The sequence below is a fragment of the Vigna angularis genome, chromosome 2 (assembly GCF_016808095.1).
Source record: "Vigna angularis cultivar LongXiaoDou No.4 chromosome 2, ASM1680809v1, whole genome shotgun sequence".
In the NCBI taxonomy this organism is placed as follows: domain Eukaryota; kingdom Viridiplantae; phylum Streptophyta; class Magnoliopsida; order Fabales; family Fabaceae; genus Vigna; species Vigna angularis.
Genome location: NC_068971.1, coordinates 26469651 through 26541739, shown reverse-complemented (window position 1 = coordinate 26541739; position 72089 = coordinate 26469651). Strand labels below are relative to the sequence as shown.

The 72089-nt window shown below is 33.2% G+C and overlaps 5 protein-coding genes across 17 annotated transcripts; 1 reads left to right on the top strand and 4 right to left on the bottom strand.

The window, feature by feature from the left end:
• The first annotated feature begins 16686 nt into the window (after positions 1 to 16686).
• LOC108327781 (delta-1-pyrroline-5-carboxylate synthase) lies at positions 16687 to 27710 on the top strand. 3 transcript variants are annotated; one of them, XM_017561482.2, is made up of 20 exons: positions 16687 to 16838; positions 17260 to 17331; positions 18429 to 18532; positions 18883 to 18985; positions 19129 to 19290; positions 19418 to 19695; positions 20232 to 20382; positions 20464 to 20628; positions 20794 to 20871; positions 21055 to 21144; positions 21317 to 21403; positions 22024 to 22110; positions 22178 to 22274; positions 22356 to 22459; positions 22610 to 22685; positions 23042 to 23192; positions 23285 to 23353; positions 26874 to 26940; positions 27028 to 27098; positions 27292 to 27710. In XM_017561482.2, exons 1-20 carry the CDS (start codon positions 16788 to 16790, stop codon positions 27371 to 27373), a joined length of 2145 nt encoding a protein of 714 aa, XP_017416971.1. In that variant the 5' UTR covers positions 16687 to 16787; the 3' UTR covers positions 27374 to 27710. The 3 variants fall into 3 exon arrangements, with proteins under 3 accessions (XP_017416971.1, XP_017416970.1, XP_017416969.1); XM_017561480.2 differs by having other exon boundaries at positions 16708 to 16838; positions 19400 to 19695; XM_017561481.2 differs by having other exon boundaries at positions 20232 to 20628.
• A 2138-nt stretch (positions 27711 to 29848) lies between these two features.
• Positions 29849 to 32608, bottom strand: LOC108326969 (NADPH-dependent aldo-keto reductase, chloroplastic). 6 transcript variants are annotated; one of them, XM_017560608.2, is made up of 8 exons: positions 32556 to 32608; positions 31999 to 32137; positions 31824 to 31874; positions 31591 to 31667; positions 30919 to 31006; positions 30549 to 30824; positions 30200 to 30445; positions 29849 to 30091 (listed from the first exon to the last, which is right to left on the bottom strand). In XM_017560608.2, exons 2-8 carry the CDS (start codon positions 32128 to 32130, stop codon positions 30005 to 30007), a joined length of 957 nt encoding a protein of 318 aa, XP_017416097.1. In that variant the 5' UTR covers positions 32131 to 32137; positions 32556 to 32608; the 3' UTR covers positions 29849 to 30004. The 6 variants fall into 6 exon arrangements, with proteins under 6 accessions (XP_017416097.1, XP_017416094.1, XP_017416095.1 ...); XM_017560605.2 differs by having other exon boundaries at positions 32470 to 32601; XM_017560606.2 differs by lacking the exon at positions 32556 to 32608 and adding an exon at positions 32242 to 32440.
• A 1612-nt stretch (positions 32609 to 34220) lies between these two features.
• On the bottom strand, positions 34221 to 37207 carry LOC108327965 (uncharacterized protein At2g39795, mitochondrial). The gene is made up of 3 exons (XM_017561717.2): positions 36882 to 37207; positions 34697 to 35025; positions 34221 to 34609 (listed from the first exon to the last, which is right to left on the bottom strand). The coding sequence occupies exons 1-3, from the start codon at positions 37137 to 37139 to the stop codon at positions 34453 to 34455; spliced, it is 744 nt and encodes a 247-aa protein (XP_017417206.1). The 5' UTR covers positions 37140 to 37207; the 3' UTR covers positions 34221 to 34452.
• A 13368-nt stretch (positions 37208 to 50575) lies between these two features.
• LOC108328577 (nuclear transcription factor Y subunit A-3) lies at positions 50576 to 55105 on the bottom strand. Of its 6 annotated transcripts, none has more exons than XR_008247311.1 (8): positions 54586 to 55105; positions 54363 to 54494; positions 54092 to 54258; positions 53622 to 53690; positions 52531 to 52590; positions 52356 to 52430; positions 51213 to 51380; positions 50576 to 51046 (listed from the first exon to the last, which is right to left on the bottom strand). XR_008247311.1 is itself a non-coding variant. In XM_052873798.1 (5 exons), the coding sequence occupies exons 4-5, from the start codon at positions 51354 to 51356 to the stop codon at positions 50654 to 50656; spliced, it is 537 nt and encodes a 178-aa protein (XP_052729758.1). In that variant the 5' UTR covers positions 51357 to 51380; positions 52356 to 52430; positions 52531 to 52590; positions 52744 to 52879; the 3' UTR covers positions 50576 to 50653. The 6 variants fall into 6 exon arrangements, 2 of the variants coding, with proteins under 2 accessions (XP_052729758.1, XP_017417946.2); XR_008247310.1 differs by having other exon boundaries at positions 54092 to 54225; positions 54586 to 55104; XR_008247312.1 differs by having other exon boundaries at positions 54092 to 54225; positions 54592 to 55104.
• A 6243-nt stretch (positions 55106 to 61348) lies between these two features.
• LOC108327446 (wall-associated receptor kinase-like 20) lies at positions 61349 to 65065 on the bottom strand. The gene is made up of 3 exons (XM_017561146.2): positions 64116 to 65065; positions 62845 to 62916; positions 61349 to 62612 (listed from the first exon to the last, which is right to left on the bottom strand). The coding sequence occupies exons 1-3, from the start codon at positions 64933 to 64935 to the stop codon at positions 61537 to 61539; spliced, it is 1968 nt and encodes a 655-aa protein (XP_017416635.2). The 5' UTR covers positions 64936 to 65065; the 3' UTR covers positions 61349 to 61536.
• Between the last annotated feature and the right edge of the window lie 7024 nt (positions 65066 to 72089).

Sequence of the window (72089 nt, the reverse complement as noted above, 5' to 3'; positions counted from 1 at the left end):
TTTGTGGTAAGTTCTTAATTAACTAGTTTTTACCATTCTAAACTTCTTAGGATAGTTTATTTGTAGTTTATTTTCCTAGTTTAGTTCAGTTTGCAATTGTAGTACACTTCTAACAAAGGTTTGAGTAGTGATTTTTAGCTACTTAATCTACTTTTTTAGGTTTCAAGTAGGCAAACTTTGAGATTTAGCTACTTCATATATTTTGACATGTTTCTTAACTTCCTTTAACAACTTCAAACTTGTTAGGATGTGTAGAATTGAAATTTAAAGATTGCAAATTTTCAAACAGCAAGCCAAAGGTGAAAAATTGCACCAAAAAAGGTTAAAAAAAATGGGACTACATTGGTAAAACTGAATTGCAGTGAATGTAAGGCTCAATTGAGACTTCAAGCAAGTTTATATCATCAAATTGGATGTGTGCAAACACTTAAACACCTAAGAAACAGATTACACCAGAAAATTAGTGGTCCACTTCCAATTATAGGCTAAATTTGGTGGTTTAAGGGGTGATTCTTCATAAACACGTTTGGAAATATAAATTGATGTTTTTAGCAACTTTCTATCATCATTTTGAAGGTGTTTAGACACTGAGCTAGCAAAGAAACACATTGCACTCAAAAATGACTAGTTCACTTCCAAATTAAGGCAAAATTGATGGTTTAGAAAGTGATTTTGCATATGACCTCAAATTTGACCAAATGAACAGTGCATACATGTTTCTTAACCTCCTTTAACAACTTTAAACTTGTTAGGATGTGTATAATTGAAATTTAAAGATTGCAAATTTTCAAACAGCAAGCCAAAGGTGAAAAATTGCACCAAAAAAGGCTATAAAAAAGTGTACTACAATGGTCAAAATGAATGGCAGTGTCTCTAAGGCTCAATTGAGACTTCAAACAAGTTTATATCATCAAATTGGATGTGTGCAAACACTTAAATAGCCAAGAAACAGATTACACCAGAAAATCAGTGGTCCACTTCCAATTTTAGGCCAAATTTGGTGCTTTAATGGGTGAATCTTCATAAACAAGTTTGGAAATATAAATTGATGTTTTTAGCAACTTTGTATCATCAATTTGAAGGTGTTTAGACACTGACCTACCAAAGAAACACATTGCACTCAAAATTGACTAGTTCACTTCCAAATTAAGGCAAAATTGATGGTTTAGAAAGTGATTTTGCATATGACCTCAAATTTGACCAAATGAACAGTGCATACATGTTTCTTAACTTCCTTTAACAACTTTAAACTTGTTAGGATGTGTATAATTGAAATTTAAAGATTGCAAATTTTCAAACAGCAAGCCAAAGGTGAAAAATTGCACCAAAAAAGGCTATAAAAAAGTGGACTACAGTGGTCAAAATGAATGGCAGTGTCTCTAAGGCTCAATTGAGACTTCAAGCAAGTTTATATCATCAAATTGGATGTGTGCAAACACTTAAATAGCCAAGAAACAGATTACACCAGAAAATCAGTGGTCCACTTCCAATTTTAGGCCAAATTTGGTGCTTTAATGGGTGAATCTTCATAAACAAGTTTGGAAATATAAATTGATGTTTTTAGCAACTTTGTATCATCAATTTGAAGGTGTTTAGACACTGACCTACCAAAGAAACACATTGCACTCAAAATTGACTAGTTTACTTCCAAATTAAGGCAAATATGATGGTTTAGGAAGTGATTTTGCATATGAACTCAAATTTGGCCAAATGAACAGTGCATACATGTTTGAAAAGGTTAAATACACTTGGAAAAATGTTTAAACTGCACTGAAATGGACAGATTAAAAAAAACACCCCTGTTGTAGCCAAATATGCAACACTTTTTACACAAGTTGGACCACAATGTAGAAATCAATGGAATCAAAACTAGACAGTAGAATCAATGAGTCAAGGAGGTCATAATACACTAGATCTAAAGAATAATGTTTGGTAATTTTAAAAAACCACATGAAATTACTCTTTGAACTCTCATTGATGCCTTTACCCTTTCACACTCAGTGCATACATTCATTGATCCCTTTACTCTTTCAACCTTGTCTTTTACAAGTTATTTGAATGTGTATGATCCTAGCACCTACGTATTACTCAACCATATTCTTTAGATCTAGTGTATTAGGACCTCCTTGAGTCATTGATTCTACTGTCCAGTTTTGATTCCATTGATTTCTACATTGTGGTCCAAATTTTGTGTAAAAAGTGTTGCATATTTGGCTACAATAGGGGTGTTTTTTTTAATCTGTCCATTTCAGTTCAGTTTAAACATTTTTCCAAGTGTATTTCACCTTTTCAAACATGTATGCACTGTTCGTTTGGCCAAATTTGAGTTCATATGCAAAATCACTTCCTAAACCATCAAATTTGCCTTAATTTGGAAGTGAACTAGTCAATTTTGAGTGCAATGTGTTTCTTTGCTAGGTCAGTGTCTAAACACCTTCAAAATGATGATACAAAGTTGCTAAAAACATAAATTTATATTTCCAAACGTGTTTATGAAGAATCACCCCTTAAACCACCAAATTTAGCCTATAATTGGAAGTGGACCACTGATTTTCTGGTGTAATCTGTTTCTTGGGTGTTTAAGTGTTTGCACACATCCAATTTGATGATATAAACTTGCTTGAAGTCTCAATTGAGCCTTAGATTCACTGCAATTCATTTTTACCAATGTAGTCCCATTTTTTTTAGCCTTTTTTGGTGCAATTTTTCACCTTTGGCTTGCTGTTTGAAAATTTGCAATCTTTAAATTTCAATTCTACACATCTTAACAAGTTTGAAGTTGTTAAAGGAAGTTAAGAAACATGTCAAAATATATGAAGTAGCTAAATCTCAAAGTTTGCCTACTTGAAACCTAAAAAAGTAGATTAAGTAGCTAAAAATCACTACTCAAACCTTTGTTACAAGTGTACTACAATTGCAAACTGCACTAAACTAGGAAAATAAACTACAAAATAACTATCCTAAGAAGTTTAGAATGGTAAAAACTAGTTAATTAAGAACTTACCACAAAAAGTACCTAAAATGCAAAATATGACAACTTAGAACCTAAAAGTAGTACCTAGAAAACACTAAAAGTGCAAAGAATGCAAAGTCTATTAAAGTACTGACCAAAACAGTAAAGTAACTATCTACACAACTTATCATAGATAAAAGAAAGATGAAAATGAAGTCTCAATTGAAAAATAAAAAGAAAAACAAAATTTGACTATTGCACACCTATAAATAGACTAAAGTACGTGAGAATTTTATTTCCTTGCAGAAATTTGTTATCAAACCTCCATTTAGGCCATGAGTGAATGTTCGTGTATATGTTGTATGTTGATGTATATATTGTATGTTCCTCTATATTGTATGTTCATTTATTAGGCTACAACTTCATTAAGTTAAGTAATCTTTTAAAGTCCTATCGTACTACAGACATTCTCAATGGAATGAGAAGGGTGAAAGTACCTTAAACACTCACAATGTACAAAATATGTGGAAGTACTCTATAAAAGAGAACTTCAGTAATGTAAGAAAATTGACTCTCCCAAATTTTGTACACAACCACTTAGGATGTCAAAGACCGTTCAATACACAGGACTTGTCTTTGCATGCCCTTATTGAATGCCTATGACAATAGTGTTGAAATTGCCTTCCATGTTCGACTTGAGTAGTAATAGGTTTATTACTTATGTGACATGGAGTGTTCCAGTTTTGGCTAAGTTTTGATTTCTTTGGCTTGTCACAAAACATGGCCCATTTTCCTAATCATCGTGGATGGATGTACGACCGTTGTTATAGTGGAAGGAGAGGTTTGAAGGAATCTTTTGTCCTTGGAGTTGAAGAGTTTGTGGAGACATCCCGAAGATGTCAATATTATGCCCTTGATGGAGGGATTCGATGTCCATGCATGAAGTGCGAATGTACAAGGATTTTGAAAGATGAAGTGGTCAAACTTCACCTTTACCAAAAAGGGTTCATGCCTAATTACACGGTTTGGACATATCATGGTGAAGACATGCCATCGACCTCCACCGCAGCTGAAAAGCGGATTGCATCAGGTTCGAATTCTATTGTACATACATCTGAGATAGATCAATTTGCCTATATGCAAGAGATGGTCGATATGCACTTCGTCACCATGCTGAACAAGAAGCAGACTATAGTCATGATGAAGAGCCTCCAAATGAAACGACACAGAGGTTTTACAATTTACTGATAGAGGCAAATCTACCTGTATTTGAAGGTTCATCTGAGTCAAAATTGTCAGTGTGCATTAGACTCATGGCTGGGAAATCTAATTGGAACGTTCCCATTCAAGCAGTGGACTTCTATACAAAATTGATGTTAGATTTGACACCACCAAACAATTTCATGCCGAAGAACTATTACCAAGCCAAAAAATGTGTTTCAAAGTTGGGATTGGATGTGAAGAAGATTGATTGTTGTGTTAATGGATGTATGTTATTCTATGACAATGACAGTGGCAAAAATGATGCATTGTTGGTTGAATGCAATTTTTGTGGCTCACCTCGATATCAGACAATGCATGCTGGACGGAGGCAAAAAAAACCAATTCCATTAAAGTCCATGTTCTACTTGCCTATAATTCCAAGATTACAAAGATTATTTACTTCAATGCAAACATCAGAACACATGACATGGCACGATGGTAACAAAACTCCGGGATTTTTGCGTCATCCTTCTGATGGTGAAGCTTGGAAGCACTTCAATCGTAAACATCCATCCTTTGCTAGTGAAGCACGTAACGTCAGACTTGGTCTATGCTCTGATGGGTTTACCCCGTACATTCAGGCGTCTGCATCACCGTATTCATGCTGGCCCGTGATAGTTACCCCATACAATCTACCACCTGAGATGTGTATGACAAAGCCTTACATGTTTTTATCGTGTATAATACCAGGTCCATCAAATCCCAAATCATTGATTGATGTTTATTTGGAGCCTTTGATTGATGATTTGAAGAAGGTATGGACTGGTGTTTGGACGTATGACGTTTCAAGGAAGCAAAATTTCCTTATGAGGGCAGCCTTGATGTGGACTATTAATGACTTTCCAGCGTACGGTATGTTATCTGGTTGGAGCACGCATGGTCGATTAGCTTGTCCACATTGCATGGAACATACAAAGTCATTCCAATTGACTTATGGCCGGAAAAGTAGTTGGTTTCACTGCCATCGACGGTTCTTGCCCATTGATCACCCCTTTAGAAGAAACAAAAAGGCATTTCGCAAAGGGCAAGTTGAAACGGATATGCCCCCGCCGAAGTTGACTGGATCACACGTTTGGAGAAGAGTGAAAGACTATCCAAAAGTCACTGAATCTGGTCAGAATAGAATAGAAGGGTTTGGAGAATGGCATAATTGGACTAAAAGAAGCATATTCTGGGAACTTCCCTATTGGAAATACAACTTGCTAAGACACAACCTCGATGTCATGCACACAGAAAAAAATTTCTTTGACAATGTCTTCAACACAGTTATGAATGTTATAGGTAAGACAAAAGATAATGAGAAAGCAAGAAAAGATTTACCTTTCTATTGTGGACGAAAAGACTTAGAGTTGAAGGCGCAAGGTAACGACCGATTATTTAAACCAAAAGCAAATTACACCATGTCAAAAGACGAGGCAAGAATAGTGTGTGGATGGATCAAGGAGCTTAGAATGCCAGATGGATATGCTTCTAACTTATCCAGATGTGCCAATGTTCAGAACGGTACTATTCAAGGGTTGAAGAGTCATGATTGTCATGTATTCATGGAGACCTTCATCCCTCTTGCGTTCAGTTGTTTGCCAATGCACGTGTTAAATCCATTGATAGAAATCAGTAACTTCTTTAAAGATTTGTGTTGGACGACACTAAAGGAGAATTCCCTAAAAAAGATGGATGAAAATATCCCAATTATTCTCTGCAAATTAGAAAGAATATTCCCTCCTGCATTCTTTGATTCAATGGAGCATATTCCAATTCATCTTGCATATGAAGCTTGGCTTGGGGGACCTGTGCAATACAGGTGGATGTATCCATTTGAAAGGTTTATGGGAGAATCCAAACGTTCAGTTAAAAATAAAGCTAGAGTAGAAGGCTCAATTTGTGCAGCTTACTTGCACAGAGAGACAACGTATTTTTGTTCAGATTATTTCAAAAACTTCATGTTGTCCCCCACTCATGTCAGAAATGAAATGCAATGGCAAGTTGAACCACGTGAAGGTGCATTATCAGTTTTTCGACAAACAGGCCGTCACGCAGGGAAAGAATTCACTCATTGGTTAACTGATGCTGAATTCAACTCTGCTCATGTCCATGTCCTGATCAATTGCAGTGAAGTAAAGTCGTATCTTGAGTATGTCATCATCCATCTCTTATCTTAGTAACTTCTTTAATTGTTATACAATAATGAATTTCATTTTGTACCAGCTCATTTATTGTGGCTAAGCAAGTCGCAGAAGGAAATACTTCTGCTAGAATACACTCAGAGTTTCCCCATTGGTTTAGAAATCAGGTCCGTACTTTTTCCTACATTTAGAGCAAGGTTAATTTGACTCTTGCTTTTATAATTTTGTTAGTACCTTTGTAGGTTTTTAATCAGGCATTAACTCCCACGGTTCAAGAGTTAAGACATCTCTCGAATTGGCCAATGAGATGTGTCAAAGAATGGCACACTTACTTCACCAATGGTTACAAATTCCATACACATGAATGGTCTAAAGGAAAGAAAACATCAAATTGTGGTGGGTATGTGAAGGGCCTAACAGAGGGTTGTTATGATGATTTCTACGGCATCATTCATAAAATATATGAGTTAGAGTACAACAGCACTACTTCTCCAAACAGAGTAGTACTTTTTTATTGTGAATGGTTTGATCCTTCTAGAGCTGGTACTAGAGTCGATCCACGCTTTAATATTGTCGAACTCAACCAGAGATTAAGATATGGACCGTTTGATCCTTTCATTCTACCAACTAATGTCAGACAAGTTTATTATGTGCCATATCCACCATTCCACAATATTGACAAGCGTGGTTGGGCCGTAGCAATACAAACCAAGCCTAGAGGTCGCATTGACTCAAATGAGGTTGAGGAAGATGTTGCCTACCAACTTGACCAAATGTCACAACCACAAGAAGTTATTGAAGTTGAACGTATAACCGCATTGGTCGACCCTGATGGTGATGGAGATGAATTACAAGCAACAATACAAGGTGATGAAGAACAACAAGAAGAGGAAGAAGAAGAAGAAGAAGAAGAAGATGATGATGATGATGACGACGAAGAAGAACAAGACGAAGATGATGATGATACAGACGATGATGAAGAAGAAGATGAAGATGAAGATCATGATGACGACGATTGAATGTTGGACATCCATTGTAGCAAATTGAACTGTCATTTCAATAGAGTTATCTAAAATACCATCTTAAAAGTTGTATGCAATTATTTATACATTTACTTTAAAAACCATTGATCCTTCGTTAATCATTTCTATTTTTTCGCTTTATTTGTAACCATTTCAATGCAGTAATGACAGGACAAGGTTCAGAACGTCCTGATAAAGGAAAGGGGGTAGCAAGGCCTAGAAAGAGGCAACGACAGGCACCAAAGTATGTACTTAGGGTGCCTGCTAGACTACCCACCACTGCTGTCGGCAGTACATCATCTGTGGGGCCTCCTCCTACCCCTATAGTACAGCCTCCTACACCTGTAGTAGACCCTACTCCTACACCTGCAGTAGACCCTACCCCTACCCCTACAGTAAACCCTTCTACTACCCCTGCAACAGACCCTCTTCCTCCTCCTGTAATTATAACCCCCACTCCTCCCCCTGTGGTTATAACCCCCACTCCTATCCCTGACCCTACTTCTATACCTTCCTCATCTGTTATACCGCCTTCTGACACTGTCACACCATCTGCTGATCAAGATTCAAGTGGTGATGGTGAAGGTCTTGACCCGCCCCTCCATGATCGACCATGGATTGAGCCGTATGGTAAAGGGTAAGTTTTTAATGTCTTGATATAATTTGATGTTTAAACCCTACTGTAATTCAAATAACTTTTATCCTGCAGGTTTATTCCATCTAGGGTTGCTTCCTAGGCCATCACACGTTCAATTAAGCAACAGTTTCTAAGTCCATGGCCTACTTGGGGAGCAATTCCTAATGATGACAAAAAGTCATTCTGGCAGCGCTTTCAGGTGAACAATCTATTTAACTAATTGTCCCTCTTATTTTAGTATGTTCTGTAATCAATGTTTGTTCTCTTTAATGTTACAGATGAAGGTGTAGTGGAAACCTGAACATGAAAGACAGATACAAAGAAATTTCCACATGAAAGCATCTCATCGACTGTCAGAGATGTTTAGGGATGCCCGCAATGCAGGACAGCGCCCTTACTGGTTGGGTGAAATAATTTGGAACTCTTTACTGGCTCATTGGAATACAGTAGAGTTTCGCAATAAATGTGCCAAAGCCCAGAGGAACAGAGCGTCTGAAAGGGGTGGCACCCTGCATACTAGTGGGTCGATCACCATTCATGAGCATGCCATTCGTATGGTATAATTTCATTACATAACTTTTTCTTTTCATATATAAGTTATGTATTTATTTCATACATACACTTGTAATTCTAAATTATGTTACAGGCACAAGCTTTGGGACGGGCGGTCCATGTTGATGAGGTCTTTGCACAGACTCATGTAAGGAAGGGCACTAATCAATTCGTTGATGAAAGATCTCGGAAGACTCATGTAAGCAAATAACACTATTACTATTACTATTACTATTACTAATTTTTCATTTAAGCTATTCTATCATTCCCTAACATTGCTTTTAATGTTTCAACAGGAAGAATTTTCTACGAGACTTTCACAGGTTAGATCTGAACATGAGTCAGCTCCTACACCGGATGATGCCAATAATGCAGAAGATGACATCCGTAGGACACAGTGCTGGATCGACATCGTTGGTGGGAAGAAAAAGGGACGAGTGTACGGTGCAGGACAACTTGCTGCAAACTATACAGCATCGAGAGGAGGTACTCTAAAGCACCAACCTTCTTCTTCCACCACTACTCCTGACGAGGTCGTTCTCCGCCTCACGCAGGCACTGGAGCAACGTGACCAGGAAATCACTGATTTGAGAGCAGAGTTTACAAACTTCAAGGCCCTGGTCATGAGAGTGTTGCCTGCTACTTCACAGGATGAATTAGTTATCCCTCCGACCCAGCCACAACCCTCCTTGTCACCCGCTGTCCCTCAGCACCCCTCATCAGTCCAACCCACAGCAGTCCAACCCACACCAGTCCAGCCATCAATAGAGGAGCAGAATGATGAAGATCATTCTGATGATAACTATGTACATTATTAGTTTCATTTTCTTATTACTTGTTATAGAAACATTTGGATATTAGAACATTTGGAGTTTAGATAATTTCGATGTTAGATGAACTTGGTGACTTTGAATGTTAGAACATCATTAAGAAAATTGTTTTATGTTTTAACTATAAATACATGTTCTATGGATTAATGGATATTCTATAGATTACTGTATTTTCTATGGATATTGATCAATGATTGCATCTTTCAGATGTACATTATGTAGGTCTGTATGTGCTTGAAAACTGTTTAGCAGGTCTGTTTGTGATTGAAAACTGTTATGCAGGTATGTTATATGTTGTTGGTTTCGCCACAACAGAATTCTCCCTTTCATTTCCTTCGGATTTACCGAAGGCTTTCGCCCTTCGGTAAATTCCCACGATCGTCACTTACCGAAGGCCTCCGCCCTTCGGAAATTACCGAGGGCCTTTGCCCTTCGGAAATTACCGAGGGCCTTTGCCCTTCGGAAATTACCGAGGGCCTTTGCCCTTCGGAAATTACCGAGGGCCTTTGCCCTTCGGTAATTACCGAAGGCTTTTGGCCCTCGGTAATTACCGAAGGGCAAAGGCCCTCGGTAAATTTTAGCGACAAGGGATTTACCGAGGACTCTTTGGCCGTCGATAAGCCTTCGGTAATTACTTTCTACCGACGGTTTTTGGCTGTTTCCGAAGGCTTCTGGCCTTCGGTAATACCCTTCTTTTTTGTAGTGTTCACCAAGCGTGCACAAGCAGCAACTTCGGAAATAGGATATGCTAAAATTGTCTATAATAAGTCAAAGAGGCATTTAAGTTTTAGTCATTGTTGTATAAATTTTCCCACGAGGATTATATTTGAATTTCAAATGCATACTTTTTGGCATTCAATGCCTTTCACCAGAAAAATTTGCAACGAAACCAATGCCCCTTTCCACATCAATATTGGCAACCTGAGGAGGGCAGAAGCAACAGACATGAACAGAAGGCACTTCTTTATCACCTTGATTTCTACTGGGGGTATTAGGCATAAACCTACAGTTGAATACTTGATTGCATCTTTTCGGTTGATGGTTGATAATCGAGATCTACCCATAGTTCAAGGAATAAATACAGACAAATCACTAAATAACTATTCTAATCAGAAACTCACTTCAAAACTCAGTTCTCTCTACGCAACAATGATAATGGCAGTCCTGGGTACGAAAATAAAAAAGATAGTAGTAATTTATCAGCATGTGAGCTTCAAATTACGTTCAATTAATGATCATTTTAAACTGAAATCTGGATAGCTGCTGAGGAATGGTGGATATAACTGGACCGTATCTCTGCAAACAAATGATACACAAAATTGATAAAAAATGGAAAAAAGTTTAATATATTTTGACTGATAAGCATACCTATGTGGATAAGTTTAAAAATTAATACCATAATCAAGATAAAGAAAAAATAAATAAACAAGAGAATGTAAACTGGAATATGAGAGAAGTTTTAACACTAACCTCTATTAAGGGATCCACTTGAGGAATATCTTTAACCTTAAACTGGAATATGAGAGAAGTTATATGTATATAACCTACCAAAATTTTCACTTTTAATTTAAAATAAAAAATTAAAAAATTAAAAATTATTTAAATATTTTTAATCTTAAAACTTAAAATTCATAATATATAAAATTATTATATATATATATATATATATATATATATATATATATTCAATGCTCTAAAAGAAAAGTTTACGGTAATTTTATAATATATATTATATTATAATATTTTATACCCATAATATATAACGTACTAAATATAATATATATTATGTTACCATAAATATATATATATATATATATATATATATATATATATATATGTGGCCTGCACCCAGATTATATATTAAAGAAGATTTAACCAATTAATACAATAAAGTATTTATGCAGCATTTTAATCCTATATAAAGAAGATTTAACCAATTAATACAATAAAGTATTTATGCAGTCTTTTAATCAAAACAGCAGACAGCAGCAATTTTAACCCAAACAAAAATAAATTTTCTGCAGCATTGGAATCAAAACAGCAAACAAAAATTTTTCTGCAGCATTCTAATCAAAAAAGCAAAATTTGAAATTCCTTCGAATCGAAAATAAATTGAAAACTTTATTGTTAGAACACTTAAATCAAGCTTGTCCAGTACTAAAGAAATTCTCAAGATAAAGTTTGAAAATTTCAAATAAACATAATTTACTATAACTTCAGACATAATTGTTTATATCTTAATTTAAAACATCATTCCCAGAAATTTCTAAAATATATCATTATAAAATTTTCAGAGTATAGATCCCTCTCGTCAATTAGCGGCTCTAGAATAATATGTAGTTCTATCTAAGCTCCCGTGTAACATACATTATGTGATTAGCACAGGTACACACAGACAAGCAAACAGAAATGTACGGGCGACCTGATGTTTACAACATATACTCAAACAGTATATCATATACAACTTCCAACAAAGTTAATAATCATCCCTCATAAAGTTCAACATAACTAAAACATAACTTATGCATTGCACACTGGACAGTCTTAGGAATAAAACTTCAATTTAGCATAATCAACTAGTATTATTAACCAAATCTTGGACAATCACCTCTATAGAAACTATCATATGATCATACTCATTTATATACATTCTTGATCCTGTACCTGAGTTTAATCTAAAAGCGCATACACACGTGTCTATATATATATATATATATATATATATATATATATATATATATATATATATATATATATATATATATATATATATATATATATATATATATATATATATAACACCAAGATCCAAACCAACAATCTAACTATCCATGCCAAAGTTAAGATATTAATATATATACTCAATTACTTCCGGTGCTATTAATTATTTTGGACAAGTTATTTTATAGCAAAAACAATCACCATTATGAAACTATAAAGGATACCATGAGAAATATCATAGAAATATTTAAAGTACTATCCCTATACTTATTCTAACCAATTTTAATTCACTTTGAATTCATAATCAATTAGCTATTCCTACAATACATCCATCCTTATTTCTAGTATAATCTTGATTAGTCATATAGATTAAAACAGATTGACACACCTTCAGAATACATAATTCTCACTTTCACATATATAAAGCTTAATTATAGTTCAAGCCCAGATAGAAGAACTTTATAATATTTAAGCATTACATTCTATAAACTAAACATGATATATTCAAACTATTACAAAGTTCACGAATAAGAATCCATATATAAACTCATTACGGTTTCACAACATCATTATCAATTTAATATCTAATCAGAATTAAACCAAGGTTTTCAGAATGTTAATACATCCAAATAGTCATGTTCAACAAGCACTATTTGAAATGCATTTTAATTCAACTTTAAAGGCATACCAAAATAACTATAACTACAAAACAACCATTCATACACCAGTGAAAGCTTGATTAACTCAGATCTAAACCCAAAACAATATTAAATGTAAATTTCCAGCACTTCAAGATTCAAACAGCCAACCAAAACATACCAATATTATTTTTCAGAACCTAATTTCACACACACGATGCTATAAAAAAAAACTAAAGTCACCAAATACGAATTTAAACATGATATGCCACAATTAAATCCCAGCCACCACATTCTGCCCATTACACATATATTGTATTCGAACCAAAACCACACAGTATTCACAAATCAATAGCCTAGAAGAAACCCCAGAATTTTCCAGATTATCAAACACTTAAACAATCAAATCAAATGATTAATTATTTCACATCACCGAAAGCATGTACACAAGACGTTTACTATCATACATTCTACTCTAATTATCCACCTGGTATTAAAATAAATCTTAACTCAAAATATTTCAATTACTAACTTATACCCATGCTTGTATTAAAATCCCCAGGTCTTAGAGGGATGTGTTGAAAGTCCTACATTGCCTAGAGATAAGACTAATTTATAATATATAAGTGAGTGCAAACATTACCTTACAAGCTGATTTTGTGTGGTTGAGTTAGACTTAAGTTCACTTCTTAACATGATGTAAGTGGAGTTAGCCTTCAATATTTATGTTTAAGTAATTATGCATGAGTGCATGTATATTTTGGTTATGTGTGTGCCGTGAAGGTGAGGGCAAATATCATGTGTACGACATCATTTGTTTTATCCAAATGTCATTGTGTTGTCGTTGTGTTTTTTATGAAGTCTTGATGTTTTTATATGATGTTGTAGTGTTGTATATGAAGTCGTAGTATTTTTATATGTTGTCATGGTGTTTTACAAGAAGTTGTAATATTTTATGTTTCGTGCTATTGTATATGAGTTGTGGTATTTTATATGATGTCATGGTGTTTTATAGGAAGCCATAATATTTTTATATGATATGTCGTGCGATTGTATATGAGCCCTAATATTTTTATATGTTTTCGTGGTGTTTGATAGGAAGTTGTAGTATTTTTATATGTTGTCATAATATTGTATACGAATGCATGGTACTTTATATGTTGCCGTGGTGTTTTATAGAAAACCATACTATTTTTTTATTATGTCACGGGGTTGTATATGAAGCCATAATATTTTTATATGTTGTCGTGGTGTTTTATAGGAAGTCGTAATATTTTTATAGGATGTTGTGGTATTTTATATGAAGTTGTGATATTTTTATATGTTGTCGTGGTGCTTTATAAGAAGCCATAGTATTTTTATATGATGTTGTGGTGGTGTATATGAAGTTGCAGTATTTTATATGGTGTTGTTGTGTTTTATAGGAAATTGTAATATTTTTATATGATATTTTGGTGGTTTATGTGAATCTGCAGTACTTTATATGATGTTGTGGTGGTGTATATGATGTCATGTGGTGTTGTTTTATATGAGGCCTTGGTGTTTTTCTATGAAGCTGTGGAGTTCTATTTTTTGTTGTACTATCATATAACACCGTGACATCATATAAAAATACTTTGGCTGAGTGGTGGTGATGAATTGACATGTTTGTTGTTGGATGCCGAGTTATGTATGAACTTGCTTGGTTGTTGATCGAATGGTCTAAATGTTCTCTGTAGTGTTTGATGTGATTGTCATGTTGTTGTGATTAAGTGTCAATTTATTCGAGTATTTCAACTTATTTTAAAGTTTATCATGAGATTAAACATTGCCTTGGGGGTTGTGCATGAGAATGAGTTTTGGACATGAGACATTGCGCATGTGTTATGTGTATTAAATGTAGTTTTGGGTTTAGTCATATTTATTTTATATGGATTGGGTAGTTTTATGTCATGCAGTCCTTGGAGTGGAACCACGAATTGATGATAATGACTTATGATGTTTATATGATGAACCATAGTGTAGTGTTGATTGCATATGATTGTTAAAATGTTATTTCTTATGTACTTATGGTGGCGTGCTCGAGGAAGTCCTATTTTGGTAAATGGGTCTCAATTTGGTAAACAAGAGAGTCATACTTTGGTAAGTAGGCCCTCTTTTGGTAAATAAGATTTAGATAGTTCTAATTTGGTAAATGGGCCTCGATTTGGTAAACAAGAGAGTCTTACTTTGGTAAGTAGGCCCTGTTTTGGTAAATAAGATTAAAAAAGTTCTATTTTGGTAGGTGGCCCTCTTTTGGTAAATAAGAGAGTCTACTTTGGTAAACATGCCTTGTTTTGGTAACTAGGATTGTGGAAGTCCTTCTTTGGTAAATAGGTCCTGTTTTGGTAAATAGGAGAGTCCTACTTTGATAAGTAGGCCTTGTTTCGATAAACAGGATCGAGGAAGTTCTACTTTGGTAAGTGGGTCTTGTTTTGGTAAACAAGAGAGAGCTACTTTGGTAAGTAGGGCCTATTTTGGTAAACATGAATGAAGAAATCATCTTTTGGTGTGTGGGTCCTGTTTTGATAAACAAAAGAATCCTACTTTGGAAAGTAGGCTCTGTTTTGATAAATAGGATCATGGAAGTCCTACTTTAGTAAGTGGATCCTGTTTTGATAAATAGGTCGAGTGGATGGAGTATGAAAGAAAACATAGTGGGTTGTAGTGATAACATTGTTTGTATGGATTGAAGTACGGATTGATAATGTTTTATTGTGTGGTGAATTTTATTTGAGTAAGGGTGTTATAAGCTTAGACAGTAGTTGATAATCATATTAGTATATGTTGTTTATTTTTTTAGCTCACTCTTACATTGGTGTTTTCCACCTACAATAATCGTATTTATATGGGAGCAGACTATATTAGAGAAAAGGTTGCTAATGATGTTGATGTTGTAGAATAAGAGACAAGTGTAATTAGAATAATTATAATTCCTACATGTTTTTGTTTATTTCATAATAATGAAATAAAGCTTTAAATGTTCACTGTATTATCATGATATTATAATGAACTCTCTTTTATTTACATGTGTCATCTTAAATTGGGACGTTAGAATCACCAAATCACATTATCAAACAATCCAATTCATAAACATATGTACTATATGGTTGTTCCCTTTTCTTATAACCAAAGTTTTATTAAATTGTAAAATAATTTTAATTATTAAAATAAAAAATATAAGTAAATTATAAAATAATTTTTATAAAAATGTAATTATAAAAATATTCTTTTTATAATTTTAATATAGAATTTTTTATCGCATTAATAATTTTTATTATGAGTAATTATTTAAATTCAAAAAATAATAAAATTGAAAAATAATTTTTTATTATAAATAATTATTTGAATTTAAAAAATAGTTACTAAAATATTAAACAATGAATTCTTTTATTAATAATATTAATAAGTTTATAAAATTGAAATTAAAAAATATATAAATTTTGATTTTGAATTTAATTTTGGAAGTTGAGGGTGTGACACAGTAACCTACAATAAATCTATCCAACCAAGTGTTGGCTATAGAGTGGGAACAGGAGTTTCACGGATTTTTTGTCGCTCCAACGAAAGAGGATCCGTGATCTATACAGAAAAAGACTCTTTTGGTGCGTCTTGTTAGAATTTGAGATGATATTTTGTAAATTTATATTAAATAATTAAAGTTATGTATATAAATATAAAATTTAATAAATAAATGTATAATCTTCTAAAAGTGGAAAAACTAACTCTTTTGGAATAATACTTAACAGTATCTATAAACATAAATTTAAATTTTAATATAATAAAACTAATATATTTAATTTTTAAAACAATAAAACTAAAGATTTCTTTTTCTTTTTTTTGAGTTCTGTATTAATTCACCTAATTATTCTCTTTAAAATTCACCTGGTATATTTCTCTGATCTCTTACTCTAACAACTTCATTCATGACAAAAATAACACCACACCGCTCTCCTCACTTTGTTTCTTCATCTTCCTTTCTCTCCTCTTCCTTCACAATTTGACGCTTTCTCAACCTTCTTCCTCGTCGATGGATCCCACCAGAGCTTTTGTGAAAAGTGTCAAACGAGTTATCGTCAAGGTTTTTCTCTCTCTCTCTATTTAATCACATATTTCACAACAACAACGTTCACTCTTCATCTAATCTGTTTCGCGTGCATGGAATGAAGAAAACCTAGAAAACTGTTCTTCCTCTTTTCTAGTTTGTGTCACGATGCATGCATGGAGGATGGATGGTAATGCCAGTGCTGTTTTCATATTTTACAGATGAAAAGGAACGAGATCTATATTCTTTATCGCTGCTATTTTGGAAGCATACATGCTGTGTTATTAATTAATGGTTCTGCCGATCACTGATTAAGAGATCAATAAATGGAATTTTTTTCAGTTAGAAATTAGGTTAGCATTGCATTAGAAATTAGGTTAGTATTTTTGTTAATTAGTTAGTATGTTAGTATGTTATTGTCATTAGCGAAACTAATTTTTGTTGGTTATTTTCTAAGGTTGGAACAGCCGTGGTTACTCGTAGTGATGGAAGATTAGCATTGGGAAGACTTGGAGCTCTCTGCGAACAGGTATAACACTTGCCAAACTGTGAAAATAGCATATATGAATGTGAAATGAGTGATTTTTTATTTTTAAACATATATGACAATCTGTACTATTGTAAGCATATATAAATTAAATTGCTTAAATATATGGATGTGAAATGAGAGATTTTTTATTTTTATTTTTATGAAATATTTTCTTAGGGTTTTACTTTCTGTATAATTTCAAATTATTGTTTTTAGCTTTTATAAAATCTATCAATTTTAATTTTAGTCTCCACAAATAAAAATAATTCTCTTTTTAAAGGAGTTTTGTTTAATCTCATATCACAAAACTATAGTAGACATGGTTTAGAATGAATACTTTCGGTTCAACACTTAAACTAGTGACACATAATATCTGAGAAAAAAAAGTGACACATAATATTGAAAAACAATTATTTTCAATTTTAGAGAGGTTCTAAATGCAAACATTTTTTTTTTTTGCAATAATCGAAATCAAAACACATATTTAGCTAAAAACATATTTAAATATAATTCAATTTGTATCACTTATTGGATAGCTCACAAATTGAAATTTTAAGTCTCTTTATTATCTCCACCAATTTTAGTCACCATATATTTACATGTGTGTAGGTTAAAATATGTGTCACATAATTCAGGAACTGAAAGTAGGTTAAACCTTAACAAAATTGGAGTTTAGATTTAATACTAATTTTTTTGTACAGTTTCTCTGTATTTTTAAAATATACTTTGATATATTAAAATATATTAAAAAATTCATATGTGAAAATTATAATGTATTTTGTAGTCAAACAAAAAAAAATTAAGAGAATACAAATTCCCAAAATACCATATCCAAATCCAGCAAAATATTCCATTATTTTATTCCTAAGTGTTTTCCCCTGTTTACGCACAATACCATCCTCTACTTCAAGCATTGGGTATGTAAGTTTATTTGAATATGAAAAATTACATGAATGGTGAATGGATGGAGTGAAGCTGGTTAAATCCTTGTTCGGTTTTTTCTACGTAAAATTATCAGCACTAACAAAGTTTACATATATTTGATGTTTTTCTCTGATTATACAGTTTTTGTAGTAACTGAAATATGTTTCCTGCAGCTAAAAGAGCTAAATGATAAGGATTATGAGGTTATATTAGTGACTTCAGGTGCAGTTGGTCTTGGCCGACAAAGACTAAGATATCGAAGATTGGTCAATAGCAGGTTTTTGTAATTTGTCTTTTGTTGTTGGTAACATAATTTTCAAATTCGTGCATCGAGCTTTGCATTAAAAGCTAGTGCATACTTTAGTTACATAAATCTGTAAAATTTGGTAAAAGTTAAGTATTTGGCGATGTATGTTCTTGTATCAAGCAGAAACAAATGTTGGTTTATGTTTCTAAAAACATTCCATTTGTAGTTTGTTCTTTTGTAAATGCTACATGAGCATTGTATGGCATTGAGAAGAAACTTGTGTAAACCTTTTCATGTTTCGATCGATATGAACTAGGTAGAATTTGAGAGAGTGGGAAGGAAAAAATGAGCCTGAAATAAAGGGTTTATTTTGTATGCAGCTTTTCGGATCTTCAAAATCCACAAGGAGACCTTGATGGGAAAGCATGTGCAGCTGTTGGGCAGAGTAGTCTCATGGCTCTCTACGATATCATGTTTAGTCAGGTTGGCGCACAATTAAATTGTGCATTCAATATTCCGGAATCATAAATTTGTATTGTATGTTTTGCCATAATACAATAACAGGTATTTTATTAATCTAACTGTTTCCTCTAATTGGATGGTGATATGTCATTTGCCTGGTGCAGCTTGATGTAACTTCGTCCCAACTTCTTGTAAACGATGGGTTCTTCAGGGATACAGCTTTCAGAAAACAATTGTCAGACACTGTGAGCGCATTATTAGATTTAAGGATTATCCCCATTTTCAATGAAAATGATGCCGTTAGTACTAGGAAGGCGTCCTACGAGGTATGCTGCTTTTCCTTACACAAATTTTCCTTCTGAAACCTTACTATTTTTTTCCTTAAAAAAACACTAGTTTGATTTTCTTGGTCTTGTGCGTTTGACTACTTTTAAGGGCAAGAACTGTCTGCAGGATTCTTCTGGTATCTTCTGGGACAATGACAGTTTGGCAGGTCTATTGGCTCTAGAACTTAAAGCTGACCTCCTTGTTCTATTGAGTGACGTTGAGGGTCTTTATAGTGGCCCTCCGTCTGACCCTAAGTCAAAGTTAATTCACACATATGTAAAAGAAAAGCATCAAAGTGAAATTACTTTCGGAGAAAAATCAACATACGGAAGAGGGGGTATGACTGCGAAAGTTAACGCGGCTGTTTGTGCTGCTTTTGCTGGCACACCTGTCATTATTACTAGGTACCTTCTATTTCACTCATATAAGAAAATGTTGGACTGCATATGGAAATATTGGCTCAAAAACTAATTACTTTTTGTTTCACTAATCAAATCTGACATACACGGTTTGATTAATTTATATTTGTTTCTAGTCTTTCACTAGTGGAGAGAGTTGTAAACTACTTAATTAATTCCCTGTGAATCATAAAATTGTGAACAAAGCATTGTGATTAAAATGGAACAAACTGTCATGTAAATAATTGTCACCCTTTCTTGGTTGTGAAACTTCATTAAGGATATCCATCCAGTTGATTTGACAAGTCCATTCCGTACTCACTTCCCTTGTTTGTAAGTACAAGGAAAAACCATACAAAACCACGGCATTGTTAGTTTCAAGATCAAGTGACGAAAAGATATCATAATTATGTTATGAATAATTTTCATTCTTTTACCGATATACGTATGAAATATGCATTCATGGATCACCTAGGCACAAGCATGCTTGTGTAATTTTGCATTCTTGCTGACTTCAAATTGCATTTCAACCGCCATGGAAGTGGCTTTGCTACAGACAACATCATAAGAGTGCTTCGAGGGGAAAGAATTGGTACTATCTTCCATAAAGATGCTCATTTGTGGACCAGTATAAAGGAAGTGAGTGCTCATGAAATGGCAGTTGCAGCACGACATAGTTCTAGACGACTTCAGGTGAGTGAAGTTACATGTATAAAATGTGAAGGGCAGTTTGGTAGTCTTGTTTTATTACATAATTGGTGCTTCTGGTTTCAGCTCCTAAATTCTGAAGAAAGAAGAAAAATATTGCTGGCAATAGCTGATGCATTAGAGAATAATGAAGGTTCGATAAGGCTTGAGAATGGAGCTGATGTTGCTGATGCAGAGGAGATCGGATATGACAGAGCACTCATATCACGTTTAACCCTGAGACCCGAGAAGGTAGAGACTTTATACTGAAGTGAAAAGTTGAAAGAAAACCTGCGCAGCTTTTTGCTAGTGTCAAGTCAAATAGGACCTGCTGCAAACTTTTTTAAATCAGATTTCATGAAGTTTTCTCTTTGATAGAACATGATTTTGTTTGACCTTGGATTTTGTATTTTTCAGATCTCTAGTCTTGTAAAGTCTGTTCGCCTTCTGGCTAACATGGAAGAACCCATTGGTCAGATTTTAAAGAGAACTGAGGTCAAAGCCCCTTATAATTATTTTAATACAATACATAAATAACAACTTGAAATTGGTTCTGTGTTGTTTAGACGTATTAACTTTTGTATTTATCCAATAGCAAATTCTAAAAAATGTTATTAGAACATGCATCCTACAACTCAACATTCGTATTTGAAATTCTGATTACTTCTCTGTGTCCAGCTTGCAGACAAACTCGTCCTGGAAAAAATATCATGTCCTTTAGGTGTTCTCCTGGTTATATTTGAATCTCGACCGGATGCCCTTGTTCAGGTTAGGAGACCCTATTCCTTCTCAATTATAATTCATCGCACATCTTCAATAAAAATGCCAGAGATATGAGCAAGTAGAGATTTAAAACTTATGTCTAGTGATACTGATAAAGTGAGTCTTAAAAATTCGTTTCGTGTATTAAATGTTGATCTTTGTTGAAATGGATTAATAGATAGCTGCATTGGCAATTCGAAGTGGAAATGGTTTACTTCTTAAAGGAGGAAAGGAAGCCAAACGATCAAATGCAATCTTACACAAGGTTTGTGCAACTCATTATCATAGACCTTTCTTATTTCATTGATGTCAATAATAATTGTCCACTTTATTAGGAGAATTTTAACTTAGAACTTAAATGAACTCAACAAAAGGGCCTAAGGTGAGGATTGACCAAGTTTAATAGCATTATATTAGATCAATTATATAGTGGATGAGAGACTTACTCCAATTATCGTCTATAGTATTCTTAGTATTTAAAAAGCCCAGGGCTTAGTTTAAGTTAGAAAATTGCTAAGAAGGTGAGAATAATCCAAATTTTCTATGTTTTATTTTAGCCATATTTCTAGTAGAATCATGACAAACTAAGGTAATCTCAATTAAGACTTTCCAACTAAGGCTACCTACTTGATGTGCTACAATTTGCAAATGCAGATGACCTAACAATAGATGTCTAACTGACTTACAAGAGTATAGTTTTTCAAGATTTATAGTTATATTTAAGCAACATATCTAGCAAATTTAAGGTTGTAATTAAGACAAACCCAAAGGGGCAACAATTAAAGCAAACTAGAGATGACTCCAATTAAGACGACTTTTCAACCAGTATTTCTCCATAATTTTAGCTTATTAATGTTTATATATTCACTTTCATCATTATTGTAGGTTATTACTTCGGCTATTCCAGATACAGTGGGTGCCACACTCATTGGGCTTGTGACTTCAAGAGAAGAGATTCCAGATCTGCTCAAGGCAATTAAAATTCTTAAATTCATTTGTCTGAAATGAATTTCAACTAACTAATTATACTTTGCCACAGCTTGATGACACGATAGATCTAGTGGTCCCTAGAGGCAGTAATAAGCTTGTTTCTCAAATCAAGGATGCAACAAAGATTCCTGTTCTTGGTCATGCTGGTAATATATGTATTTGCGTTTTCTATCTCTGATTAATGTTACAGTGTAAGATTTTATCAAGTTGGTATGTTTGAAATGCAGATGGAATATGTCATGTATACGTTGACAAATCAGCAAATATCGATATGGCAAAGCAGATCATTAGGGATGCAAAGACTGATTACCCTGCGGCTTGCAATGCAATGGTAATTACAGTTTACATCCCTTGGAATGTCTGCTCTAATGCATGTTTATCTGCCTCATATTTCCGTTTGAGTTTTCTTCATTTGCCATTTCATTATGCAATTTGATCTATTGACTCCGCTCATTACAATATTCTGTGCTGATGTTCTTAGGAAACCCTTCTTGTACACGAAGATCTGTCAAGCAATGGTGGACTTGTTGAACTTGTTGCTGAACTCCAACGCGAAGGTTTGACCTTGGTTGTTGCGAATAAACTTATGATGAACAAAACATGCACATTCAAGTTGGATTTTATATACATTCTTAGGTTAGAGAGAGTGCATTTAAAATTGAAAGAGAAAATATGTATAATGATTAATTAAAAGAAAACTTAAATTAAAAGGTAAACTGTTGTCATATTTATCAAAGCTGATAATTTTGTTCTGACTTATGAGGTATGAGTTTCAAGTTTGTGAAAAATTAATTTCATTCTGTTTATTTAAATATAGTTTCTTTTTCTAAAAATTTACATGGCTTTGTGCTGTTAAATTGGACCACATGCACAAAAGGGATAACAGGACTAGTGCGATTTAATGAATCTGCAGGCGTTAAAGTATATGGTGGACCAAGAGCCAGTGCCTTGTTAAATATTTCTGGAACAAACTCTTACCATCTGGAGTATAGCTCACTAGCTTGTACAGTTGAAATTGTAGATGATGTATATGCTGCCATCGACCACATACATCAACATGGAAGGTAAATTCGGGTTCCCCTGCAGAATCTGCATTTTGAATCGCTATATTGCAAACCTTGTTAAAAATCTATTTCTTTCCTTCCTGTCTCTGCAGTGCACATACTGAATGCATTGTTGCAGAAGACTGTGAAGTTGCTGAAGCTTTCTTAAATCAGGTTGACAGGTAAATATATTTTTTTCCAGCAACCTTGTTGGTCCTTTGCTTCCAGTGCCAAATTCCAAGAAATACTATGCGGCACTATCGTGTGGTAGTTTAATTACAATGCATGCAGTAATTTGTCTGAACCACTAACATCTTCACTTTCTAAAATTTCATTGTCTAGTATATTGGATATTACATTTGTCCATACATACAATTCTTTGTATTTGATGATTGTTTTTTTAGTTCCATCTATATATTCTAAAATTTTTGGGATAAAGTCACCTTTTTTTAAAACAATGGAAGGTCTTCTCATTACAAAATCAGTTTTTGTAGCTTGTTTCATCTGTATCAGTAGAAATGTTAGTAGTATATAATGTAACCAGCATGTTATGGATATTTATACTACACTTTTGCTCTACTTCTATTTTTCTGTTATAAAAAAGAAAAAGAAGAGTTGTTAAACCATTAAAGGAACATAATTTGTTTCATTACAGAGGCTGTTTAGTTGTGGCTGGTTGTTTCATTTGTATTCATAGAAATGCTAATATTAATGTAATAAGCATGTTATGGATATTTCTACCTCACTTATGCTCCAGGGCTTTGATCCTATCATTTGTTCTGTAGATTGATAATTAATAGAAGTTAGAGTTTGGGAATGTTTCTTAGGGCTGTTCACAGGTTGGCTTCAGTAAGTTTTGTGTAAACCCATTACCCAACCCACTAAGAAAATATCTGATAGGACTGGGTTAGGTTTCTGCATTTTTTATGCTAAACTCAATCCAACTCACTTTTAAGTGAATTAGATTAGATTGGATTAATTGATCAAAATTTTGAAAATGTTTTTTTTATTACAAATTTTAATTTTCAAGTATCAATTTAATTAAAAAATATCATAATTTTTATAAAAGAATTAATGGACGATTTAATCAAGTTATAACAAGTTTGTCAAAATTAATTCAAAACATGAAAAAAAAACACAAATATATATATATATATATATATATATATATATATATATATATATATAATTTTTTCCACAAACTAGACTCATTTATATTAAATCCATCATTCAACTTGTATAAGACTGGACTGATTCGGGTTGGATTTCATATGACCCAATCATTAATGAAATTCAATCAAAGGATTGTATTGGTCGAGTTGACCATTTTCTAGGTTTTTATGTCATTTATTGTTTTTTAATTAAAATAGGTTGTTTTGATAATGTATTATTCTTTTTTTCTTTATCAACACATCACTTGTTGAGTATATGTGAACACTTCTAATTGTTACCTTTTTACCCAATGAGATAGGCCTACAAAAACAATTATTGGAATTCATTTGTGTGAATTAGATTTGTTGTGATTGGTAAACATTAATAATATATAAAACATTTCTGGGGAGAACTGAGAGAAAGATCATAATGGGGAAATGACAAAGGAAGTAAAATCATGTCAGCATACAAATATCCTTACTTGATATTTTCATTAAGATCATTATATGATGACAAAGGAAGCTTAGGACCAGTTCAAGGTGGAGTGATAGAACGAAGAGGATATAGCTTCTAAATATGTGTAGAGTTTAAAGTTGTCAAAATGAATGGTAACGAATTTGTCAGAGTTTCTTGATCGACTGGTCACACATATGTGGTTGTTTAGAGAAGAACTGAGTGATCAATGTGTGGCGGAGAAAATCTTAGCTTGTCTTCTTGAGAGGTTTGAATCAATAATCTCCTCTCTAGAAGGGAACAAGAATTTGACGAAAATGATGAATTCTCTACAAGCCATTGAGCACAGACGATCTTTCACAATGGAGGAGAGTATGGAAGGTACCCTAGAAGCACAAACCAGAGGTAAAGTTCAAAAATGGAAAAGTTGTTGGTGATAAAAAGGAGAAGTTTGAGGAACAAAACAACAAGGGTAAAAGTTGGAAAAAGTTTCCTCCTTACTCCTACTCCAAAAAGAAAAACCATACTAAAAAGTTTTGTTGGTTCGAACTAGATGTCAGGGGAGTCTGTAACCAACTTGGGTTTATAAAAACCGACAAAACCAACAAGGACAAACTGCTTAGATTGTCCTACACACCACTAGACAGAGGAGCAACTTTTTGTTGCAAGTCGCTACTCAGGAAGTAAGAGCAGAGGAAATTAGTTGATAGAGAGTGAATGCACAATCCACGTGTCCCATAATACTAGCATTTTTAAAGAGCTAGGGAAGACATACATATCCAAAGTCATTATAGGAAAATGAAAGAAACATAGTGCTGAAAGGTAAAGGAGTTGTGTATGTTAAGACTCTCTCAAGTACTAATTTATTTAAGATGCTTTTGCACCCAAACTAAGTCAGAGTATGTTGAGTGTGGGAAAGATGATAGAGAAGAACTATTCTCTAATTTTTTTTAAGAATGAAGTGTAAAATATTTTACCCATCTAAATGAAAGATAAATGTTTTCTGGTTGAAGGGAAGAATAAATAGGAGCAAGCCTTTGCAACCAAGGCGGAAAACTCACATCTGTGGCACAAAAGACTTGCCACTCAAATTATTCCATTGTGAAATATTTGAGCTTAGAATTACAACAGATTGAAGGTCAAGAACTCTAATACAAGTCGTGACATGGAATCTATAAAAGTAAAGCATGCGCAGCTCAAAAAGGAATAGAAAGAAGAATAAGACCCTTAATGATTTGCGGCAAAAGAACATTGCTGAGGCGAGGCAAAAGAACATTGCTGAGGCGATGCAAAAGAATGACATGAAAATTAGCTCTTTTCAGTTTGTTATTGTGAAGCAACAAATCTTGTTGAAGATCTAAAGAAGCAAAATGAACAATTCAATGCTAAAATCATTCACCTTGAACAAAAAATCAAAGAATAAGGAAAGGAAAGCTAGATGGTTTGGAGGGGAATCAGTTCAAGGAAACAAGGGATTGAACTTCACTAGCTCGCATGTTTTTAACAAAAATGTCAAGAAGATGATGATGACGACTACAACAATGAAAATGGTGAGGATGACAATGAAGGTGACAAGGATAACAATGAAGATGAAGACGATGATCGTGATGATCACAATGAAGATTATGATTGGGAGGAGCATTGCAGCTCTAAAAATCAATCAGCATATATAATAATGAAGGCACTTCTGAAAGCCAAGTTTGAATTGCTAAGATATTGGAGTATTGAAAAAACATCTCAAGAAATATTAGAACTTGAGAATGTTTCTTTGATGGGTCACTCTAGCGGAAGCATTTTATTTGTACCGCCATTTATCATAAGAAGAGAAGACCTTGAGAAGACTCCTATGTCATAAGCAAATTAATATAAAAAACGATGATACCACCTTTAACAAAAAACATTAAGGTTATAAGTTAATTTCTACCAATTATTGGACTTTTCTAACAGTTTTTATCACGTCAGGATGCATGTGATTAAATAGAATTAATGCATCGTTGTGATTTTATGCATAACTATTCTATGAATTATGAATTAGTCTAGTTATGGACTTGATGTTGCTGACTGAGGAATATACATTTTTTCCTGGTGCATAAACAGTGCTGCTGTATTCCACAATGCAAGTACAAGGTTTTGTGATGGAGCTCGATTTGGCCTTGGTGCAGAGGTAATGTACTTTCCATCAGCATACTCTAACAACAGCGGCATAGTCATTCATATTCTCTCTTGTATTCCTGGTTTTATTGTTGATCAGGTTGGAATAAGCACAAGCCGAATTCATGCCAGAGGTCCTGTCGGAGTTGAAGGGTTGTTAACAAATAGATGGTACGGAATTCTTCAGTGCCTTATGTTTTTTCTTCTATTCAAAGAAAGTTCACGTCAACTGTACAAACATCTTCAATTATTCATGAATTTGCCAGAAATTATTCTTGAATGTACACATTTCTAAGTTTTTATTTTTACGTTAATTTTCTACTGAATTAAATTAAGGTAGACTAAATCATGCACTATGATGCAGGATATTGAGAGGAAGCGGGCATGTTGTAAATGGTGATCGAGGGATCACCTATACGCACAAGAATCTACCAGTAAAAGCATAAATGCGCAGCTAGAGATTGTTAAGGATTATCGCCATTCACCTCATTAAACCAGCAGCAATTTTTCTGTTATATTTTTCTCGTACAGAAGTTTCTGCTGCCGTCCGTGCAATGTGTATTTTGACTTCCATATTTACCCCTTCCCAGATTTTTTTTCCTTATCTGGAACATGCTTAGGGGAAATAAAATAACTGCACGAATGATTAGGCTATGTACTCGGGATTTTTTTTTATTAAATTACTGCTTGAGATTGTGAAACAGCAATGCAGTGACAAATAGGATTATACATTTATGGTTTTGAACAGCAATATAACCTTCTGAAGTTGCCTAATTATGTTCTTCTAGATACTCTAACTTACATTATTAATAAACATTGCTGTGACTTAAGGGTTCTGCACTACAAAGTTTAGATTGCAATGTGGATGATTAAAAGACGCAACTCTTAATTTCTGAACGTGCATCAAGAAAATATCGATCCAAACTAATAAACCACCTTAACATGAAGAAGGGCCAGAGAAGCTCAAAATGTTCTTATATGATGATTTATATAGGTAAGAAGCCTCATGTTACTTAGAACGCTTTAACAGAGATGGATTTTTTTAAGTAAAATAGTTAAGAGTTGAAATGGCGTAGTGATTAGTTGATAATTGGACAAAAATGTGCGTGTGGCACTCAAATCAAGGAAATATAATTCCTAATACTGTAAAGTGCAATAATTTTTTCGATGGCTTCTGCAAACAAAGGGAATCGTATGTTCGATCTCATTGATGAGATGCTTGATGGGGCTCAAGACTCTAGCCTCCTTAGCTGCAATATATTGTTTGACGTTTTTTTCAAGAGATAAGCAACTTGATGACGCAGTTGCATTATTATTTTTGAAGATTGATTTCCATGGAATTTGTTCTCTTGTGCCCATATAAAACGTATAAGTAGTTGGCTAGTTGCACAAGAGCGTTTTCAGGTTCTTTTGACCAAAGGTATTGTCCAAAATGTTCATAGTCTGACTAAACAATATGCTCCGTGGAATCTATAAGAGAGCTTGTTTGATACAGCTACAACTTTTCTTCTAGAAATGAACGTAGATTTTCTAATCATTGAAATGATAAAAATATAAAAAGTAACCCTGAATAATGTGTTAGATTGAAGATGGACGTAGTGTTTTTGAGCCAGATATTATTTGATGGAACCGTGTTAGATCGTTTGGCAAGATTTGGAAATTAGATTGCTGCGAAGAAAAGAGTTATTGCAATTAACCTTGTGTGAGTTGACAATGCCACGGTGGATATTGGATTTATACAGGGATAGTTTAAAAACTAGCCAATGTAAAACTTCTCCTTGCTTTGAATATTGGAAGTTTTTATTTTTTTTTGTATGTGAATCTGTTTTTTTTAAAGGCGTTAAGTGTAGTTTTTCAATCAAAATTGATTTTTTTCCTCAATAATTCTTTTTAATAAAATTGGTATGCAGTGCAGCACGTAAATATGTAATAAAAAAACAAAAATATTCACGAGGTAAAACAATAATTAATACAATAAAGAATAACATCGAAGGTTGAAGCTTATTATTGTAGCATAGAACTGCATAACAGAATGAAAAATACTCTGGCTGTGTTTAATTCCTTTCTTTTTGTTTTCTGAGACAACTATAGACTTCTCAACAATCAAATTCTCATCCTAAATTCTAGGGGCGGCCTAGTGGAGCTGAGTAGTTTTCGTACAACCATAGGTATAATCTTAATGTTTCCATAGTAATCCAACATGAAATTCTCTCCTAACTCTATCAAAATTTTGCAATGTTTCCAAAATAACTGTTTTGGAAACCTAAAAAAGTAGAAATAGTGTTGAGATTTTTTTCTCATATATTTTCATTTACTCAAGAGTCAATTTCTCATCCCAAATCTATTCATTTTTTAAAAATTGCTTTCCAAAAAAGTGTTTTTTTTTAAAAAAAAAACAGACAGTTGAAAAATATTTTCTCATCATCTTATGTTTTCAGTCAATTTTCCAATCTCTGCTTTTTACTGTGTTTTGCACACTACCATCCCGCCGCTACTTAAGCAACCTTCTTTAGTTATAATCTGAAAACTACATAGTTCTTGAAAAGAAAAATCAAACACACCCTTAAAAAGTACTCTATCACAGTTTAACTAAAAAGGTGTTTTCAACGGTAAACATTATTTTACAAGTGGTATACGTACTTGTTGCTAATCCAAATTGTAAATGTTTGTTTTCTGTTCATAGAAAAAGTCCTTTCTGTTATCATTTTATCTTTAAAATCCAGATATTTAAGTGAAATTTATTCGGAAGGGTCTAACCGATTTCATTCAAACAGTTTATTATTATTGCTAGGGATACAGACTCATCAGAATGCTTGAACAAAAAATGAAATGCATTAATCTGCTTTTGAAACTGCCAGTTCGAGCAGTTGTTTTCTTTCCAATAAAAGTCAAAAGTATAAGGAAGGTTTCAATGACTCAAATTTTCTTCTATTAATGTGAAGAATCATATACAACCCCAAGGAAAAGGGGTGCTCGTCTTTGGACAATACAAAAGTTAAAACATTCCCACAATTTCTATCAGCAACTAGAATTCAGTGTAAAATAACGTCTCAGATTCATCAGAAATAATTTGCATTTCATATTTCTCCATCCCATAAGTCTTCGAGACTTTTGTAAGGACTACAAGTTTCATGAACTGCAGTGTCACCACGAAGTAACCTTTGCTGCATCAGATAATAATAAATAAATGAATAGATTGAAAAAAATGTTGGATACAAATATTGTATTCTGCACAAAATTGAATTGTTAGTATATTTCAAAGGCATTCTAACCTGGTGAATCTGTGATAATTTTAAGAAGAGCTCATGAGGAATACACCAATCAAATAAACTAAGGTTTTCCTTGATCCTATATTCATTTACACTTTTTGGAAGAACACTGTGGCCACTTTGGATTCCCCAACGCAACGACACTTGTGCTGGAGACTTGTTAAGCTTTTCAGCAATTTCAATCAACAGTGGTTCCTTCAAGACTTCCCCTTTTATCCATGACCCAGGAGAGCCCAAAGGAGAATATGCCTGAAGGAAGAAGTTGTTGGTTCTTAATTGTTAACAAAACACATGCAACAGAACCTCAATTACAGGATCAGAAAGACATCACTAAGATCAGTCAGAGTAATACTGTGAGATGAACACCAGTGGACATGCAAAAATTGTGAAGAGCATGTTGCTGCCACATTGGGTGACATTCAACTTGGTTAACTGCTGGTGGAATTTTAGCATATCCAAGCATGTCTTGCAGCTTCTTAGTTGAAAAGTTGCTCACCCCAATTGCACGCGCTTGACCTGATGCAAACAAACCTTCCATAGCATTCCATGTATCCGGAAGACACAATGGAGCCATAATCTCAGGGTCCCAACCTCTTGAACCTGGCTTTGTCCTAAACGGCCAATGCATCTTTCACAAAATAATTTATCATCAAATTTCATTCAACCAACCACCTCCAGTTTAAGTATCATTGCCTAGACTGCTTTAGAATCAAGAACCATACAAGGTATAAATCAATGTAGTCAAGTTGCAGGTCCTCAAGAGTCCTTGCCAGTGCCTTTGAGACATCTTCAGGAGCACAGTCACTGGTCCTGCATGGTTAAAAAATTCAAGACAACCACTGAAAATTCTTTACTCCTAACAGAAATATACGACACCAAATGAAGTTTTAGGTTTATATTCCTTTCTAGCCTTCTAAAGTTGTCTATAATCAAACAATAAATGAAATATGTATTAACTATTAAGTTGTTCCAATCCTAAGTTCATTAAGATAATATCATTATAGTCAATTACATCTGAGATATTGTTTGTTTGAAGCTTGAAATCACTTCACGATTTTGTCCTTAAAAACCACCTTAAAAATATAAAAAGGTGAAGGTTTATTTATTTCTAAACAACGTGAGACTGTTGGATACCCAACATAAGTCCTCTCAAGTATGCCAAAAGCTCAATGTAATTAGACTTTGCTAACAACATAATGATATTTTTTAACATATTCCAATCATAGATTGTCATAAGATTAGTGAGGTATTACTCTGAAATTAAAATGATGTCTAGTTATTTGACTAAAAATATTTATACTGATAATGCATGAAAACTAAAGTTGCCAAAGGCATGATCAGAAAAATAAGTGAGGTCAATTTATCTGAGGTTAAGAATTTGTCGAGATTTTTACCATAACTTTGATGTGATGAACATCTCACTACGCTTTACAACCCCAGTAGAAAATAGTGTTTTCAGAGCCTCTCCTACCTGCATCAAATGCAAACTTCCTGGCATCAAGAAAAAACCATAACAAACAAAAACCAATTATCCTCACCCCCAACCTCCTCAAAAAATAATATTAACAGACAAAAAACTGACAGGGATTCTCAGCTTGTTGAATTCTGTATTAATAAACAAATTTACCTCTTTCTCGTTATCATACACCTTAGCACAATCTATATGTCTGTAACCGGCCTGCTACCAGCAATTTACAATATTTTAACGAAAGCTGAAATTAGCAGATGTAGCTGCTTCTCTTGTTACCAAGTCTATCTCAATTAAACTCAAGAAAATACGACATTGAATAGAAAGAAACCACCTTGACGGCAGCAATAACAGCTTCACCCACAACACCTGGAGCAGCTTTCCATGTTCCAAGACCAACTGCAGGAATCTTTGCTCCAGTGCTCAGATCAAAATATTGAGGCCCTTCTACAGTTTCTTTGGCCATGAATCTCCTGTGGAAGAATCAAAAGGATTAAGGATTAAACTTTGATTTAAAATAATTAATAAAGTAACAAACATAAACAGGTTTGAAACCCAAAGGCAGAGAAATATATACCCTTTGGAGTCAAATTGCGTAAAAAATTTATCTTTAGTTTTTGGTGTCTTAATTATATACCCCTATTGTTATAAGATGAGTAACTTCATATTGAAAAGGCAAATGTTTGCGTACGGTATTTGTCATGAGCCAAAAGTTTAGGCAGAAAAATTGATCAGTGGAGGATGATGTTAACAAGAAATTCGGAGCAACCAATGAAAACAATGGAAAAAGGGAATTTGGCCTTACCCAAGTCACTGATTAGCAACGGGGATTTAGGTGATTATGCATGATAAAGCAAGATAACTCCAATCCAACAGAAATAAGAGCAATACCTTCCTTATGCAACTCCTTCCCAGTTTCTCCTAGGTTATCGGTTGCATTTTATATTTAGTTTCAAAGTTACATTACTCTTTTAATCCTTTTTATTTATGATTTGTAATTCGTGTCCCTTTTGTTTTATTTTCTCGATTTTATTCTTTGCATTTTATAAAATTTATAATTTTGGATTAGTTTTCAACTTTACGTGTATTTTGTTCTTTATTTAATTGAACATTAGATGTAGCATATTTATTCAAAATATCATAACAAATAATTGAGTTAATTGAAAATTTGATATTAAGTCAAAAATTGTTTTCTTAATTTAAAACAAAAAAATTAGAAAACCAAAATTACGGATAAAAGTTGGAAAGGAAGTCAAGTTACCATTTAGCTTATACAAAATAACGAAATGTTCTAACAAGGACAATTTGTTAAAGAATTAAAAATAAAAATATTCGAAATTATTTGCTCGGGTAATTTTTTTTTAAGATAAAAATAATAATATATAAGAGTGAATGGAAATCTTTTAAAAAGTTCATTTTAACTAATATTTTAATCGAGCACTTTAAAGACTAAATACTTACTTTTTATATAATAAAAATACATAAAAAATCATTTTAAACGTGAAATCAAATTTTAGATTTATAATAATTAATTTAAATTGTGATAAAATTATTTTAATTATGAACGCTTTTTAATAAATATATATTAAAAGTCAGTTGACAAGTTAAGTTAAAATATGGTGAATTATAAAAGATACACAGGAAAGAGATCAATCAAGTATAAGTATATGTAGAAAGAGTTATAATGTGTGAAATTTGAGAAAAACGGAAAATATATATTTGAGATAGTGGACTAATAGTGTAATAATGTGTGACTTCTAACTAACTAGTGTATCAATAATTCTCTTTTTATCATCCGGTATATTAATAATTAATATGTTATGTATTTAACATTTGCGTAAATAAACTTAAATAAATTATTTAAGTGGTGACTTCTTTTTTAATATTTTAAGCAAATAAATGTCCATAATTAGTGGATTAAAATATAAATAAATTGAACAAGTTAAATTCTATTTAATTTCATTGTTTAATTCTTTTTGTTGAATTTAAAACAGATTATCATCTTCCTTAAAAATAATTTAGAAAATGCAGTTTTCTTTTTCTATATATAAAATCAAGCATATTAAATACTCTTAAACCTTTTAGTCAACATTTTTACTTCCATTTAAATTCAACAAAAATCAGAGAAAATTATTTATATAAACTCGTATTCTAAATAAATTGTAACTTACAGGACTGATTCGACATATGTAATACCAATGTGTTAACAAACTACTTTGACCAATTTAAAAAGCAAAGTTAAAAATAATTTTAACTGAAAATTAAAATACATATTTTAACTAAATTATATTGACATTTATTTTAATTTTATTAAAATAATTTGACATAAATTATAATATATTCATATATTTTAATAAGAACTTAAATATTTTATCATTATAAATTTTAATTCTAAACATTTATTATTTCATAAATACAGCATTCCATAACCATTCAAACCGAACCGGTCGCAAGAAAAGGTAAAACAGAGCAATTACGAGCATGAATAAAGATGATTATGCAGCAAAACCCTGATGGACTGCATATTCATCAGCCTAATCTATAAATAGCAGTGAATATTTTGAACTTACATCACAACAATGAAAGGTAAAAGAATGCATGGGAGTATCACACAATGAATATTGAATGATGGGCATGGTCAAATTTGTAAAGGACACCTAAACAATCTTTTAAGCATTCAAGTCTTTTAAATTTATTAGTCTACACCAGTAACTCTCAGCATGATACAGGACAGAACATATGATTGTATACCAAAAAACAACGGCCTCTGTCAACATTTTACGATCTTTCAATAAACGAAGTCCTTCAGGTTCTTCAACCACGTTAAATATTCCTTCTTGTCTTTAGCAAACATGTATTCCTGCAAGAAATTGGTTGTGCTGGGCTTGATCCCCCTGATCTCGAGATACTTGTGAAAAGCCTTTTGCAGATTTTCATCCAAATCACTAAAAAGGAATGGAGAAGAATGGTCAGAAAGTATGTATGGGAGAGATTATATGAAAATAAAATAGATAATAATACTATATTCTTACAGGAACTCAGGCCCCTCGTATGCCAACTGGTCATCGGATTCCTCCGACTGCTTTATTGACACGCTATCAATGGAAATCTCATCGGGAAAAGCAGTGACGCCAAATTCCAGAGACACTCCATTTCCTTTGAAAACACTCACAACTAAAGGAATGCTAGATTCACTCTCATTCTTCTCATCATTTTCGTCATCCTCATTTTCTTCAGGTGCAACATTAGGGATGTCAACTTGAACTCTGATAGTTTCATCCCCAAATTGTCCTTTAAGTTGTATGGTTCTTTCCCCGGGATTGTCCTCAATCTCAAAAGGAAAATCATCTGGGATATCAATCTGGAAAAGTTTTACAAAAAAGACAATAAAATCAACCCATGAACCGATCAATATTACTAAAATACCAGAGGAAATTCTATAGGACAAAACACATTAATGGCATTCCCGCAACAAACTATCCCTGACCATAGTTCAGGCAAGGCTCGAGAAGGAAAATGTTTTTCTATGTATATTTTAGTTGTTAAACTACACAGTACGTTTCAGGCAAATCAGGAAATGATTTCTGGTAATTTTAACCTTGAATATTAGATTGACTTTAAAGCCACCATTTCTGTACATTTTCTTACATGAAATATACTTCAACAATTTAACAATAGTATGATATTTCACAAACCTATGCAAACACATTTCCAATGAGAAAAATAGTTACAAACTTCATTTCAGTTTCACCATTACCAACAAAAACTGCATTCAATATTTCAATGTACTAACAAAATACACTTTACAGAACACCTCAAAGTACATTTACCAAACTAATAAGCTAATATTGACTCACACGACTGATACCTCACTAATCATAGCATATATATTTATATGCCCTCAGAATAAAATTTAGTGATAAAACTAAACAACATCGACGGATAAATAATCAAAAGTAATCACATATATGAAATAAAAAGAAAAGGAAAAATAGTTAAATGAATACGTTTAGACTTTTGGGCAGTATGAAAAGAAATGGCGGAAAGGAGACAAACCAAGAAAGTATAAAACCCCATATGAAAACCAACTGATCTATAATCTGGTTCTCACAAGATTCCTTCTAAAAATTTGCCTGAGCACTATAAATTTATTAGACAAAAGGTTTTTCAATCCAGGCATGTCATACAGCCGACTTTGCTAAAACACTAAGACACTCAAATCCAACCATGGTTAGCAACTTAACTAAAATTAGCAGAAGTTCATTGACTTAAGCATTAATAAAGAATCAGACAGGGAATCCCAGTTAAACTACAACACTACAATAAAAGGCCTGTATGAGTTGTAGATATGCAGAAAAATAAGATTAGAACTATACAATAGATAACAATAAAATAATTTCAAACCACACGTATAGCAAAAAAAATGCTTCAAATCAAACATTAAAAACAGCAGCAATTATTATGTCCCAAACAATTTTCCTAAAAATGACACCCTGAAAAACTGATTGAGTTAAGCAAAATGAAATCAAGTGGCATATTATAAAACTCAGAAAAGAAACACAGGGTTCACAAACCACCACCACAACGTTCTGTTACCAATTCATAAAAAAACAGCTCAAAATTACATACGCCTCATTTGAGCCCTGGTCTATTCCAATCCATTCGCATAAACCATCAATAATTTTCTACCTTCACTCAATATGGGAATCCCTCAAGCCAATAACCAACTCACGATAAAGTTTTCAATAAAATGCTACATTTCTAAAAAAAGAAAATAAGAAAAAAATTAAAATGTACTTCTCTGATTTCTCAAGTTAGCTTCTTAAAAATTCAAATTTTAACTTACGCAAATATTTGTTATTTTTTTTTCTTACATTCTCCTCCTAAAATTGCTTAGGAGAAACAGGTTTATCCAATCATACCCTTAAATCATACCCTTGAAAACAACCTTTACTCCTTTCAATGAACATAGGGATATCTCACCATCACTACCATAAAAAAATAAAATTGATACCACATTCAACGTTGTTTTCCTATACTATAACTGAAGTCACAAGAAAAACCGAAAGAAAATTCACCAGCACAACTATATTCTATTCAATATTCTTACAGACCCAGGAAAAGAAATTCATGAGGAAAGCGCAAAAAGGATAAACTTAGAAAAAGGAACAGAGTATTCTTCAAAGAGAGTAATAACAGTGAAAAAGAACAAACTACCTGGTGCTGAGTATGAATGTCTTCGAGGGCGCATTCGATCTCAGATTGAAGCACTTGAGCGAGATTTTTATCTGCGCTAGTCTGCGTTGCGAAGGCGTTTGCGAAGCGTAGAGAGGGTACAACAGTAATCGCTGCCTCTCTATGGAGAGCAGAGAGAACATTCTGGAATGTTCTAGAAGATGACTGTGCCGTGGCGCGGCGGGCAAGCTGAGGCAACAAGGAGGAGGAGGCGCGGCGGAGCATTGCGTACATGGCCATTTCCGTGTGGACAGATAGACTCGAGAGACAAAGGGTTTTAGTGTTAGGGTTTTGTGTATAACAGTGAATTTTGGGTTTACCTTATTTATACAAGTTTGAATAACATATAAATGTATTTTTCACTCTAGATTTTGTATGGTAAAATATATATTTTTTTAAATTCTCAAATTAGTGAATACGTCTTCTAGAATTTTATTTAATTTTTTTTTAAATTCTCAAATTATAATTTTATAAATTTCAAACACGGATGTTAAGTTTCCCTAAAATTTAAATATGTTTATAGATTTTCTTTTAAATATCAATATATTTTAGGTTTCCTTTAACAAGAACAATGACAAAAGATCTGCTGTGAACTGCTTCTGAAAAATAGTGGTCTCCACTTTTAAATGTTTATGGGATTAGGTTAGTTGAACAATTCATCGTTAAACGTCTTTAAAAATATGTTTATTTGTTTTATTTGTGTATATATTTCTGAATAATAATAATTTAATTATATTATTGAATTATATGGATCTGATTAAATCTTTTAAATAATAAGATTTGATTATATCATTGGGTTAAATATGTTTTTCGTCCTTTAAGTATCACATTGGGTTTAGTCCCTACTCGAAACTTTTGTTCCTTTTAGTCCTTTTAGTTTTAAAACTCGTATTTTTAGTCCTTAAAAAGTAACAGTGTTAGATTTCCTTGTGAAGTAGCTAACGGCAAGTCAGTCTGATACTATTTGTGTGCCACGTTGCTTTTACTTTTTGAAATCAGATTTAAGTGATGTGCCACGTATGTTTTCATTTATGAAATCAGATTACGACTTTTTTATGTTTGAAAATAATTAGGGTTCTTAGCAAAAATCAAAAGTCCGACAACAGCAGCAACACCCATCTCTCCCTCTCCCACCAAATAACAACAAACTCATCAGGTTCAGATACTAAAAAAGGCACAAGTTCAAATTCTGAATACATCAGTTCAACCCACGATTCAATTTCGGCCCCTTCTTAATTCCCTCGTAATTCAATTACTTCCATGGCCATCACCATGAGTCCACCATGGACAACTCCTACAAAAGGGTAATCACAACGATCTCCCTACACTAATCTTCTTCACTAAATAGAAATCACCATGGAAATCTACAGAAGAAAAATCTAATTGAATGCAAAGAAACCATAAAATCCCAAATTACACTCGCGAAATTGCACGTCATCATCTTCTTCGCACCTTCGCACCTGAATAACAAATTCCAAAAATCAACAATCCAAATCATGAAACCCTAACCTGCGAGACATCTTCCTTCTTTGCGCCACCATTTAGAGAATCTCCTTCGTTTTAATCGCACCATGGAAGCATTAAACGCCTCCCTCATCTCCTTCAACCTCCGTCCAAGCCATTACGCCTGCAGCAACATGTGCGAAGCAACCTCCATCTCTCGACGCTTTTTTGTCTTCTCTGTTCAACTTCGCGCAAATCGCGTCTGTCTTCAATCAAACACTTTTACACGAACATGTCTTCAATCAATTATGAAATCAGATTAGGGGTTTTTTATGCTTGAAAATAATTAGGGTTCTTAGCAAAAAGAGTAGTAAAAGAGAGAAAAAGAAAAAAAAAACGTGGCACAAAGTTATAAGGGAAAGTGGCATCTGATGTGGCTCGCCGTTAGCCACCTCACAGGAAATCTAACGCCGTTGTTTTTTAGGGACTAAAAATACGAGTTTTAAAACTAAAAGGACTAAAAAGAACAAAAATTTCGAGTAGGAACTAAACCCAAAATCGTGTGATACTTAAAGGACGAAAAACATATTTAACCCTATATCATTTAATAAATAAGAATTTGATTATATCTTAAAATCATAACAATCCAATTATTTCAAGTGTTCTTAATATAGGCTCTAAATTAGATTTTTAGTATCTATTTTACCTACCACTGCAATAAAACCATTTCATTCTCTTAATAAAACCATTTCATTCTGTTATGATATTATGGAAAAGAAAAAAATCCTAAACTCTTAATAATGAGATAGAAAAAAAATAGCGAAATAACAATAAATATAAGTATAATAATAATAACTATAATAATTATAATAACGGTGAGATAGTCTAAATAAAGTATAAAAGAAAATATAATATTTTAAATCATAAGATTCTCTTATTTTAATATTAAAAATTCAAAAATATAAATAGAATTTCGATTAAAAACATAACATCTCTCTAAAACATGTTCTCCCCTTCTTATCCTACCTCTAAGTTTTCTCATTCATTGTTCATATGTTTGAAGTTCAGGAAGCGTTTAAGTGATTTTCAACTTTATCTAATCAATTTTTTGTAAAGAGTAAGTTACTTTATGCTCTTTCTCCAATTTTCATGTTTTCCAATGCATATGAATTTGTCGCATGTGTCTTCTGAGTCTTCCATTAGGTTCTCTACTGATAAGTGGTTTTCATGACATACTCATATCATGATTATGTGATTTGTATGAGCATATATAGTTCTTTGAAATTTGGGAGCTATTTTGGATTTTATAGAGTTATTTGAGCTTCTATCGGGAAGTTAACTACCTAGTTTTAATTGGTTTAGTTGCTTTGTTGATCCCCACTTTCAAGATAGTGTGTCTACTTGGTCTCCACTTTTAAAAAAGTGTCAACTTCGTCCACACTTTGTATAATGTGCATCAATCAAGTCCATTCTGTTAATTTTGCAGAAACGATGTTAACTGTGTGGTGATGTGGCAAAACAGTATGGTAACGTGACAAAACACATTTAGAAGGAGTAAAGATGTTTAAGTCTACTGTGCAACGATGTTCTTGACATGCGCTTACAAAGTATGAGCTTATATATGGTTTCCCTAAGTGAAGTATGAACCCTAGTGAAGTTTAGAGGTTTAAGTTTTAGAGGTTACTATTCTATGTTGGGAGTTGCATGGTGGGTCTTGGTTCAAGAAGTGTTCTTCCCTCCTTGCGAGTTGGTTGCCGAAGTCTTCTTCATCTTTCGTTGGGAGTTCATTGAAGAAATGTTGGCTGCTCTCTGATTTGGGGTTTCTTCACGAAGTCTTGTTTTGTCCTTACACGTTGACTTAGGAAGTGGTAATGTCATGGAATTAATGTTGTTTGTCTTGCTCGTGGGGGATATCTCGTGGTGGTTCATCCAGAGGATTGGTTGGAACACAAATATGCCATTGTGGAGGTTGTTGTCTTGAGAGTGGCCAAAACTATTAAGAACGAGGGGAAATAATTTTAGGGTTGGTTTGATGTGTGGTTTTACTTTTTCATTTGTGGTAAATTTATTTGGTGGTTAATGAAATGTTTATTATAGTTGGACCTTTTGAACAACAAAGTCGAAATGAAGAATTTAAAGGATGCATTTTTTTTAAATGACGCAATGAAGATAATGTGGATGAAAGGGATACTAATATTGCTAGGTAAAGGAGAAAGATTACTAGTAAGGAAAAATCAGTTATGATTTCTAAAAAATAGGGGAAATTGTTAATGTGGATGTTATGTTTTATAGGATTAATTAACATCATCCTTGTTTGTATTTTGTTTAAAATACCATGAAGTGTTGTACTAGTGACATGTCATCTCCAAGTTAGGTATATATGATGTTATTGTTATGTGATGTTATTAAATAAATTAAAAATTTGAAATTATGCTTTGAATATACAATATACAATATAAGTGATATTGACTATATAAGTGATATTCTGCTTTAAATCAAATTCAATATACAATAAAATTAGAAATTATGCTTTCAATAAAAGTGATATTCATTTCAATATACATTAAAATAAAAATTTTTGCTTTAAATGCACATGGTATTCATGTCAATATATATTCAACAGAGAACATTGTTCTTCAACAGAGAACACAAAACAATATAATAAGTTCCTAACCAAAATAAAGACAAAACAATATAATAAGGTTCTAACCAAAATAAAGTGCATAATACATATTGAAGTTCCAATTTATATGACTTCCAAAATAGGCACCAATATGTATATTAATAATGTTTCATGACTTCTAAATTGTTGTTGGAGTTGGTTGACTTTGTTGGGTTCTTGAAGCTGACATTGAGTAGTCTTACTTGATTGAGATGGAGTTGGGTTTGTTGTAGTGGGCTGGTGTTCTGTTTGAGTTGCTTATGGGCAACTAGTTCTTTTATGTCCAAGTTATCTACTTATCCCACATCTCTTGCGGCTTCCACCTTTTCTTAGTTGTGTTTCATCCTTGTTTAGCTCCTAAGATTCTAGTCTTCTTTTCTTTTTTGGTCTTTGAGGCAAAACCCTTTTAGGTGGAGGCAAAACATCAGGATTTGAAGTCATTTGGCATAGATGAGGATCATTCACAACGTATATCATTGGAATGTATGTTTCTTCATAGATTGACCTCGTAAACTAATGTGGATGTAGACTTCTCCATTGACGTTAAAAAGTTTCATGGCATTCAATGCGTGACAACATGGGATTCTCGTTATAATCCATTTTCTGCAACTACATTCCAATTTATCTATGTCTGCTACAAACTTGTCACCAATGGTGGATGGTGTATACCTTAAATATTTTGAGTCTTAGTCACTGCAAAATGAAAAAAAAAAATCAAGTGAGAATGGGCCAATCCATATTAAATCATCAATAATTGAAGTTGTTGTGAAAGCGTACCTAGGTATCCAATATTTTATGTTGTGTAATTCCTTTTCTAGTCTTTTCTTTTTTTAATTTTCGGGCACATGGAACCTTCACATGTAATTATCTTGTCTCTATTTCTTGCCCATCTCTTCATAAGGTAGATACGAATATCTTCCATCATTATGATGGGCTTACCCCTTGCATTTACTATGACACTATTAAAAATTTCGAACATATTATTGACAAGGGTGTCACAAGCAGCTATTTTTGGAAACCTTGACCTTGACCAAAATCTAGTTCAAAAAAAGTAAAACATTTAAAAGAAGAATATATAATTGTAAATAATTTGCATGGTTTTCAGTTTTGAATACAAGCCTTGGGGGAATAACTATCAAGTGTTTAAAGGCGTTTTCATTCAAATCTTTAATTTCTCTCATCACTTCCTCCCATGCTCGAGGGTGTGTGAATGATGTTGCCTTCCATAACAGACGTTTCAAATTTTTTCCAGAAATTTCTTCCTAAAATTTGCATACATGTGGCGCACATAGAACCTTTGTTCCACACCAGGTAAAAGTTGTTGTAATGTGTCAAAAGTCCCTATGAAAGTAATCGTTCAAAATATGTCAGTTAATTTAAAACACAGGCAGATTCAAGGCTAAGGTTTGATACTACAAAACAAGAAAGAAATATATTACTTACTTTTTGTTGATCTGAAATAAATGTACATCTTGAACAAATTCCAGCACCACCAAGGTCGTCAATCAACCATTCCAAAAACCAAGTCCATGTTTCTTTATTCTCGACTTCAACAATAGTGTATACCAAAGGTAACATTTGGTTATTACCATCTCTTCCAACAACAACTAATAACTCACCTCCATATTTCCTTTTCAAAAAAAACCATTGAAACAAATAATAGGCCTACATGATACAAAGTTGTCATTACATGCCTTTAAACACATGTACAATCTCTTGAATATTGGGTTCTCCTTATTAGGTTCTACATTAACTTTGACAGTTGATCTAGGATTTGACCTCATTAGCTCATTTGCATACTCATATACTCTTTTATATTATTCTTTGAAACAACCAGCAATGTTCTTGTATGTCATTGTTTTTGCCCTAAACGTTGTAGACTTAGACACACTAATGTTCCATTTCTTACAAACTTTGTTTTGGAGGTCAGTGAGATTAATATTTGGATTTTCTTTTATGGTCTTCTCTAACGTGCCACTTAACCATTTTGAAGTCACTAAATGGACATTAAATTCTTTACTGCATGTGTGCTTGTTTATAATCTTTCTTATTGTCATGTACTTTGGGAAGCTTTATATGCATAATAATTGTACCATGGACATTTCCCTTTTGCCCCACAACACTTCACACAAACTCTTCGTTTGTCATTTCTAAAAATCTTCATTTTTCTTCCATTCTCTACACCATAAGTTGTGATTGCTTCAGTAAAGTCTTTCTTTTCAGTGAAGTATGTCCCTACTTTCCATTTATATTCTTCCATAGTTTTTTGGTATTGAGAAAATCCCAAAATTTCCCTATTGGTCTCTATCATCATCTAATGAATCACTTAATACAATATTGTCTAAACTTTCAGATTCTCATTCACTACTAGATAAACCCATGTGTTGTACATGTTGATATGGACTGGAAGACCCACTTGGTCCACCCACTTCAACTTTGACACTACCTTTACAAAAGTCATCGTCCACTTCATCTCCATGGACACTAACATCCACAAGATCATCTTCACTCAACACATCCTCTTGGGACCCATTTCAAGTACTAACATCAGACTCATTATGTCCCTCACCTTCCCCCTCCACACCAACATCATCCTCACCCTTCCCTAAATCAGCAACATCATCTTGTGCCTCTGTTAACTTTCTGGCAAGTGTACCAAATCGTTCTAAGTAATAAACCGGTAAGACCGGATATCGTTTCCCAAGAGACTCGTGTAACACTTTACAACCGTATAATAAGTTAACTAACTTAGACTAAGAATAACCTCTTTTTGATATGATTCAAGTACAATAAAATTTAAATTCATATATACGTGATAAAATGAACTTCTTAGAGACTAAAAGATTGAAAGTGGTTAATGGATCATGAAACAATATGGATTTGAGATGTTGGAGAATGATTGTAATTACTACGCTATCATGCAAATGCAAATTACTACTTCTTCAATTAATTGCTTTTGCCAACCTTCCTACAATACTCAGACCCAATTCCTTGGTTGAAAGAGCCTAGACTCACTTTTGCAGTTCCAATCCCTTGGTAACCTAGAAAGTTTATCTGCATTACAAAAAGTGGTTTAAGACAACTAAAAGGTCAAGCTCTATCCCTAGACACAATCTCCTTTAGGTGTTAATTCCAGTTCAAGATCCACACAATACTTCCCAATATCAAGCAAATCTTAGATTCATGCTATGGTTGATCAAGTCACAACAAGCTTTAAGAGAAGGAAATTAACACTCACAATCAATGAAAGAAGCTTAAATTCATTAAACTCAAGTGCATTTACATGAAAGTTTCGTAACTACATCATTCCCCAACAAATTGAAATTAGTTCTCCATAGTCATGGAGAACTTGAGCTTACAAGGGAGGAAAATGGAAGAATGGGGATCCAAGGAGGAAGAATGGAGAGTTCCCACTGCCCAAAACGAGCTCCCTGAGGTTCAAAAATGGTCTTTCAAGCTTCAGCCGCCAAGAGGACAGCACCCTCAGTTCAAGAATGCTTTAAATAGGTCTAGGGTTCCAGGTCAGCAAAAGTCGCGCCCGGGCGCGAAGCTCTCTGGAAATGTCGCGCCCGGCGCCCCCTTTGTCGCGCCTGGGCACGAGACTCTCGGGCAAAGTTGCGCCCGGCGCCCTTCTTGTAGGGCACAGGCGCGAGGTGCCTTCCTTACTCCTTTAGCCTCCTGCTTTTGTACCTTTTCCTTGGCTCCCACTCTTAGTAGTTAAGTACTTCTCCAACACACGCAAATTGCCTACAAATTTGAGGAATAAATGATGAAAACCTATATGTAAAGCATACGCTAAACTTATTCACAAACTTAGATAAAAAGGGAGGATTAAACATGTTTCAAGCTTCAAAAGGGTCGATTTGGTACGAAAGTTGGTTCAAAGATAATGGTAAGAATTACCGTTATCAGCCTCCACCTCCATAACATCATCCTCACCCTCACCCTCCCCCTCCTTCTCCACACCAACATCACCCTCACCCTGCCTCTCCCCCAAAACATCAACATCATCCCTACTCTCTACCTCCAACTCCACAACAACCTCATCCTCACCTTCATCGTGGCCCTTTCTTTCAATAACAACCTCATATTCGGCATCTACATTTACTTGTACATTATAATTACCACTATCCACACCAACTTCGGGTTCACTGTCCACATGGACTTGTTCACCATCATTACAATCACCTTCACCTCAAAAATATTCCAACATATTAATTACTTGAGGGTCTGCCAACATATGTACAACATACAAGTGAGCTTGACCATTCAGTATGCCAATGTTAACCAGATGACATGCACCTTTGTCATCAGATAACAGTTCCAACCTTCCTTTTAACACAGAATCTCCACCCACTAAATACCACAACTCTTTAAGATTCACATAACACATCTCTTTTAGAATGAATAAAATATCAAAGTAGCTCTATCTATATAGGTCAATTACCAAAGTATTGGTTTCTCTAACGTATTTCAGTGACCAATTATTGACAAACTTACCCTCATGGTGAAAGACCACTTTAATATCAAAGTTAATCATCTTAAATAATATATGCCTATATATTTAACCCTATCATATATCAAAATGACCACACAATATAACACATATTACATTCAATACCTTAAAAGCACTAACGCAACAATTTCAAATGGGACACCACAACCAAAACAACAACATACATAATAGAGGACCACAACGAAAATAACATCTAACTTCATGGGGGTCCACCACTATGAGTTGATTCCATAAACAAATAACCAATACACCACATTACATACAAAATTACAAGCAAACACAACATTCAAAAAATTTTAAAATAGAACTTCCACTTTAAAACAGTAAGCCTAAATTATCCAATCAATGCAACACGACAACACTACCAAAAGGAAAATATAGACACACATTCAACAAAAATGCACCTTGGACCTTCAATGGAACCCACTTCGTTATTAAAGAAAGGTTGATTTTGTAGTTTCACTTCTTCAATCTTTGAAATCCCTAAATATGTTTCTTTTTTTATCTATTCGAAACCCCCAGATGTGTTTCTCTATTACAAATCCTCAATTGAGATTCCCTTCTTCTCTATTTGTAATCTTGATCACAAATTCTCTTCTTCTTTATTCCAAATCACGAACTCAGCTTCTCTTCCTCTCTATTAGAAATCCCCAAATACATTCACTCTTTTTCTTTGCTCGAAATACCTAATTTCATGGACATTCAATTTGTTTTCTAAATATAAACTCTAATTTCAAATTTTTTTTCTAAATATAAACTCTAATTGGCATACACGTCATAAAACATATGCCACGATAGAAAAATATGCACAACACAGCTTCACCAATAAGTCAACATTATTTATTTAAACATCGTGAATACAAATGAACTTGATTGATGCACCATTACATAGTGTGAACGAAGTTAATTCTTTTTTAAAAGGGGAGACCAAGTAGATACATAACCTTGAAAGTGGGGACCAACAGAGCAATTAAACCTTTTAAATATGTTGATGTATTGTTTACATTGTATGGTTGTTTTGGTCTAAATTGGCCATTTTTGTTTATTGGGTTGTAGTTGTGTTGGCTAAATGAAATGTGTTTTTTGGATTGAGTTTAATGTTGATTTGAAGAATCGATCATTTAGTCATTAGATTGATTTGATGTTCAAAAACAAACTTATTTTAGAATCCTCTACTGAGTCAAGATTACCAAATTGGTCGTTTGAATAGGTTCCTGGTTCCCTAAAATTCAATGTTGAAGTTTCTAGTTTCTGGTGTGGCATTGAGCGACGTTGTTATGGCGCTGAGTGGAAAAACTATGAGCTTTTTTTTTTGGGCACTGAGCGCCACTTTTAGGCGTTGAATGTCATTTCTCCTTAATTCGTTGGGTGAGAGGTTTGACTCGTTGGGCGAGAGTTTTTATGAGAGCTTTGGCGTTGGGAGCCATGTCTGGCACTAAACGCTCCTTGTTTTGAAGTGAGTGCATGTTTTCTATGTTTTCTTATTTCTTGTTTATTTTATAATGGTTTATATGGATTCATTACCTACTTATGTAGAATTGTTGATGCTTTATAGATTGTAAACATGGTTATATGTATGGTTAAAGAATGTTGTGAAAGGAATTCCAAAGAGAAGTTCTTGTATTTTTACCAAATAGTGTGTGTATTGATGTAGGGATTCCGTATTAGGGGTTATCTTGACATTTAAATAACCATCTAATCTCAGCTAGAGAACGGTGGGTTATGTCATGAGGAGTAGTAAGAGGTCCTAGTTTATGAGTTTTTCTTTGGTTATAGGTGGTTGAGGATTAACCTTGTGAGGTAGCTTAGGTGGCAAGTTGTTTCACCACAACAAGTGCGAAACTCACTAGACTCCGATATCAATACATGTATCTAGATGATCAAGTATAGAGTGTATACTTGTATGCTTAATATTGTTTGATATATATATATATATATATATATATATATATATATATATATATATCTTTATGTATTGAGAATTATGTTTCAATTATATGTATTAATAATTATGTTGTGATTTCTTATTAAATGTTACTTGTTTTGGTTGTTTGAATTAATTAAATTGATGTTATAATTAGTTGAAATTGTTGTTGAATTGTGGTTTGGTAATAGGTTAGAGTGACGGCTAGAAATTAGTCTAAAGTTGGTGGTTGAAAGGTGAATTTTATAGGAATTATTTATTGAATGAACTTGATGTTAGGAGTGTGAGATTATGCAATTTAGCCCTTAGTTAACTACTTGTATAGGCTTTAATTTGGTATTTAGTATGTTGAATATGCTATTTGGTTTACGGTTGATTGTGGTTTGATCTGATGGACTGAGTAGTTGGCCAATTGAGCAAATTAGTATTCAACTTGATGTTTAAACATGTTTTTTAATCAATTGCAGTGACAATACCAATTTGGTCATTTGGATAGGGCTTAAGTGCAATCAGATTAAGAATCAAAGCTTTTGGTTCTTGGTGTGTTGTTCTACGGCCTTGTGTGGTGCTCTGCGGCCTTGTGTGACACTAAGTGCTGCAAAGTCAGAGAGCCTCTAGGCTCCAAGGTTCTATGTAATTGTTTTAGGCATTGAGCGTTGCAAAGTCAGAGAGCTCTTGTGTCATGTGGCGTTGAGCAACACTTTTGGGCGTTGAGACCCATTTCTTCTATACAGGTATGATGCCTTTCCTTCATGAGAGGCAGGGCTTGCTAGGCGAGCATGTTTACATGGGCACTAACGTTGAGCACAAAAGATGTGTGCTAAGTGCTCCTTGTTCCTAAGCCATTGCATATTTATGTGTTTTTCTTATTTTTGCTCTATTTGAATTAAGTAACTTTGGATTTTATGCATGTTTATTATCATATTAGCACGAGTGTAGTGAAGGGATACGACAATGATTATTTTCGAGTTATGACAACGGTTTCAGAATTGAGGCATATTAAGGCGAGGTAAAAAGGGGGACTTTTGGCCTCTATTCAAAACCGAAGCCAAAAGTTGAAGATTTTGCTTTGGTTATAAGAAAACCAAGCCAATAAATAGAAAAATAAAATAAAAGAAAATAAAAGAAAATAATTTTGGGTTTATGGCAACTGTTTCAATAGCAACTGTTTCAATAGCAACTGTTACCATATACCCTTTCTTGCTTCGCTTCCTAGATTAACCGCTGCTATAGGTCTAATTTTATTTAATATCTTTTAATGTAAAGATCTATCGCCTCGTTTTGAGCTATAACCAATGCCATGTACTCTCTTTTGCCTTAGTTTTTACCACAATCGTTGTCTAAAGTCTGCGTTTTTTTTAAAATGTGGTTTTATTTCTATGACATCCTACATCACAAAAATCACAGAAATAAACCTGCATAATATATAAAATGGTTACATCACAAATTCAGACCAGAATATATTTTTCAATAAAATAGAGAATTATTACCATTTATATTTCACATAAACTCAATGTTTTCATATTTTAATGTACATAATATTATAACCTAACACCTACATACTATTTTACAAATATATTGCAAGGGCTTTCGTTATGAAATTGATGGACATGTTTAGAAGTGGAACATGAGTCTTGAATCTCTGCATAGAACCTAATGAATTCAATTAGTATATATGATTTCCAAACGATGGACAATTTTTTTTATTATATGAAAATATTACCTGTTAAAAAAGGAGTGTTCAGTTTCTCACACCAAGAGGGGGAGGTGAATTAGTGATGCGTAAAAACGTTCGTTTTAAAAATATTTTTTGCAAAGAAGGATGTCTTTGAACTTTTCTTGAAACACAAGCAAGTTTGTATGTAATGCAATAATAAGCTTAATCGAATGCAATGATAGATTAATCGATTATATGCAGAGATAGGGATCAGAGAAATCAAACACTGGTTTTTATACTGGTTCGACCAAGCCTACATCTAGTGTCCTTCCAATCAACCTGAGTTGGAAGCCAATGAACTATAAAGATCTAGGTTTTTACAACAAGGTTTTTATAGCGACCTCACGTCAAAATGTAAAATATCTCTCTAACCCACTAATATAAATATAGGCAGTAAACAATACAAACACGCAGCAAGAACACTCTCTTTTGTTGTCAAACCCTTTGAGCCACCCTCAAAGTCAAGAACACAGTTCTTCTTCCTGTAATCACAACAGGAAACACCAGTCAATCTTCACGATTGCAGATTTCCTGATCATGTAGTGTACACCTCTTTGTGCAGATAGATCAGACGTTCAAACCCCGTAAACCTTGCTTCGCAAGAAACCTTCAAGTCTTTGATCACCACGGTCAATATTTGGTTCTTGGAGCTTTTCTTTCCTCTGTAAGATCACACAACATTTTCTAAAAGATATGAAAGTATTAATTCTCAAAATTCTTACAGAATTCAAATCAGCGTCAATTTATAGTATTACACACATTAGACGCATTTTAATCGATTTAGCTATTAACGTAGTCGAATACATTTGACAGTTGTAACAGAATAATAGCAGTCAAATGCATTAATTGAATACACATTTAATATAATCAATTTGTCATAAATGTTTGGTCAACAGGTTCAAAAATATGACCGTTGTTACAGTTATGTCAAGCATTTAAACAGTTTTCAAATCAACAACAAACTTAGTTGAATACACGTTGCATGCAATCGATTAAGTGAAAACACTTAGCACACTTTTGAAAACTTTCACTACAAAAAAGAAGGGCATTACCGAAGGCCAGAAGCCCTCAGAAACAGCCCAAAACTGTCGGTAAAAGGTCATTACCGAAGGCTTATCGACGGTCAAAGAGCCCTCGATAAATCCCTTGTCGCTAACATTTACCGAGGGCCAAAAGCCTTCGGTAATTACCGAGGGCCAAAAGCCTTCGGTAATATTGTTTCTAGCTAAAGACAATGGATTTATACCAACAAGCCCCTCTAAACAAGTTATTGGATATCGAGTCTTATGATTAAAATATATAATTGAGATTAAAGATCCACAAGAAATTATCAAACAGATTCTTCCAGAAAAATTTAATATTCATCAACAGAATCAATTAATATTTTACACCAATAAGACTGCCAGAATTTGACTTTATATAAAATTGAGATCTTTTTTTCTTTCAGATTTTCTACTTGAATGACCAATGCATCTTTGCAGACAAAAAACATTTATGGTGGTGAGTTACAATGTCTAACACAATACTTTGCACCACCACTACCAATGATATCAGCAGAGTAACCCTGCATGTTCCTTCCTATATGAGAAGGGTAACCACATAATCTAATGTCAGGTTGATGTTGCTGGAAGAGATCACCACTATTAGATGCACTAGAAATATCTGAACAGGTGGCTGTGGAAGCACCATCTCTGTAGTTCAACTGACGAGCCTTAGATTCTGACATGTTTCCCCTCAGATTCAAATGAGTACACCTCGAAACATCTATGTCATGGTTTTGTGAAGTGGGTTTACACTCTTCATGCTTTTTTGTATTCAAGAAGCGACCTCCAGAACCTCTGGCTCTCTTCAATGCATGTAGATGGCGAGACTCATGAAGATATGGCTGAAAAACAAACATGGTAACGTTAAGGAGAGAAGTTGAACTTAGAAGGAAAAGGAAACAAAAGAGAAGTATGAGAAATTCTGTAAAATCACTCTTTTATGTTTTATCAAACACTTGTGTTAAAGAGTGATTTTACAGCATTTCTAAAATGCAGAAGTGCACTTACTTTCCGTTCTTTGATGAGTTTGTTCTGTGATTCAAGTTTTGTCCGGTATTGTCTGCGCCTCAGAATAGCATGGTACTGCTTTGCATTCACAAATATAGGCTCCTCACTCAGATCAAGTGGCAGAGGAATTCTAGCAGTAGGCATTCCTATCAGCTGAGCAGGATGAATCTGGCCATATTTTGATAGCATGGTTTAGATTATAGAAATGCACATAATGTCTTAGTGTTACTAACATGATGGAAGTTTGAAGGCATTATGTAACTTTGTTAGGTCATTTAATTAAAATAAAGAATGAACACGTCATAAGAGAATCCAAATACTCAAAAGCTTGATTATCCATAGAAGGCTCAATTTCTTTTTCCAACAACTCAGCATAAAGGTTAGCAAGAGTAACCATGCTGTCTGGTAAAGAATGCATGTCAGATTGTTAAGTCTATAAAATAAAGAACACCTTGAGTCAAATATAAGAAACAAGCTCTCCACCATAATAAAAAAGTGCTTTAGTAAATAATAATACAAAGGATGAAAGAATAAGAACAAATGAGGTGCAAAGGAGAGCAAAGAAACATTTTTAAACCAAAAAGATTCTTCATAAGCATACTTTATGAACTTTGAGAATCTGTAAGGTTGGCAAGCTAACAGTGGCACAACAAATAGTAAAAACTAATTAAGCATAGATGATTGCTGAAAAGATTCTCAAGGACGTATAATAATAAGTAAAATAAAGGCACTATTGGTGATTCATTTAAATATGCATAATGATGGCATTAATACAGGAATCAACCACAATAGCATCTACTTATAGTAACATATATCCAAAAGTCTCTCAGAAAGCTTCCAATCAAATTAAAACTGCTAATAATAAGGGCATCATGCTTTCCCGAAAGACCTTTAACCTATTTGTAAGTCAACATCATAACAAAATCAGAAATCACAGAGTGGAGCAATTAGAAAGTGAAAAACTCAGTACACCAGATCTAAACAAAGTACTTTCCAGATACACCATAACCTGATGCCACTCATACTCATACAGTTATTTTATCAATTTGTTTGAATGATAAATCTTTAACTCACTGTGCTGAAGACAAGCTGACAAGAATAAGAAAATAGTGAAAAAAAAATGAATAAATTCCAATATCTTACATTAGGTTATAGGCCATATGGAGAAGCTAGTAGGCCACTAAAGCATGGCTCAGCAAGATGGAATGCAGTATGAGCCTAAAAAGCAAATTATAAGAAAAGAGATTTGCAAACAATATCAGTCCACTGAGATACAATTTTCAATAACTTTAATTAGAAGAGAATATTGAAGGCAAACCTATGGGGCCATCCAGAATGTTGTTCCCTTGCATGATTTAACATCATTCAATTTGATTGCCTAAAAACAATAAGAATAACACAATATTACAAAATGGAAAGATAAAAAACAGAAGATTGTTCAGAAATGAAAGCTCGACAGGAACAAAACAAAGTCATGAATAGTATATAAACATCTTGAGAAATATCAATTTTACATCTTGAGAAAAATTACATCTAGCAATTCTGATATAATATATAAACATCCATCCTTAAAAGCTACTCCACAAGAGAAATATCAGGATACATAATGGCACTAAATGGTGTTAATTTGAGGCAAGAAAAGAATAGCCATGACAATGTTAAGGACAAGTTCATACAGCAAATAGGTAAGGACAAGTTCATATTTGAGTTGCATTTTTTTATGATAAAAAAAATACTTCAATTAAATTAAATTAAAAGCACCCTTTTGAATATTTATGTGCCACAAACTGATTTCTAATTTTGAAGCCTTACAGAAGTAACAAAATTTGTGCTCAAAAAACCATGTAATTGAGTGATCCATGATTCCTTCCACCCCCAACTTGCATTTCATTGAAGTTGAATGAATATGACAGTAGTATCCAACTTGTTCTAATAGGTCCTACACTTCACATGCCACGTACTTGTTCCTAATTCTATGGGACCCTCTTTTATTTCTCCCATTGCTTTTAAACCACTAACAGTAATTGTTGCTAGGCCTCAATTTTTATTCAAACTCTGATGTCACACTCATCATAGGATTATTATTTAACTTGAACAAGCTGATATTAAGTTAATTTTATCAGGCAATTTTAGACTCAGTTTTTTTCTTAATTTTTTTCTTCTGAATGTGTTGTCCATGCTAGCCACAGGTACCTCTCGACCAAGTTTGACCATAATTGTTCCTTCATCATAGCCAATCACAACTCTGTTTGAACGCACCCAATAATTTTGGTTATGAAAAAAGAGTAAAGGCAAGGAAACTTCATAATACAGGCTCAATTTGCCACAACAATCTCCCACTCACACTGTTCAAGGGCATAAAAAAATTTATTAAGAAATTGCAAAAAAATTATCCACAAAAAAGCTCACCGACGTGAACCCTTCAAGTATCCAATAGCCCAGACTCTTTCAAGGCCATAGTTTAATGTGTTTTCCAGCCTGCAAGCAGATCAAACCATAAAACAAATTTTGAAAATATACTTCCAATAAATATAGCAACAGCTTAAAACCAGACACCTGAAATTAAATAGAAAAATGGGGAGATAAATATGTCCTATCAATCTCAATATGAGCTATCTTAATTTTAAATCACATCTAGACATTATAGTCACCAAAATAAACCTTTCCACTCTTCTTATGTGCTTATACAAACAGAATAAACAAAAAGGGCAAACCCATATAAGTTTTATTCTCTAAGGTCAAAAGTCAACCATAAACAAATAATCCAATTTCCAACACAAGTGATGACTATTGAAGAAAAAAAATCTAGAGGAAAGTGACAAATGCAATAAGCATAATATTAAACCTCATAACTCAGTAATCTGTGCATTCCACTTTACCTATAAGTTGTGGAGTGCCATATGCGTACTGTACCATCTTCAGAACCAGTAATGATTATAGGAAGTTCAGGATGGAAGCATACAGCAGATACATTGTGTGTGTGACCATCTAGGGTCTGGACACAACCTTTGGTCTGATAATCCCATACATGTTTCGTAAGTTTCAACTGTTATTCCTCTTCATATGTTATATGCATATATGTATGTATATAATTGCATAAACAGATAAATCAAAGAAGCAAACAAACAAAAACAAATATTAAAACAAAACCTTGGCAGTGTGATCATCAGAACCAGTGATTAGATATGGTTTGTCACCACCTGTAAAATAATCAACACAATTTACTCCTTTCTGATGCGCATCCAATGTAAAATTAGGGTCAGGTGAGCCAAGATTCCAAATCTGAAAAAGAAGAAAACAGTTATAATCAGTATGTGCTTCAAATACTTTGACCTCGAAAGAAAAATGGACGAAGATGCCAGCCTCTGCAGACCCCGACCACGAACTTAACAAGCCCACATCACCCCAACGTTGCGTCAAGCCAACCTCGATGACCCACCACCACTACCGCAAAACGCCAACTACCACGACCCACCACCTTGCCGGAAAGACCATGCCACCAACGACCTAAGCTCCGCGAAAGAACGCCTTACGGTGACCAAAAACGGACTAGGGCTTTGGTATCGTTGGAGGAATTTCTCAAATTTGGGCATAGGAGAGGAGGAATTACTGACAATTTGGGCAGAGGAGAGGAAGCTTACGACTTTCGTATCGTTGGAGGAGCACAAGGGAAGGGTTGGAGGGAAGGGTTTTGGGCGACGTAGAATAGGGTTGGAGGGAAGGGTTTTGGACGAAGCACAGGGGAAGGCCGGTGGGAAAATGAATTGCAGAGAGGGAACAACTTAAAATTCTTAGAAGACATTACCGAAGGGCTCCTAGGCCGTGGGTAAAAGGCCGCCGGAAAAACGAGCATTTCCTGTAGTGTTTTCTTCTCAAAATATCTCACAGCACACTTGAAAAGCATTTGTGCAAACCCACGAGTTTTAAACGATTTCACCCATAATGTAATCGACTTAAAAACCGTTGTTTTGCCACACTTTAAAGTTCAACAAAAGTGCTTGTGGTTTTTCATTTCTAAAAACATATGTTATGCATACACAGATAAAATCACATATCAATCACAGTGGTATGCTTTAATCAACACAGTAATGTTCACATATAAGCTTTTAATAGATATAACACAGTAATCAAAAGCATATTACATGTATAACACAATACATACATGTGTTATTATTAATTATGTGTTGTTATCATCAAAAACACAATTATCACTAAGATTGTGGGTTCAGCTAAACCTGTGCTCCCCCTATCAACAATCTCAACATTACCATTTCCTTGTCACTTGTAATATGGGCACGAATAGTTGTCGTCATTCATTTCATTACACAGTAATCACACTCATATGAGCTGATTTGTTAATTACACTACAATATATCATCACAATAGTAATTAATTAACAAAGATATTTGGAATAAAACAATTATACGAAAGTATGGACCAAAATACCAAACTTTGAGGGCCAACCATCCAAGCTTTTTAGCATTAGTAGTTGATTTCCCTAACAATATCACATGTGTTGCAAATGAACTATGAAAAAAGAATGTTTTAGGATACACTTATATAACAAATACAGTTCATAACATCGAGGTTCTTACCAATCTACTACTTGTTTGAGATGTTTGTGAGGAAATTTGTGCAATGAACAAAACCACACAACAATGTTGTCCGGTAGGGAAACCACAAGTAATTATCAATGTCACCTGAAATAGGTAATAACTTAATTGTTATGTCCTAAAATCACATATGAAACTTTCAAGTTAACAAACTACACTTACCTAGAAAAATAAGGGACAAAATATATCTCCTTCCCTGCTTAAAGTAGTTGGTGACGTATTATTGAGTGTCATCAAATTTATTGCCTTCATGAGTGACTTGGGGGTCAATGAACCCATAGACATCATTGGACCCCAAATTGTTATTGACACCAAAGATATATATGAAAACAAAGAAACTATTTCATATAAGTAACCAGATAAATCAATTTTATATAAAGAATGGTTCATAGACTTTCATCATCCACAATTAAATTAGGGTAATATTCAACTTCTTTTTTCTCGACGCAAGCTCTATGACATCATCCTTATACAAGTACAATGGGATGTCCGAGTCTATACTAAATACAGTAGAATCTCATGCAACCATGATCAACTCATCTGCAATGGTGTTAGTAAGTTGTTGTAATGCACCAAGAGGGTTGTAGATAAATGATATTTCTTGGGTGTAGGACTTCCCTCTTCATGTGTCTCCTATAACATGGAAAAATATTTAAGTCTGAACATCAATAACATGTGATGTTCAAAATTGAGTAAAGTATAATGCGAGTCTATACTGGGGGGTTAGAAATAGAACTAACCAATGGTCTAGGCTAGGCGACAAAAGATTAAAATGTCTATGCCATAGTAAATATCTCATTTGTAGGCATAGTAAATATCATCATAGACAACATGATGTACTTTCTCTTCATGCACAATCAAGGAGATAAGTTGTAAATTATCAATATAATAGGCCAACAATTGTGATTGGTACTTAAATTACCAAATGAGTTTGTTCCATCAATAGCTAAACCAAGCTGGAGATTTCTACATTCTTGACCGAATTGGGGAATTTCAAGATCAATATTTTTCCATTGCATTGAATTCATCAGTTGTTCTCTCATCCATATTCCATAGAAGGTTTTTAACGTCATTTAAATTCGCAAACAAACGCTTAAGTCTGGCCACGATTGGAAGATACTAAACTACTTTCAAAGTGGAACCATCCTTTTCTATCTGACAACTTTCTTTACTATTGTTTTTTTTTTTGCTTATATCGTGAAGACCCACATTTTAGACATTTTTTAAAACCTTCAAACTATTTCCGATATAATATGCAATCATTCAAACATGCATGTTTCCTTTTATACCCCCTACCCATCGGGCACAATTTTTTTTCGCATCATAATTACGAGTGGGTAATGTATTTTCATCTGGAAACATTTCATTCAACAACGACAACAATTCTATTAAACTTTTATTGGTCCATCCATTGATCGCCTTCAAATTCATGAGCTTAAGAGTGTTGACAATTGTGTGAGTTTAGTTGAATCGACATAGAAAGGAGTTTTTGCATTAGTCGACATTGTCTCATACACATGTGATTGGACAAAAGCTTCTACGCCAACATCACAAATCATGTCCTTTATTTTGTCTTCTTCCAGTCGATTTTTCATGGTGGAATCAAATACATGTTCAATTCTGGAGATAGTTAGGGAGACTGTTGGAAAGTCTATTAATTCGTCGTGTCATGTCCATGTTGTATAACATTGAAGGAAACCATCACAGATAAGATGTTCCCTAATTTCGGTTGCCTTCAGTTTTCTCTCATTCAAATAGTTGACACAAGGACATCTAAACTTTACTTCATCATCACTTCTATCCTCATTACATTGTGCAAATTATATAAACTCTTCTACTTCTCTCTCGTACTCAACATTAATGTGTGGTGCATTAATTCAATATCTATCAATTCGTATATATAATGAAATTGTTTACATTATTTCAGTAATCTTAATGACCACTTTGATTGCTTTTGTATTCAAGGTTTGACTATATCTCATTCAAGAATATTTACTTTCTTTAGTTTATTGAACATATAAATTTTAAACAACATATCTAAAATTTCACGAAATTTTGTCAACATTTTGCATTGGTCTTCAGGTTAAACGAAATGAAAGTGATTAAAAAGCACAATCAAATAGGCACTCAAAGATCAATACAAAATATAGTTGCAAAATATTCATGAATTTTAGGACATGTATATTAAAATTTATATGCATTAATAAACTATGAAAAAGTGATTACTCTTCTTAAACTGTCCAACCGGACAATTCAAGATTCAATACTATAAATTATAATTACTATCTACTCTTATATTCACTTTTAAAACATATATTTCTTCAATAAACATGGAGACAATAAGTAATTTTAGAATTGAATCTCAAACAGAAAAATAAGGCTAATTGAATACAACAATATATTTTAGTCCACCACAAAAAAAATACATCAACACAAAAACAATACATGAACACAAAAACAAAAAAAAAATTATTAGTCTCAAAAACCAAAAGTAACCAAAGAACGCCCCAAAAAGGTAAAGAACAAAGGAACAAAAGCTCACTACGGAGAAACGAATGAACGAATGCAAGACCACTAAGAAGGAGTTCAAACCACGTTAATGGAGGCAATGGCGATGGCGTTGGAGGCAATGACAACGACTTTTAGAGGCAATGGATCAATATTAGCAAAGAGGAGGTGATGATGTGCTGACATGGTGGTTCGAGGAAGAAACCATGGATTCAGGTGTCATTCGCGGAACAAACAGAAGACGCAGTAGAAACCAACTCGTAATAGAAGTGACTCACTTAAATTCGTAGCCAGAGAGTTTCGAGGAAAGAGAAACACACAATGAACCCTAGGTTCAACTTGGTGTTGACAAGGAATTTAGGTTTTTGGTTCTTTTTTATGTAGAAGTGGTTAGGGACAAAATTAAATGATGGAGAAGCTGGATTGAACAGTGAAAACCCTATAAAAGGGAAGAAACTCTAGATGAACTGATTAATCAGTTCAAATGTGAGAATGATTGGTGGAAATGAGGTTTCTATGGTTGAAAAGGCTGATTCAAAGAGAAATGCAAAGTAAAATGGCAGATTTGTAAGGAGGATGTGGTTAGTGAATGAGGAGCTCTCGAGAGAGAGTGAAATAAAGGTATGAAGATGTCGATCGCGTGAGAGATTGACGAAAACGCGAGAGGCGAGGCTCGAATAAGGACGTGGTGAGGGCTGACGCATGCACGAGAAAAGAAGATGTGTCAGGTGATGCAAGCCTTGAAGACTTAGTTTGATTGGGAAAAAAATCCTTTGATGAAGGTGAGAGAAACTGATAGGGAAAATAATGGGAAATGAGAGAAATGAAAGTGTGAGATAGAAGTTGGCTAGAGGAGATTCTTGGATTGTCTAGCCTTGACTTTCAAGGTAGAATTGAAATTCTAGAGTTCTCTCTACAGAATAGTCAATTCTCATTATTCTCAAAAGTACTCTTACAAAAGGTGCTAGCATGCTTTTATAGGGATGAAAGTCCCACCTATGCCTATCACATGCTTAACACACTTAACACATGCTTTATACAAAGATAAGAAATACTAAAATAAATACTTGGACTTGGGCCCAAGTCATCAAGAGGGGTTCGAGAGCAACGAAGAAACGTGAAAAGAAACTATAAAACATTTTGTGAATTTGCACTTTTTTTACCACTACGAAGACATATTGCCTCTATTGTTTTAATAACCGAAGCAATATGCACTATATGGTGTTGGTTCTACTAAGAATCAATGCCAAAAGCATCACGAAATATTTAAAAAATAAAAATTTTGGAGCCATTTTTTACTTTTGGCTCACACCATTGGCCTCGATTCTTTGTAAAACCAAAGCAAAAGGCGTACATGACACTAGTTCTCTAAAAACCTGAGGCCATATAATCCCTTCAGAATTTGAACTATCTGAAGTTCCTTTTGCAAGGTGTAAAGTCAGGATCCTATGACAACAGTTCTACAAAAAATCGAGGCCATAGACTTGTTCAGAATTTGAAAAGTCTGACATATCTCTTTGTAGGAAGGAACGTCAGGACCTTATGGCATCAGTTTTAAGGAGAATTGAGGCAATAGATCATGACTAGTGTGCATTGAGTTGAAAAGTTTAAATTTGTGCTTATGTGGCCCACCTTTAAGCTTCAATTTTTTATTAACCGTTGCCAAAAAGGGTATATGACCTCAGTTTGTTTTCTAACTGAGAGTTATAAGATCGCGAAAATTGCAAAAATGTCATTGCACCTTTCTATGCTTCATTTTTGTGGAAATTGAATCTTATTAGGTGCGTTAAAAGCCCATTTTTGTACTAGTATAGTGATTTTTCATGGATTGAAATCTAAATATGAGTAGGTGGTATTTATTCATACATGGTATGGTGTTTATTCAAGTATGATCTCGTAATGATGATGAGTTCATGTTAAGTAATATGCATGATATATGTGTTTGACATAATTCCATGAATCTAGTGGAGAGATTCTATAGTGGTGTTTAGTAGTGTAATGTATTAATCTACGGGCTCCGAAATTGGGGATGATCTTAACATTCTAATAATCATCCAACATTAAGTAGAGAATGGTGGGTTATGTCGTGAGGAGTAGTATGAGGTCCTAATTTACAGGTCGTTCCTTGGTCATAGGTGATTGACAGACTGATCTTGTGTGGTAGCTTAGGTGGGCAAGCTATTCCAGTAGACAAGTGCAGGTCCCCCAAGAGTTTGACATCTATACATGTATTCAGATGGTCAAGTCTAGAATCAATTATTGTATGTCTTAGGATTGATTGATTTATTTGTGTTATATGTTTACTCCTATAAAAGTGTTGAATGATTGTTTTTGGTACATTAGCTTATCCTTTCTTTTTTATTGTCTGTTTGTGTGTCCCTTCTTTTTTGCGATGATCACCTTAATGATGTGAGCATATGAAGATGTTCTAGTTGATCCAGTGTAGGATGGGAGTGATGTTGAAGCTTAGAAGTAGACAATTTTCACTTTTTGTTTTATTTGAAAATCAGTATTACGTTTTTGTTTTTAGTTATAGAACTCAGAGATATAAAATATTGATATGTGTATATATTTGATGTTATGATTATGTATAAGATAATAGTTTTATGTACATGGGATTATATGTTCTTTCAACTGTTTATATTTATATGTGATTGTCTTTTTTAGTAATTGTATAAAAATGTAAGTAATAATGTTTTTTCAAAAAATTCTCCTAAATTTAAAATTAATAAAAAATTACTTGGAACATTTAAATTCCAATTAAAATTGACTTATTTTTTCAAATAATTTTTTCTTCACAAGAAAATTTTCCATGAAATTTTATTATAAATTACTTTTCATGTGAACATTTTGATGAGATAATTTTTTAAAAAAAAGAAAAATAATAGGAAATGTTTTTCAAATTTTCGAATTCTATCGTAATTAATTATTTAATCACTTTTCAATCAAAATCCTTAATAATAAGAAAAGTGTTTTCTTGTAGATTTTTTTGTAAACAAATCTATGAAAAACCCATCAAGAAATATAAGAAATTGTAATTGTGAAGCAGAACCGGGAGAAGGTAGAAAATGATGATGAGATCATAGAAGTGTCTGAAAAAGGAGTGAAACTACACAAATCAAGAACACTACAAAAACTTTAACATCAAAAAGAGATGGATATATATAAAAAGTGTGTTCTTCAAACTCCTCAGGTTGGTAAATTCATGATTTGGAAACTTGACCTTTAACAACTTTAATCAGGTTTTCAATCTCATCAGCAACTTCTTTCATGGAAGGCCGTTTTTGCCTCTGATCATCCAAGCATGAAACTGCGAGATACCCCAATGACTTCATAGTTTCCAATTCCAAATCACACGCTCCCTCTTTAAGCAAAGGATCAACCACATCCATCAACTTCTCCTCAACCATTTTCCTCTTCCCATACATGGCCAAGTTCACACTCTCTTCTTCCCTGTTGAAATCAATGGCTTTCTGAGCAGTGAGCAACTCCATCAGCACTACTCCAAAGCTATAAACATCACTCTTATCAGTCAACTGAAAGTTACGATAGTACTCAGGGTCTAGGTACCCTAGTGTCCCTTGAGCACTGGTGAATATATGGCTCTTGTTTTCTTCAGCCAACTCAACAAGCCTTGATAAGCCAAAGTCAGAAACCTTGGCATCAAGCTTGTCATCAAGAAGTATGTTGCTTGATTTCACGTCTCGGTGGTAAATGGGTGGCACAGCTGAAGAATGCAGATATGAAAGCCCTTCGGCTGTTTGGTGTGCAATTTTGAGTCTTTGGTGCAATTTCAGGGGTTCCCTTGTGCAACAAGAATGGCGATGAAGGTAATCAAAAAGGGTCCCATTAGAAACGTACTCGTATATCAGCAAAGGGTCTTCAAGTTCCAAGCAACAACCAAGGAGTCTCACCAAGCTTCTGTGGTTTACTTGGCACAGAATTCGAACCTCGTTTTGCATCTGATCAATGCCTTTGGTGCTTCCAAGCTTCGCACGCTTGATGGCAAACACGGTTCCATCATCGAATGTCCCCTTGAACACTTCACCGAATCCACCGGTTCCAATCAGATTTTCTCGGGAGAAATCGTTCGTTGCCTTCCTTATCTCTCTGCCAGTGAAGATTCTTGATGATAAAGCACTGGCTTTCACACTTGAGACTTCTTTTCTCTTATTCCTTTTAGCTTCCTTTGCTTTTCTTTTTGCTTGGTTATGCTTCTTGTAGAAGATCACTCCTGTGATTGCTAGAACAAACACTATTCCTCCTATGGAAACAACCACTGTCCAAAACAAGAGTTCAGAACAGAAAGTCATAAAATTTCGTGCTTTTATCTTCACTTTTATGTATCATCTCACCATCAAGTAATAGAATATTTCCCACTAATTATATCACTTTTCATACAATATAATAAAGGGTTTATTGTTAATCTTGCAAAATTGTATCGCACTGATCAGAACTGTTAAATGTTGGCATATAACAGAAGGAAACTAAAGAGGCTGATAAACACATACCAGGCACGAGCATCTTCTTTTTCTTCCGAACTTTGCAGTGGCTGTCTTTACCATGTCCTGTGCACGTTGTGTCTGCATGTTAGAGAAAATCAATTAATGGATTTCTTTTTTTCACGTCAAGTTGTTGAAGAAAGGAAAAAAAAATATATTTAAGTCATTTTCATTAAAAAAATAAAAAAATTAATAATTCTTCATTTCTTTTAATAAAAAATTGCCTAAGTTTTTTTTTTTTAAATGTTGACACTCATCTTCGTTATTTTTAATGAGTGACACTTAATTTTTATTTTATTTTGAAAATAACATATTCATTGAAATTTAAATAAATTTTTTGAAATTAAATATTAAATTTTTAAAATAAAATTTTTATAAGAATTATAAAACAATTTAGTGATTTAATTATGAGAAAATTAAACTCATATTTCTTTAATGTCTTCTTATATAATCTTATAATTCGTATTCATCTCTCTAGCTATTTATTTATATTTATATTTACATTAAAATTATACGCATGCAAAAATTATATATATATATATATATTATAAACTTATAAAAAAATATATTTATTTATATTTTAATCCGACAATTCATTTATAGTTGAGTATTTTCATTTAAATATTAATTGGTATTTTATTTAGAGGTAAGTCATTTAAGATAAATTCACAAAGATAAGTATAATTTACTTTAAGCAAACAAAAAAAGGTTAAAGGACATTGAAAATTAAAAAAAGAAAATGGATAACAAAAGTATTTGAAAATTGTAATAATAATCGTTGTCTAAATTTAAATAATTAAACTAATAGACATATTGAATAGTTATAAATTTTAAAAAATATAATTTGAAGCATCAAACAAACATTATTTTACGTGGTACTTACATTTTAAGTTTTTCTTTTACAATAAAAAAAGATGAGAATGTATTTAATATAATAAATGTTTTTTGTGGTTTACTGAAGTAGTGTTTTTTTTATAAACCTGAAAAATATTTCTGAAAACTAGTAATTATAAATAAACAAGAATTCTTTTTTTCTTTGTTCACAAAATAATGTGAATATATTTTTAATACATCAAAATGTACACATGTAGGGAATTTTTAACCTAGTGAAGCCATTAAAATTCTTAATATTACTTTTTAAGGTAGTGCTTGCTCCCACAATTTTTTTAAAATTTAATATGCAATTTAAGTAAACGATAAAAATCTAATAACTAATATATCTTTAAATATTAAAATGTAAACTATTGGGAAATAGAAAGAGAAGAAAATTATGGCCATACTGTGTGTCTGAGTTTGTGGTTGACAGGAACCATTGATGGGGTCCCACCCAAACCCAGCATTGCAGAAGCACCTTTGAACCCCACCACTGGGCCCCACTCCACATTTCGAGTTCAACAACTCCTTGCAATCTATACTCGCCTTACAAACCGGTTCCTGTGGTGCCACCCACTCGATCCCGACCCCACTCTCCGGCCACCGCTTCCCCACAGTCGCCACCGTGCCGTTAAAATCCACAAAACTCTCATACGCCGTGCACTCTCCGCCGTGCAAGCGAATCGCGAAGTCTTTGCGGGCCCCGCCGCTTCGGTACTCGCAGCACGGTCCAGCACCCGCGGCCCCGCACACGCTGAAATCTGCGTGCTCCTTAATATAGCTGTGGCACGCGCTGCTTGGGGAGCAGTTCATCGAAGGCGCGTGGGCGGTGCAGTTGAAGAGAAAAACGGTGTTTCCGGAAGCCACGCTAAAAGGAAGGGTCTCGTTCAGGTGCATGCCTTCGCTGCGGAAGTCCGTGGACACGCACATTTTAGGAGCCAGCGTGGCGGGTCGGGTTATGATCCGACGGGTGAACGGGTCAATAGACCTGATCGCGTAAGATGATCCGGCGAGTGCATCGAACCAGAGAATACCCGCGGTGCACCGGATCTTGTACCACGGGTCGCCACATTCGGGTCCAGTGCTTAATGGGTAAGGAACCGGGTTCGGACCGCAATTCCCGCACTTTCGCATGGCCTGGGCCCGTGATAGCAACAATGCCATGGTTGTGAACATTAGCATTGTAATAATGTTAGGTTGGTCCATGAAAGTGCTTAATGGAACCATATGGTATAAAAAAGAAACAATTGGTGATATATAAGCACTGTCGTCATTGGTCAGATATTTTAATTAATTAGTTTATTTCTGAGTTAAAATTATAGGAAAAATGATATGAAAATGAGTGGCAGACAGTCATATATGTGTGTAGGGGAATGTGAAATTTGGTGCGATTTTCAAAAATTTGTGCAATTTTATGGAACGATACAGATATGGAAGTCCTCTGGTGCAGAAAAGTGGAATATGGTGTAAGTGGGATGAGATTAATTGATTTTGAACGTCTTAGTATACGAACAGGAAACATTGCATGTAGCTGATATTGGTTTTCTAAACTAACTATATCTCGGTTTTCTAACGAAGATTTGCATGTTTCGTTCTCACCATGCATGGGTTGAAGATGGTAACAAAACCCATCGATATTGTTTTAGGCACATTCATATCACCATATGTGGATTTGTTATGGGGTTCCATCTTTGAGGAAAATTTTATTGTTGGAAGACTTGGAAACCACTAATCAAATATTTACAAGATACTAATTATTTTTTATTTGTTGTCAAACTCTCAGAGAAAAGTGATAAATAAACATTGTATTTTTTTTTTATAAAAATATGTCTTCTTCTTTAATTTATAGACATATTTTATTTGTGTAAGTTATAATGGTATTTTCAATATAAATAAGATTTTTTGCTTTTCAGTAAAAGCTAGTATTACTGGATGAGTTTACGGAAAAAACTAAGTAAAATTGTAATATATGTAATTTAGTAAATTCTCTTGTACGACTCTTTCTTGTTTTTCTTCACGACCTTCTATTATCTTTTACGAATCATCATATCTTAATTACATAAGAATATATTTTACAATTTTTAAACCCTAATTAAATGGCACTATTTTATATTCATAGGGCAATTCAAGTGACTTGTATCTTCTATAAACTTCTTCTAGTAATTATCATTTTTTATTAGCTTCTATGATTTGATTCTTCGAGTTTTTCAATTTCTCAAACATGACAAGTAAAAAAAAAGAGTAGAAAAACCCATTATATAACACCAAGTTAAAATAGTCTCAATAATTCCTCAATAACTTTTTTCTTTTTTGACAAAAAGGAATGTTAGTAACAATAATATATTTAAGAGTCGTGGTAATTAGTCCTCAGAGTTCTGATTAAGAATTTTAAAAAATATTATGGAAACATATTTAAAAGATCATAATTAATTACAATAAAAAGTTTGGCCTTATTTCGTCGTCAAAATCAAAGAGAAGATCTTGGGATATATAACTTTAACACATTATATGTAACATATCTCTGAGAATTTGGAATTAATTACCAAGATCCAACACATCATTCTTTAATGATTTTTTATGACCCTTTTGCCTCCTCATCACAAGCTTCAATCTGTCCTTTTCACATAACCCAAATCATTCGACATTAATTATTGTCATCACACACACTTGTTGCTATGCTAATGGAGAGTTGCTCCGGTGGCTGCACGAACAAGCAGCCAGTCAAATTTACAAGCAAAAGGATTTTGAAAACATGAAATTGTCGTTACGAAAGTGATATCACAGTTCTCCATATATATCCCAATTTCCATGGAACACAATGGTTTTGTTAATCACGGAAGAAAGTGCATGATCGACTCCAGAATATGAGGAAGGCTTCATCTTAAAATAGTCCCTTTCATGTGCTCAAGTCATGATTTCGTTCTCAAAAACAACATCAAGTATTTCAAACTCTCTTTTTCTTTCATACACCAGAATTCTAACCTTAGTTTTGAGGTATAACTAACTCTATTTCATATAAAATCGCTAATGGAGTAATCTATGGAATTATACGTTATGCAGAACCAAAAGATGCCCTATATGTACGAGAATCATCTTACTCTTGGTTGCTGTGACACCCGGGCACGGAGACGAGGGCGGGGAGTGACGCCGGTGCAAGAAGCATGGTGCAGGGGGCACAGACAAGGAGCGGCTCCTGACAGCAATTATAAAAAATGAAATTTTATTTAATTTAATGTTATAAAATTAGTGTATAAGATAAAATTTGCATCTACTGAAAATTTTGTATTAACTTAAGATCTATATAAAAAAATACAAGTTTTGATTTAAGATAAATTCATTTAAATAGATTTAAAATAATGCGAATTTAGATAATTATAGGTTGAATTTGACAATTTAAATTTATTTGTTAAAATGAACAATTTGACTTGGTTTTTCATACAATGACATAGATAACTTTGAAAATAACCTAAGTTGTTATTGATGGACTTTATTTATGGAATGTATTTATTAAGGAGATATTAATTATAAATATGACATTGAGCTTTACTCACATAAAATATTTGACATCACTTTTAATCTAAGACAATAAATTTTTAATCTTTTCTTTATATATAGTATTTAATTTTGTTATTTTTATTCAGTGTTGGACTTTGACTCACAATTTATTATTCTCAACCATCTTTCCTTAAGTGTGAGTTTTTTTTTTTCATATGGTATCTTTTTGCTCAAATGTATAATGACTTATTTATATTATGTTGTTGTTGTGTTCATAATATGTTGTGTTATTTTTGTTGCTAGTATAATAGTTTAAGCGATTATCTGATACCAATGTGAGTCTCTGACTTACTTAAATTATTCCTAACTGTTATTTAAAATTTTTTTGAAGAGGTAAAATGTTTTCTTGAAATTAAGAAATTTGTAGAACAAAAAAGCTTAATTCATTTATGCAAGGGTAACTTTTAATCAAGCCCGTGGATAAGAAGTTGTTAATTGAATGGACAATGATATTGACAGAAGAATATTTTTTTTACATCCATACTATTTTTAACTCTCTTTCTCTTTCTAAAGTACAAAAGTTAATTTTGTTAAAATCGTTGAACCTTATAAATTGTGAAAATAGTCAAATAGTGTCATAAAACCTGAATCTTTCAAAGAGCGGGAGCAAAGGTCTTTCATCTAGATTCTGCAGAACACTGGTCATGCGCATTTAGTTTTAGGGTTTTAAGAAACTTTTTGTGGTTAATTATCTCCGACCGAGGTATATTTCGTTCAAAACTTCTAGATGAGAGAAAATATAAAATTGCAGACTGATTATATATATGTTGAGATTATTGCGAGAGGTTCGCTTCCATCACATGCACTTTCAGAATTCGAAAGATTTGAGTGTCTTTGTTAAGCACATTTTCCTCTGTTTGAGAAATGGGTTGAGATGTTAGAAACCCGGCTGTCCGAGAATGAAACTCTTGATGACGGTGAAAGCATTGAAACAAGAGAAGAAGGAGGAAAGAAAAATAGTAAATGAGAGAGATTTGGTCATTGATTGTGTTATGGAAAAAATGAAATGAAATAGATCCTAGAATGTGGCACATGCATATATGCATAAACTTGTACTTCAAATAATTGTTTGCTTTTCTCCTGGTTCGAATCGTTTTGTTGCAGTTTGCAACTTTTAAAACATTGAGATATTCAATGAAGCAGAATCAAGTGGGATGGTAATGTACAAAAAATAAGTTTTCTTTGAGCTAATATACTAGGATTGGTTGAAACAGCAAATAGAAGACTTGAAAATATTCACTTTTCAGTTTCTAGGTGTTAAAACAAAGTACCTAAAGTTTTACAACTTGGTCTATATATAGAAAATTACATGAAATTCTTACATTCTAGATGGACCATGGTTTCACTTTGTTGATTGTTCTTTCCTCATTGTGTTTGGTATAGCTACAGTGTTACACCTATTGAGATCATTTTTTTCCCAATTTTTCTTGTGGTGTTCAAATAATATTACGTGTCCTATGTGTTCCTTGTTTTTAGTACTTTTGCTTTCATTGAAAATCATCTCAACTAGTCTGCTTTTCTGACTTTTTTTTCGATTGATGCAACATTGCTTTCATTAAATATCTCTTTCACTTTCAATTTATACTTCTTTCTAGATTTTTTGGACTTAGACCTTTCCCAATTCTATGATTCATTTTTCTCAATCAACTTTTACATGCCATTCTTGGATTTGTTATCTCAAGATAAACATTTCAAATATTACTTTAACTGACACTACTTCAAGACAATATTGTATGATAAATTTCAAGACTTTTTGGTGTTTTTAATAAATTTTTATGATTTATTAAGAACTTAAAAAATTTATGATTTTTAATAAGTTTTTTTTAACAAATTCTTCCGTATTATTAAGAATTTAATAAATTTATAATTTTTAACTGAGTTTCTTCGTTAAATTTTTTCTTTAGTGACTGTATGATAAAAGTAATTATTAGATAAATAACAGACATAATTATTATTTTGTCATGTTAACATGTTTAGTTATCACCACATAATATTTTATAATTTTAAAATTTTAAAATTTTGTAATTTTATAACTTTAAAATTTTATAATCTCATAACTTTATAATTTTATAACTTCATAACTTTATAGTTTTATAATTTTATAATTTTATAATTTTATAGCTTTATAATTTTATAGTTTTATAATTTTATAATTTCATAATTTCATAATCTTACAATCTTATAATTTTATAATAAACCTAAAAATAAAAAATTAACCGTTAAATATTTATAAAAAGTTTACTTCTTAAAATATATATATATATATATATATATATATATATATATATATATATATATATATATATATATATATATATATATATATATATAGGGTTTGCTAACACGCGTACGTCTGTTTTTCAGTTGGTACATTTTAGCAATGTGTACCGAGTTTTAGTAGACAAAAATACCCTTATATATTATGGATTCTAAGTTTTAAGGTTAAGGGTATTTTAATAATTTTCATTCTCAAAACTAAAAAAAAAAGAAATCCCAAACCCTTGCTCACCTCCCTCATTCCTCTCAACCCTTTCTCTTTCATCTCTCTCACTCCAACATTTTCTCTGTCATCCTAGATAGCTGATACGTTGTCGTTGAAGCTATCAAATTAATACTACTTTTCAAGGTAACTTTAGTATTGCCAAGTAGTATTCAAGAAAGTAGATAAGGTTAAAGTAACCCTGAGTCGTCTCCCAACGAATACAGAATTGCCTTTTAATATTTGAATCTTATGAATGCAATGCAATGTTCAAGAATAAAAATGATGTTTGGAGAAGGTTTAAAGAACAAATAAGAAACTTAAAAACGATTATAATGAATAGGCTAATTCCACTGTTTAGTATTCAATTGATTGACATTTTTGTATAAAAAAAGTTCATGAAAAATATAGTTATATTTTGTACTTTTGATAAGTGTGAAAAAGAGTTGTTTTTACACTTATAAATGAGCTCAATCTTGTAATTATTCATGTTGTTCCTCATTGAAAAGTTATAATAGGTAGTAGATTGTTATGTAAAATATTGTACAGGAAATGGTGCATCATTTGGACTCTGTCAGCCAATTTTTGCAAAGCGAAAGCCAAAATTCTCACTGCCAGAAAAAGGAAATTTGCATAGTGCACCAGTACCTGTGCGCTGAGCGAATAACATCAGTTAAAGTGCAGCAGTTAAAGGAAATTCGCACAGCGCACATACACATGTGCGCTGAGCGAATTAATGAAGTTAAGTGACTTTAAAAGACGTGACAGAAAGGCAAAAGCGATCTTCTGACACATGAACAAAGCCAGAAAAATACTGGAGGACTCAGGAGACGATCAGGAGACCTTTCAAGACATCAGAACTTCACTTTATGCAAGGAATTGCAGAAAAGAGTACGTTTGTGATGTCTAGGATAGGCTAAATTTTCTGTCATTGGAATTGGTTGTATGACAATACATTGATGTAAATTTCCTGTGCAATATATGTCTATGTTCTTGTTCTTTTCTTGACTTGCTTTTGATTATACGGAAGTATAAATCTCTTTAAAGGTTCTTTTGTACTGGAAAGTATTTTTAGAATCAGAAACGTAAGAAAACAAACTAAAAGTAACTACGCTAGGAATATCTTCTGTGCTTTTGGTCATTCTAAACATATGAACTTCATGCAAAATTATTTATTGAATTAATTAAGGAATTAATAATTTAATAGATAATTTTAGAACTTGTTTTAAGGATTTAAATCAAGATACGCTCATGTGAATGCTTGAACAGAGAATGTAGGTTGTCTTGGATTTTACTATAATGTTAGTCAGAGTCCAATTCTAGTGATCTTTTATCATATTTTTTCAATCTTATTTTTTTATGTTGTTAATTTCATGCTCATTTCCATAGTTAAAAATCAAATGTTATCTTCAGTAATTGATTTTGATAAATAATTTTAATTGAATAACGTGACTCAAATTCCCTTAGGAGAACAATACTTTACTTATTCACTATATTACTTGTAACGATTTGATATACTTGCCAAAAAATTATCAACTTTTAAGGTAATATAAACATTTAAATTGTATAATGATATAAAAGAAATAGAAAATAAGTTAGGAAACATACCAAATTACAATAACATAAAATAAAATCTTAAATACTTTCATTCTTATTTTATTCTATGCTTTTATAAAGAATAAATTATTGGCTATAACTTTTTTCAATTTATATTTTTTATGTTGTTTGTATAGAATGTGCAAAAAATATTTTTGTTTGTCAAGTCAAAATTATCTAATATTAATTAAGAAATATATTTTCCTTTTAATTTAAAAAATTAAAATGTTTTTGGTCTATTAAATTTCATACAAAATTGGATTTTGTTATTGTCCCAAATTTTGAATCAATTTCATCCTAAACTTTATTAACAAACGAATGTTGTTTTCAATACTAGATGACGTTAAAGATTTGCTAATGTGTAAAATGGTGTCAGAACATGTCAAGACCATTAAATTCAGTAGAGAGTGGAAACCAGGTGTAGGTGTAAGGATTTAGAAATTCAGAAAGTGGAAGATAGGTGTGTGTAGCTGAGTGGCCGATCGGTTTTTCACGGTAGTATATAAGTAAACTTTACAAAACTTCGAGCCACTTTCTGCATGCACCTCTTCTCTCCAAATTTCCTGAAGATCTTTTCTCCTCTTTCTCTCTACAATTCTCCTCCTTCTCTCTACAAACTCTCACTTTCTCTTCCTTCTGATCATCAATCAAATAGTGTTGAGTAATCAGAGTGTCAAAATCTTCCATCTTCACCAATCAAATTCAAGTTTGGAGCCGATAAGTTCATTCTCTTCCTAAGAAAATTGTTTTC

Coding starts and splice junctions, on each gene's coding strand:
- LOC108326969 (XM_017560608.2), bottom strand. CDS start 32,130: ATGGCCAAAGAAACTGTAGAAGGGCCTCAATATTTTGATCTGAGCACT. Junction 31,875..31,998: donor CTGTTATTGCTGCCGTCAAG/GTGGTTTCTTTC, acceptor TGCTGGTAGCAG/GCCGGTTACAGACATATAGA. Junction 30,092..30,199: donor AATTATCACAGATTCACCAG/GTTAGAATGCCT, acceptor TATCTGATGCAG/CAAAGGTTACTTCGTGGTGA.
- LOC108327781 (XM_017561481.2), top strand. CDS start 16,788: ATGGATCCCACCAGAGCTTTTGTGAAAAGTGTCAAACGAGTTATCGTC. Junction 22,111..22,177: donor AGATTCCAGATCTGCTCAAG/GCAATTAAAATT, acceptor ACTTTGCCACAG/CTTGATGACACGATAGATCT. Junction 22,460..22,609: donor CTGCGGCTTGCAATGCAATG/GTAATTACAGTT, acceptor TGATGTTCTTAG/GAAACCCTTCTTGTACACGA.
- LOC108327965 (XM_017561717.2), bottom strand. CDS start 37,139: ATGGCCATGTACGCAATGCTCCGCCGCGCCTCCTCCTCCTTGTTGCCT. Junction 35,026..36,881: donor ACATTCATACTCAGCACCAG/GTAGTTTGTTCT, acceptor AAACTTTTCCAG/ATTGATATCCCAGATGATTT. Junction 34,610..34,696: donor TACGAGGGGCCTGAGTTCCT/GTAAGAATATAG, acceptor ATTCCTTTTTAG/TGATTTGGATGAAAATCTGC.
- LOC108327446 (XM_017561146.2), bottom strand. CDS start 64,935: ATGGTTCCATTAAGCACTTTCATGGACCAACCTAACATTATTACAATG. Junction 62,917..64,115: donor ACCACAAACTCAGACACACA/GTATGGCCATAA, acceptor TCTAACATGCAG/ACACAACGTGCACAGGACAT. Junction 62,613..62,844: donor AAAGAAGATGCTCGTGCCTG/GTATGTGTTTAT, acceptor TGTTTTGGACAG/TGGTTGTTTCCATAGGAGGA.
- LOC108328577 (XM_017562457.2), bottom strand. CDS start 51,356: ATGCCTACTGCTAGAATTCCTCTGCCACTTGATCTGAGTGAGGAGCCT. Junction 51,047..51,212: donor AACTCATCAAAGAACGGAAA/GTAAGTGCACTT, acceptor TTTGTTTTTCAG/CCATATCTTCATGAGTCTCG.